The sequence below is a fragment of the Eriocheir sinensis genome, chromosome 6 (genome assembly GCF_024679095.1).
Source record: "Eriocheir sinensis breed Jianghai 21 chromosome 6, ASM2467909v1, whole genome shotgun sequence".
In the NCBI taxonomy this organism is placed as follows: domain Eukaryota; kingdom Metazoa; phylum Arthropoda; class Malacostraca; order Decapoda; family Varunidae; genus Eriocheir; species Eriocheir sinensis.
Window position 1 is genome coordinate 25,331,025 of NC_066514.1, and position 70,992 is coordinate 25,402,016.

Genomic DNA, 70,992 nt, shown 5'->3' on the forward strand with positions numbered 1-70,992 from the left:
TATATTTTGGTTTTGTTAGGTTAAGTTTAGGGTATCTTCAAACACATGATAGCCAGCACCTTATGGTACAAATCAGCAAAGAATGGTCTCACTTTGTTGTATAGAAAGTCTCATTAGTAAGGAAGCATATATGAATTTTCTGAGTCAAGACCTATAGTGTTTGTTTTGGTTTTGTTAGGTTATGTTAGGTTAAGTTTAGGGTATCTTCAAACACATGATAGCCAGCACCCTATGGTATAAATCAACAAAGAATGGCCTCACGTTGTTGTATAGAAAGTCTCATTAGTAAAGAAGCATATATGAATTTTCTGAGTCAAGACCTTTAGTGTTTGTTTTGATTTTCTTAGGTTATGTTAGGTTAAGTTTAGGGTATCTTCAAACACATGATAGCCAGCATCTTATCATATAAATCAAGAAAGAATGGCCTCACTTTGTTGTACAGAAAGTCTCATTAGTAAGGAAGCATATATGAACTTTCTGAGTCAAGACCTATAGTGTTTGTTTTGGTTTTGTTAGCTTATGTTAGGTTAAGTTTAGGGTATCTTTAAACACATGATAAGCAGCACCTTATTGTATAAATCAACAAAGAATGGCCTCACTTTGTTGTATCGAAAGTCTCATTAGTAAGGAAGCAAATATGAAATTTCTGAGTCAAGACCTATAGTGTATATTTTGGTTTTGTTAGGTTAAGTTTAGGGTATCTTCAAACACATGATAGCCAGCACCTTATGGTATAAATCAACAAAGAATGACCTCACTTTGTTGTCTAGAAAGTCTCATTAGTAAGGAAGCATATATGAATTTTCTGAGTCAAGACCTATAGTGTTTGTTTTGATTTTGTTAGGTTAAGTTTAGGATATCTTCAAACACATGATAGCCAGCACCTTATGGTATAAATCAGCAAAAAATGGCCTCACTTTGTTGTTTAGAAAGTCTCATTAGTAAGGAAGCAAATATGAAATTTCTGAGTCAAGACCTATAGTGTATATTTTGGTTTTGTTAGGTTAAGTTTAGGGTATCTTCAAACACATGATAGCCAGCACCTTATGGTATAAATCAGCAAAGAATGGTCTCACTTTGTTGTATAGAAAGTCTCATTAGTAAGGAAGCATATATGAATTTTCTAAGTCAAGACCTATAGTGTTTGTTTTGGTTTTGTTAGGTTATGTTAGGTTAAGTTTAGGGTATCTTCAAACACATGATAGCCAGCACCCTATGGTATAAATCAACAAAGAATGGTCTCCCTTTGTTGTATAGAAAATCTCATTAGTAAGGAAGCATATGTGAATTTTCTGAGTCAAGACCTATAGTGTTTGTTTTGATTTTGTTAGGTTAAGTTTAGGATATCTTCAAACACATGATAGCCAGCACCTTATGGTATAAATCAGCAAAGAATGGTCTCACTTTGTTGTATAGAAAGTCTAATTAGTAAGGAAGCATATATGAATTTTCTGAGTCAAGACCTATAGTGTTTGTTTTGGTTTTGTTAGGTTATGTTAAGTTTAGGGTATCTTCAAACACATGATAGCCAGCACCCTATGGTATAAATCAACAGAGAATGGCCTCACGTTGTTGTATAGAAAGTCTCATTAGTAAGGAAGCATATATGAATTTTCTGAGTCAAGACCTTTAGTGTTTGTTTTGATTTTCTTAGGTTATGTTAGGTTAAGTTTAGGGTATCTTCAAACACATGATAGCCAGCACCCTATGGTATAAATCAACAGAGAATGGCCTCACGTTGTTGTATAGAAAGTCTCATTAGTAAGGAAGCATATATGAATTTTCTGAGTCAAGACCTTTAGTGTTTGTTTTGATTTTCTTAGGTTGTGTTAGGTTAAGTTTAGGGTATCTTCAAACACATGATAGTCAGCACCTTATGGCATAAATCAACAAAGAATTACCTCACTTTGTTGTCCAGAACGTCTCATTAGTAAGGAAGCATATATGAATTTTCTGAGTCAAGACCTATAGTGTTTGTTTTGGTTTTGTTAGGTTATGTTAGGTTAAGTTTAGGGTATCTTCAAACGCATGATAGCCAGCACCTTATGGTAAAAATCAACAAAGAATGACCTCACTTTGTTGTCTAGAAAGTCTCATTAGTAAGGAAGCATATATGAATTTTCTGAGTCAAGACCTATAGTGTTTGTTTTGATTTTGTTAGGTTAAGTTTAGGGTATCTTCAAACACATGATAGCCAGCACCTTATGGTATAAATCAGCAAAGAATGACCTCACTTTATTGTATTGAAAATCTCGTTAGTAAGGAAGCATATATGAAATTTCTGAGTCAAGACCTATAGTGTTTGTTTTGGTTTTGTTAGGTTATGTTAGGTTAAGTTTAGGGTATCTGCCCGTCCTCTCCGGCTTAACCCTCTGCGCCAGGCTGTTCTCCTTCCGCCACCGCTACTCAGACTACCTTTAACTTTAAGGTAAGCCACGCAGGACGCCGACAACGAACTCTCCTTCTGTAGGTTAATCCTTGTTTTCTTTTTAATCATGGACCCTCAAATTACATTCTATCCTTCATCCCTATATAGGCCAGCTTCCTTATGCAAGTATTTATCGTTACTGGAATTCCTTCATCACTTTTCACTTGTAAACTCTGGAATGGTTCCTTCGTCTGTGTTTCTCCCTTCCTACACCTTGGGCCATATTCTTAAACGCTTCGGAACCCAAGCACACATACTTGACAAGACTTTCCTAGGAGTTTTGGGCATTTCCAGGGGTAGTTTTGTGACCCTTCTGGTAGTTTGACCCTTCCATACCTTGAGCCTAGAGAAACACTCATTAGAACCCGATTGATCTTCTTTTCGGCCTTAGGAAATAGTTGATGTGAGGGAAGGCAGCGTCTGCAAGACTCTACCGACCTTCAACTCTCCCATGGGGGGCAGGCCTCCACCAAGGACGCTCAGCATGTCAACACGGCCGGTGGCGGGCGGCACAGCGGCAGGCTTCACACTTCCTTCCTCTCACAACTGAATCTCAATAATATGAATTGTTCTTTACACTGAAATAATTTAGGTAACATCTACTTCACTCACTTCCGGTCCTCCTCAGACCTGGGTGTGCTTTGTAAATGTACATAATTCACAATAAATGATATATGATAATGTTTCTCTCTCTCTCTCTCTCTCTCTCTCTCTCTCTCTCTCTCTCTCTCTCTCTCTCTCTCTCTCTCACATATATATATATATATATAGATATAGATATAGATAGATATAGATATAGATATAGATATAGATATATAGATAGATATAGATATAGATATAGATAGATAGATAGATAGATAGATAGATAGATAGATAGATAGAGCATTCCACGAATAACAAATCAGACAGAAAACAGGAATGTGAAGGAACTATTTTGTTAATGGTCAACACAAAGCAGGACTCGCAGCCTTCCGCTCCCCCTGAAGAGAAGGCACACGGGCGAGGCGTCGAGCCACTCCTGACACTTGGTTATGAAGCTTGGCAAATCTACAAAGAAAATTGGAAACTGCACAACAAAATGGAGAAAAGAATGTATAACGTACGGAGAGACAGGAAGCAAGCATCGTGTGTTATGGAACAGACAAAGGTTAAACATGTATTAACGGCGATCGTTAACAAGCAACGGACGTGGACAGAACCTAGTAGCAGACGGACCGCCACATGCAGGAATGGAGTGACAAGTCGCGAACTCAAGGCTCAGAGTAAAGCATTTGCCGGGTGGAGCTCTTCACCATCAACGGAGAGGTGGAGGACGCTGAGAAAGGCCTGTCTCCTGATAATGGAGTTTGCTGGAGGAAGCTGCTGTTTATCGTACGTGCGTGCGTGCGTGAGTGCGTGTGTGAGTGCATGCATGCGTGTGTGTGTGTGTGTGTGTGTGTGTGTCGCCGCGGCTAGTCATGCCTTCCTACGCAGCTTGCGCCAAGGTGCGTCAAGAGAGGCCAACTAATTAGCAGACAAGGGAGAGACTGTTGAAGGCACTGGGGTGGCGGGCAGGTCAAGGCTCGGGGCTGCTCTGCCAGGGGCCTGCACACCGTCAAGATGACGAAGCCAGAGAGAATGCCGGCACAATCCCTCCAGCACATCCACAAAACTGATTCACTCGTCCGGGAGGCTTGAAGGGCTTTCATATCTACCTGATTCACCTGTTGGCTACGTCAAAAGGAGGGTTTTCCCCACCATCAAAAACGGTAAATGACGCCTATGCAATGAGTCATTTCTTCCTTCCTAGCGTTGGACTCCCTTGCCGTGTGTGATGCAGCAGCAGCGGTCACACAAGGACGGGCGGGGCAAGTCGTAGCCCAAGCCCGGCAGGGAGTCACTTAGAGGCTGGCCGTGGACGTGAACGGAGGCGCGCGACGGTAAAAGAGCAACTCTTCTCTGGGATCCAAACTCTTGAGGTGAGCGTTGTTGTTCTGCTGAAGGAGGCGCCTGATAGCGTGTACAAAACAAGACTGTCAAGGAATGTGTCCAGGTTCTTGCGTTAGGCAACCAAAAGGCGAGCAGCAGCCAAGAGAACGAAGGATTTGATGTAGAAACGTTATCGACCACAGTCGTTTTGGGCTCGGCGTCCAGAGTGATTCCTTCAGGGCTGCCGTTACGAGTGGCCCGGCTGTAGTGAGCGACGTGTGTGGCTGCCTCGTTTGGGCAATAGGACCTTCCTTTCTGGACCAGCCATGAGGGGGCACGAGACTTGAGATCCGGCAGAGCGGTGCAGCCTATAGATAAGGGCGCGGATTCATCAAACCACTTACGAGACCCTGTTGTTGATAAGTCTAGTAACTCCATCATCTAGGAACGCGCTTGATCTTAAGGTGACTCCAATGCCAATGAAAGAAGTGTCGACCAGGCCAGTACTTCATTCATTGTCATCGGAGCAGCCTAAACTCAAGGATCATTCGTAGAGGACAGATTTACTAAAAGACTTACCAACGACCGGTCTTGGCTTGATGAATCCGTCCCAAAGTCCGCGCCATTAACAGCTGACAGAAAAATTTGCTGCTGATGAGACGCTGAGGAGATACAGCGTCGTATGCTTAAACTTATCGGCGCCCCAGCACACGTATTTGACAAGGCTTTCCTAGGAGTTGTTGGCATTTCCAGGGGTAGTTTTATGACACTGGTGGTAGTTTGACCTTTCCTTTGTACCATGAACTTAAAGAAACACTCATTAGAATCCGATTGATCTCATTTTTGGCCTTTGAAAATAGCTGATGTGTGAGGTAGATGCGTCTTAGAACACCGACCTTAGAGTTCCGGCAGATAGCTAGTATTATTATCATTGTTGGTATCACTATTATTATTATTATTATTATTATTATTATTATTATTATTATTATTATTATTATTATCAGTTTTGCTAGAAAAAGCTGGTGTTGTTTTCAGTGCAAAAGGATTAAAAAAAGACATCCAGCAAAGTACAATATGAGAGGGGTGGAATGTGTTAGGGGGGAAGAAGGGAAGGGGACTGGGATAGGGGAGGGGGGACCGATCTTCCTTACAGCTACACTGCGGAAAGCTTTAGCTTCGCCTAACACAGCTCCTTCTTCCCTCGACAGGATCGCGCGAGTCCGTGGGCCCAGCATGCAGGCGGCACGCTGGCTGGCGGTGAGCCTCACCCTGGCGCTGGCGGCGGCCGAGGGGGACTCGATCATGCCCGGTGTCAGTGTCCTTCCAGCACGCACAAAGCGACAAGGAATCGTCTTCCCAGGTGACCCAATCTTTGACCTGCCTCGTCGTCCTGTCAACGGCCCGGGGAGGTTTGCTCCCGCTCCTCAGCCTCCAGCCAACCCTAACCCCGTGGATGGGCCCCTCGACCTGCCGGAGGACATGGACCTGAACGCCGTGAGTAGAGCCCCGTGAGTTGGTGGTAGTGGTAGAGGTGTTTGTTCTTGTTTTGTGTGTGTGTGTGGGGGGGGGGGGTGCAGACCGCTTGCACCTTTAGGTTTTCTTAAGGGGCGGTGCTGGTCTGTGTCACCGCTTACCGCGCCCAGAGGTGATTGTCTTTAGCGACATTTCTCTTGCTTGACCTATGCCCCCCCCACCCCCCCCACCCCGATCACTCACTAGACCGAAATCACAGTCGATGCTAGGACTGGTAGACTGCCTGTGTGGGACCTCCAACCAAATGAAAATTAATAATTATAATCGATGGTAGGTCTCGTGTTCGCATAGTAGTAGTAGTAGTAGTAGTAGTAGTAGTAGTAGTAGTGGTAGTAGTGGTGGTGGTGGTGGTAGTATAGCCTCACAACAAGGAGCAAGGCAGGAAATAGAAAATAAAGAAAAAGTGTCAGTACTTCCACCTACAAGTGTGCAAATACGTGAAGCGAGAGAGAAAAGACGAGCATAAAATCTCTTTCTAGCGCTGCCATGATAAGTGGAAATAGACGAATGCGAGGGGAAAGCAAGTGTGTCTCAGGGTGTTGGTGAAGCAGGGAAAAGGAGACGAGGTGAAGAGGCAAAGGGCGGAGCGACTGTCATATTCTTAAACCTTACTACGCCCAAGCACGTACATTAACAAGGCTTTCGTGGGATTTGTGGGCATTTCCATGGATAATTTTATGACCCTGGTGGTAGTTTGACAAAGTTTCTGAACCATGAACGCAAAGAGACACTCATGGGGACGCGTTCAACCTCATTTACGGCCGTTAGAAATGATTGATGGAAGAGAAGGGTATCAGACCAGCAGAGGTCACACACAAGGAGAAATAGAGAGACGAATGCGAGAGGAGAGGAAATGTGTCTCAAGGCGAAGCAAGCAAAAGGATCAAGAGGAGAGGAGGTGAAGGACGCAGTAACTAAAGCAAGTGAGGTCACAAGGGGTAGGGAGGCATGGCGGGGTGGGGCGGGGGGGTAAAGGGGGGGCACATAGACCAACACGAGGGGCAAACCTTGGGGCAAACTGTCTTGCCTCTGTGTTGTTGGGACGGTATCGGGTTTTCTAGGTTTCCGGCGGTGACGCAAAGAGAGAGAGAGAGAGAGAGAGAGAGAGAGAGAGAGAGAGAGAGAGAGTGTGTTTGTGTGTGTGCCTAGGGACATGTGATGCAACCGCCCTGCCCCTGCTCCCCTTCCCTCCATCCAGCCTCCCTCGCTCTCGTTCACCCAAGGCTGCCCGCCAAACGAGTACCTTCGACAGCCTCACACAATGCACGTATACCACCAACGCCGACCCGAACTGGACTCGGCTTAGGGTCAGATTTTCAGTCAAACACATCGGCGCCCAAGCTCACACATTTGACAAGGCTTTCGTAGGAGTTTTGACCTCTCTTTTGGCTATTCTTTGCTTTTTACTTTTGTGTGAGCGGTGAGTAGCGTTTTTTTTGTGTGTGGGTACTCTCTTTGTTGCCCTTGAGCCGCATCCTTTGATATAAAAAAAAAATTCAGGGAGTAGCTTTATGGCCCTTCTGGTAGTCTGATCCTTCTCCTGCACCGTGAACCTAAGGAAACACTCATCAGAACCCGATTGAACTCCTTGTCGGCCTTTGGAACTAGTCGATCTGAAAGGGTGGAAGCGTCTGATAATACCGATCTTAGACTTGGCAGCGACTTGAACGATGCAGTGCTGGACTCTGAAAGGTACTGAAATAAAACCACAAGGGGCTGTTTAGGTATACTTATTTCCGCGTCGTAGAAGAAGAAAAGAAAACAAAAACAAATTATCTGAAGGGCTGGCTGCCTAAAAACTGTATAGGCGGCGGAAGACCAACCTCGAAACTTTAAAGAACGAAAACAGAACTTCATTGAAACCACAAAGGACTGTTTAGGTATTTCCGCGTCGTAGAAGAAGAAAAAAGATAACTAAAAACAAATTAACTGAAGGGCTGGCTGATAAAGAACTGTGTAGGCGAAGGAAAATCAACCTTGAAATTTTACAGAACAAAAAAACGAACTTAAATAAAAACACAAGGGACTATTTAGGTATTTTTGCGTCGTAGAAGAAGAATAAAGGAACAAAAAACAAGTTAACTGAAGGGCTGGCTGACAAAGAACTGTGTGTAGGCGAAGGAAAATCAACCTTGAAATTTTACAAAACGAAAAATCGAACTTAAATAAAACCACAAGGGACTGTTTAGGTATTTCCGCGTCGTAGAAGAAGAATAAAGGAACAAAAACAAGATAACTGAAGGGCTGGTTAATAAAGAACTGTGTAAAGGTGGCGGAAGACCAATCTCAACACTAAACTCTTACCCAACACTATTTTTTTCATAAGGGGAAGTTTGTTGTAGTGTTGACTAAATGACTCAGCCCAAGAGGAATTCGGGTAATGATAATATGGACTGGATCTTCTTGGTGCGTCAGGTGGGGGAAAGGAGGGGGCGGAAGGGAGGGTTAAGGAAATTGCAGGTGAGGTGGAGGGGGGAAGAGGGGAGCTAGCTGGTCACACAAAGGATGTAAATAGGTATAATTGGAAGCACACGCTATAGATACACAAGGGACGCGTGTGGCTGATGTGCTTATCAAGGCTCCTCCGTTGTGACGACACTGAGGTTTCGTAAAGGGAATATACCCTGCAACTACGGAGGGGCATTGTGGGCGTCCTGGGGTGATGGGGTGGCATTGTGGGCGTCCCGGGGTGATGGGGTGGCATTGTGGGCGTCCTGGGGTGATGGGGTGGCATTGTGGGCGTCCCGGGGTGATGGGGTGGCATTGTGGGCGTCCCGGGGTGATGGGGTGGCATTGTGGGCGTCCCGGGGTGATGGGGTGGCATTGTGGGCGTCCCGGGGTGATGGGGTGGCATTGTGGGCGTCCATGTGTGATGGGGTGGAATTGTGGGCGTCCGGGGGTGATGGGGGGGCATTGTGGGCGTCCCGGGGTGATGGGGTGGCATTGTGGGCGTCCCGGGGTGATGGGGTGGCATTGTGGGCGTCCCGGGGTGATGGGGTGGCATTGTGGGCGTCCCGGGGTGATGGGGTGATCGGGCTCTTACTCAACACAGGCTCAAGGATCAACAGAACGGAGATGAGCACCGGGGCCACGCGCACCTACGGCCTATGTCCCCAACTTTACATTTGTGAGATTAATGTTTCTGTAGGAGAAGGAGGAGGAGTAAATGGGGATAGGAGTTGTTGTTGTTGTTGTTGTTGTTGTTACCATTATCGGGTGTTTATATCGTTGCTGTTATCATTTTTGTGGTGCTGCTGTTTCCGTTTGTCTTTTTTTTTTTTGTTGTTGTTGTTGGAACGGTGACCTAAATTTCCGTTTCTTGTTGTTGTTGTTGTTGTTGTTGTTTAGCGTAGTTTTGCTTCCCGCCGGTACTCCCGAGACTGAACGATGGGAATGTGTCACGCACCAGAAGCATTTACTTGATCTGCGGGCCAATCAGCTGTTCGCCACGTGCGCCCATGACCAGCACGTGTTTACTCATATAGTCCTGCCGTCGCCTCGGACTTCCTGTGTACTCGCATAGAGGAACCTTCCACCTCCGACCTACACCTTGGGTCTTGCCGGAGGGGAATATCAAGACACCGTAGCAAATAAACCAGGACACTTTTGTTGTGTGGGGGGTTGTCAGTTTTGTCTTGCTTTATGGAAACTGTACTGTAGGTGTTTATTTGCATCTTGTTTAGCAGCGACGGGTCAGATTTGTGGCTTTACCGTGTAGCAACGACGGGCCAAATTTGTGGCTTTACCGTGTACCAGCGACGGGCCAAATTTGTGGCTTTACCGTGTACCAGCGACGGGCCAAATGTGTGGCTTTACCGTGTACCAGCGACGGGCTAAATTTGTGGCTTTACCGTGTACCAGCGACGGGCCAAATTTGTGGCTTTACCGTGTAGCAGCGACGGGCCAAATTTGTGGCTTTACCGTGTAGCAGCGACGGGCCAAATTTGTGCCATGATATAAACCCCAAAATAGATGATGCATAAACCGATCACAAATGCGTTGATATATATAATGAAATGGTTTGCGTGAGTGATGATTTTTTCTCACTATTCTCGCTTAGAGGGACCATTAAGAAACATGATCACCACAGGTACCAGTAACACTTTTCCGGAGATACTGCGTCGGAGAGGCTGCGAGAACATTTTTATGCAGCGTGTGCTCGGCCAGGAGGCACGCCGCTCAGGCCGCCTCTTAAAAAGTTGCATTAGTGGAAGTGTTCCTAACCTGTTGTGGCGGGGCGTGATGGACCGCAGGGCCCACGGCGACGGAGAACGGCCCGTCATGCTGTCTCTCTCCAGCCCTGCCGCACCCAAGGAACCTGAAAGAAAATGGGAAGCTGTTGACTGATCTTCGCGGGCACAAACCACCTCCAGTGTGTTTGTGATGAAGAGTACCGGTGATGGTGACGATGATGAGATAATGGCCCTGATGATGGTGACGATGATGATCCTAGGTGTATGCGTGTGGCTATCTTCATCCGCCGTCCCAAACACACACACACACACACACACACACACACACACACACACACACACACACACACACACACACACACACACACACAACCACAACCACAATCACCTCCTCTACATCACCCTCATCCACCACTAACAAACTGGAAATGAGTCCACTTTGAAATAAACTGTAAAAATAGACAAATCAATGAGAGTAAGACACAAAAAAAACTGCAAAACACACCGCTTAACGACCTACAGTTATTATGGCCGATTTATCGCTAACACCCTCAACTATGTCGCTAACGTTTCGTGAATCCGGGACCAGGACAAAGCGACCACCGACCTGCCCACGGACGCGATGTATCCGGTGATGAAATTACAAGACTCGGGGTTGTGAACAGGAAACCCCACGAGCAAGCCTTCTGTCGCCTTCGCTTCCCTTCTTTACCCTTCCATCCCTCTAAGCCGTCCACTCTATTACTACTACCACTATTACTACTACTACCGCTATCACTACTCTCTCTCTCTCTCTCTCTTCTCTCTCTTCTCTCTCTTCACACACACACACACACACACACACACACACACACACACACACACACACACCGGTGGCCTCGTTCTCTGAGGATGAACACAAGGCTGGGCACAGAGTCTTGACAGAGCCTGCCCAGGGGAGTCACGAGAGCCCAGCCACCCACACAGTCACCTTGAACAGCTCGCTTCGGTCCGCTGCTAAGGGAGGATCTTTGAGAGGAACTTAAGGCCGTGTTCCTAGGCTGCTATTACAAGACAATTTCGTTTCTCACATCAACTATTTCTAAAGGTCAAAGGGGGGATCAATCAGTTTCTAATGAGTGTTTTTTTAGGCTCAGGGTACAGAAGAAGGGTCAAACTACCACCAGGGTCATAAAACTACTACTGGAAATGCCCACAACTCCTGCGAAAGCCTTGTCAAATAGGTGTTCTTTGGCGGCGAAATGTCTTATAATACGACACTTAAACGTCTCGGCGCCTCAGTTCCCCTGTATGAAAAGCCTCTCCTGAAGTTGCTGGGATTTCCATGGACTGTTTTGTGATGCTGGTGATAGTTTTACACGACTTCTGCAGCTTGAACGGGAAAACCAGCACCCATGAAGACCCGGTTAATCTTCTATGTGGCCTTGGGTAATGGGTGTAGTGGGAGCCCAATACGTTTAATAATGTGGACTGTTCTGTGATGGTGGTGATAGTTGTACACGACTTCTGCAGCTTGAACGGGAAAATCACCACCCATGAACACCCGGTTAATCTTCCCTGTGGCCTTGGGGAATAGTCGTACTGGGAGCCCGAGACGTTTAAAAGATGGCCCTTAGGTAGGTCAGACGCCTCCACCTCTCACATCTACTATTTCCAAAGGTCAAAATGGAAATCAGTCTGGTTCTAATGAGATTTTTTTAGGTTCACGGTACAGAGGAAAGGTCAAACTACCACCAGAGTCATAAAACTACCCCTGGATATGTTTAAAACGTCTTCGAAAGCCTTGTCAGATAGGTGAGCTTGGGCGTAGAAATAATTAAAAATACGGCACTTGAAGCTACGAGAGGGAAGGCAGAGCTCAGAGGACGTTCAGGGTCAAGGGTCGTCACCGCGGCCACATAAGGTGCATGGTGGTTGTTTTAGTTGTTGTTGTGGTAAAGATGATGGTGGTGATGATGGTGGTGGTGTGTGTGTGTGTGTGTGTGGATTTTGATGGTAAAGAAGATATAGCCAAAGGTCGAACACACAAAATGTCTAAGGATGCCCGCAAGAGGCTGGTACAGTGGAAGCAGAGGAAGTAAAAAAGATAAGCGCCGTGACTCATTGACGTTATGTGATACTGTGATTTTGGACGTTCAAGGCAGCTTTGATGTGGAGGGTAAGCACGGGCCACTTGAAAGTCTCCCCCCCCTCCCCCCAACCCACACACCTGCAGCGCGTGGGAACCAGTCAGGAACCCCAACACTTCTTCCAAGCTGCCCAACAGTGACTGACGCTTTCGTGGCTGTTGAAGGTTACTTACTCCGCTACTTATCACCGTCCGCTAACTAGACCAAGGGTGTCCTTTGTTTGTGGCGGAGCTGCCAACCAAGGCTGTCCGATAGTACACAGTGCCCTTCAGACAGCTGCTCTGTCGTTGCTGTGGAAGGACTACACGCATGCTACAACCTGGCTTCAGCAGCTGCAGTGGGAGTTTCGGAGCGTGCTGTGAATTGTAAAAACAGTTCGAGTTGAACGAAACACTGCAAATGCAACGATGATTTTGTGTCTTAACATGGTTCCACTCTTTAACTTATCTACAAAGAAATACTCGAATTTTCGGAAGGCACAAAGATATCAAAGTATAGTAGGACGCTGTGGTCTAGTGAATTGTGAGTCGAGCCGTGGAAGTAAAGCCAGAGCGAGGCGGTTCGAATCCCAGTACCGCCGCGTGACGTCAGGAAGACCGTTCAGTCTTACGGTAATATTCTTAAACATTTCGGCGCCCAGACACACTTTTGATTACTAGGAGGAAGAACAAGTGTATATAGATAGATAGATAGATAGATAGATAGATACAGACAAACACTGTAGGAGAGAGAGAGTGAGAGAGAGAGAGAGACTGCACGGTCTGTAAGGGTGGAACAAAAGAAGCTCTGTTATAGGTAAGTTAAACACACACACACACACACACACACACACACACACTGGGTTTGGGAAGGAGGTACATAAGGTGAAATAATACGGTTAAATCCTTATACAGTAGTACATTAGTTGGTTGTCATTCACGAAAGAGTTGCCATTCTCAGACTCTTCCTCCTCCCACACCAACGATTTCCAAAGGTCAAAATAGAGAATCAGTCAGGCTCTAATGCGTGTTTCTTACGCTCATGATACAGAAAAAGGGTCAAACTACCACCAGGGATCATAAAACTACCCCTGGAAATGCCCAAAACTCCTATTACTGAAAGTCTAGTCAAATGTGTGTGCTTGGGCGCCGAAGACTGACCGTGGGCTGGAGGAAGGACGGAGTGGGGAGCGACGTCAAGGGTGAGGAAGGCAAGGAGGGGGCGTGTGTTTACATCCTCAGACCGGCTGCTGCGGGGCCTCCAGCTAATGGGATCCTTGAGTGTGACGTGTGTGTGTGACGCGCCCGACCTAGAGGTATACTTGTTCGGCGGGTACCTATCTTACACTAGCTATATACAGTACCCAGCTCTACACGTGAATAGCCTGGGATGATATACGCCCATTAATCAACCCTTCCCCTATCCACCAGTACCATTACCAACACTTCCCCTATCCACCAGTCCCATTACCAATCCTTCCCCTATCCACCAGTCCCATTACCAACACTTCCCTATCCACCAGTCCCATTACCAATCCTTCCCCTATCCACCAGTCCCATTACCAACACTTCCCCTATACACCAGTCCCATTACCAATCCTTCCCGTATCCACCAGTCCCATTACCAACCCTTCCCCTATCCACCAGTCCCATTACCAACCCTTCCCCTATCCACCAGTCCCATTACCAACACTTCCCCTATCCACCAGTCCCATTACCAATCCTTCCCGTATCCACCAGTCCCATTACCAACCCTTCCCTTATCCACCAGTCCCATTACCAATCCTTCCCCTATCCACCAGTCCCATTACCAACCCTTCCCCTATACACCAGTCCCATTACTAATCCTTCCCCTATCCACCAGTCTCAGGAGGGACTAAACGGTCTGTATGAGTGGTCTGATTAATGCAGTTCAACATGACAGATGCAGCATTCTGAGTGTAGGTAAGAATGACCTTCTAAGTAATATGTCAAGAGGAGAGTACCCAGACGCCTCTCCACCCGAAACTGACTTCTGGGTTCTGGCCTCGCGTTCTTTTTCCTTTTGTCAGAGAAGCATCTAGCGGGTTTTTATCTTGCCGGTTTTTGTTTTTGCCCTTGAGCCGCCTCCCTTGCTGTAAAAAAGTATAAGGGTACAGTGATAACGAGGCGTGTGTGTGACCTGTAAGAAGTGAAAGTTAAACCAGACTGACGACCCGAGGGTGAAGGAGGCTGCGTAGCATTAGAGATAAACTTAAACTTCTGATTATTTTTGGTCCCCTCATACGTTATCTTACGGTCAAACCATTACCACTTACTTTTACTTATATTTTTGTTTTTTATATTTCGCCTATGGCACCGGTTGGGTTTTTTAGAGGGTCCTGTTATAGCGCAGGCAAGTGTTTACAGTGGTGCCATCTCGTTTGCCTCGAGCTGCCCCCGGAGCTCATCTTTGATCCTCTTTTTAGAGAGAATCTAGAGTCTGGGTTGATCAGTTGTCTTCAAGATGTGGGTAATCTTAGGCCACCCGGCGATGACTAACTACTACTACTACTACTACTACTACTACTGCTACTACTATTACTACAACTACTACTACTACTACTTGCTACTACTACTACTACTACTACTACATGCAAGGAAGGAAGGAAGGAAGGGAGGGAGGAAGGAAGGAAGGAAGGAGGGTTAGAATGAGGAAAGGAAGGAAGTGGGGAAAGAAAAAAAAGAAAAAGAAAAGGAAGGACGATAGATAAGAAGATTGATTAACTGATAAATGGATAGATAGCGATGCGTAGATTGATTGATGCAGATAGATGGAAAGAGATAGACAGACAGACAGACAGAGATATGAAAAAAGGAAAAAAAGGAAAATAATAAGATGACGAGAGAGAGAGAGAGAGAGTGTGTGTGTGTGTGTGTGTGTGTGTGTGTGTGTATAACTGAGGCCTTGGTAACCTTTCAATGTGTGCGTCGTTAATTGGTGGTCCACTTTTTAATGCCCCTCGACCCTCCACACACACACACACACACACACACACACACACACACACACACACACACACTACAACACTCCCCTTTCCACACTAAAATCCTGTTATGTTTTTTTCCTACTATACATTATTAACTTTTTTCTAACACTCCATAATCTACAAACATCTCTTTCCTTGTTACGGGCAATGATCTAATGTTTATCTTTTCCTTCTTCCCTTCTTTCTTTATTCTTGATTGGCGATTTCTTACTTGCCCGAGGGAGGAATAGACTTGTTGGGGGTACGAAGCAAGGATAACTAAGCGCGTAGAAGGAGGAAGATAGAGAAAGGTACAGAAAGGGGAGATTTTTTTTTACAACAAAGGAGACAGCTCAAGGGCACAAAATATGGAAACAATAATAAAAAAAAGCTCGCTACTCGCTGCTCCTACAAAAAAGAATCAAAAGAGGTGGCCGAAGGAGAGGTCAATTTCGGGAGGAGAGGTGAAGGAGTTAGACGTATGCTCCCCGTTAGTTAATTTGTTAGTCATAGAACAGACAGGCTTAATCGGACCCTTAGGAAAAAGTTAATTAAATACAAGAACCTCCTCCTTCTTCTCCTCCTCCTCTTCCTCCTTTTCCTCTTCTCTTCCACATGCCCATTAGTCTTCCTACTTCTCCTCCTCCTCCTCCTCCTCACATCGCCTACTGCTTTTCCTCCTCCTCTTCTTGTTCCTCCTCCTCCTCCTCCTCCTCCTCTTCAATACCCCTCACCACCTCCTCAGTCTCTTCCCTTTCTCCTCTTTATATCTCCTCCTCCTCCTCCTCCTCCTCCTCCTTGTCACTTAACACCACCTCCTCCTCCTCCTCCTCCTCATCCACATTCCCTTCTCCCCTTCCTCCTCTCTATATCTACTCCCCCTCCTTATCTTTATCCTCCTCCTCCATCCCACATTTCCATCTCCCTTTCCCCTGCCTTTTATCTCTCTCCATTCCATGTAATACTTCCAGGAACCGCATATCGATAAGTGACGTGGCCGGCCAGTCTTTATTTTTCTTCCCTAAGTAAACCTGTCCCGTCAACTTCCCCAAGCGCCGCGTAAAGTCCCGGGCTCTTGCAGGACTTGGTTCAGGATGGGTGTGGGCGGCGTTCGATGTTTTCCCAGTGATTAAACCTTTCCTAAAATACTCCTCGGTGTTGTGTGTGTGTGTGTGTGTGTGTGTGTGTGTGTGTGTGTGTGTGTGTGTGTGTGTGTGTCCTATCGCCGCCGCTATCTTCGTTTGTCTTTGCTTGTATGCTTCGCTCTGCTTTGCTTTGTGTCGAAATGGTGTGGGTGTGCATGAGACGGAGGAAGGGTGTTTGAGGTGCGGGATGAGAGGGAGAACGGATTGAGTGCATGGGAGGGAGTATGAGTGGAATAACTGATGACTGGGAGGAAGGATGAGTGGGGAGAAAAGGGTTTGGGACAAGACTGATGACTGGGAGGAAGGATGAGTGGGGGAGATAGAGGGAGTGGGAGGGAGTGAGTGGGATAACTGATGACCAAGAGGGAGGGAGGGATGAGAGGTGAGCTGGGAAAGACGAGTGGACTGGAGGATGACGAGTGAGTGGGCAGTGAGTGGGAACGAAAGATGACTGGGAGAACGAGAGAGTGGGGGAACGGACAAGAGAAGGAGGAGGAGGAGGAGGAGGAGGAGGAAGGGTGAGTCGCAGGAGTGAGTGAGTAGGACCGTGGAAATGAGTGGACAAAAACTCCTTATTTACGGAGTGTTCGGCGTGGGAGTGTTTGCTGATGCTGGCCTGCGAGGGGGGGGGGGGGTGATCCATGAATAAGTCCTAGGCTCGTATTCTTAAACACATTTTTTTTTACAACAAAGGAGACAGCTCAAGGGCACAAAAAAAGGAAACAATAATAAAAAAAGGCCCGCTATTCGCTGCTCCTAAAAAAAGAATCAACAGAGGTGGCCGAAAGAGAGGTCAATTTCGGGGGTTACACACACCCATATTTGATAAAGCTTTCGTTAGAGGTTGTGGTGAATCTTCTTCCCATCAATCCCATGGGTAGTTTTATGAGCCTGTACACAGAGATAGCTTGACGAGTCCTCTGCGCCATGAATGTCTTGACACTCGTGAGAACCCGACTAATCTCCAGTGTGACGTTTGGAAGCATTTCTTGTGAGAGCCGAGAGCGCCTGGGAATACAGCCTGATAGGTGAAGCGGCTCTGTGGTTTATCTGTCTACACACGCGGTGATGTCTGGCTTGAAGCGTCTCGTCACTTCGCAAGAATATGAAATGGTCATCTTGTCTATATCCTTCGCGTGGCTTGCACAAATAAACACGGATTATTATAGTTAGGTTTATTTAGTCCCTTCACCCTTGTGCTTCGGAGGCGCCTATAGTTTGGTCTGTACGTGTGTGTGTGTGTGTGTGTGTGTGTGTGTGTGTGTGTGTGTGTGTGTGTGTTACAATGAGGGTTTGCACTCTCCCGCAGCTGGACCTCAGCAGTCTCACCCGCGTCAACTCCATCGGCAACATCACGGACTTCGCGAGTCTCTTTGGCATCGAACTCCCGCTCCCCGAAGACACCGGGACAGACTTCGAACTTGTCACCAGAATTGGCGGCGCAGGAGGTGAGTTCTGCACCGGCCACAGTTTTATTATCACCCGCGATGCGAGACTAAAATGATTATTTCCAGACATGTTTTTTTTTTTTAACTCAAGAGCATCAATTTTGATCCGATTCATGAGAGAGAGAGTGTGTGTGTGTGTGTGTGTGTGTGTGTGTGTGTGTGTGTGTGTGTGTGTGTGTGTGTGCCGTCATGCCCTCCTGTGCCATACAGCCCCTCCTCCTCCTCCATATAACTGTACCCCCACGAGGGCCATCCTCTGACGCTGTGCCCCCGCAGAGGCCGCCGAGTTGGCCACCATGGCCACGTGCAAGCCGGAGGTAAGGACGGTGGAGCTGGACCTGCCGACGGAGGCCAACACCCTCTTCTACCCGACGTGCGTGCGGCTGGAGCAGTGCGGGGGCTGCTGCTACGGGCCGCTGCTCACCTGCCGGCCCAAGGTCACCAAGGTGGTCAAGTACAAGGTGAGGGTTACGCCGATTACAGTGGCGGTGACTACAACGTAGCATTAGAGAAAACATCCACATAGACGCCCTGAAAGATTCGTTGTAAAAAGTAAACAGTTATTAACATTCAGCTCCAACGAGTGACGCCATGTGTCGCTTCAGGTGCTGAAGACGGTGGTGGGCGGCAGCAACAGCCCCACAGCGACTCGGCGCAACGACAACCGACGAGGACGGCGCCGACGACGCGAGACTGTCCCGAGCTACCACGAGGTGGAAGCCATCAAGCACGTGCAGTGTGAGTGTGGCTGCAAGGTGCAGGAGCAGGACTGCAACCCCGCCATCCACAACTACCAGGAGAGCGACTGTGCCTGCGTCTGCAAGAGCAAGTAAGTTTGAGGAACATTTTTATTTATTATTTGTTTTTTTGCGGCACGGAAGTCAGGCCGAGGAAGAGCCGGCAACTCGCTGCCTCGATGAACAGTGGACAAATGAAGACGCTGAGAGACAACGATTGGTTCTGTCTACAAAGGCGCCTTGATAGTCGACTCTTGCAAGACGTAGTCATGGGAAGGGGAAGTGGAGTGGATGGAAGGAGGTTCTAGAGGTCACAAGTGACTTGAGAGGGGTGACAAAATGAAGATATTGTCTAACGCATTCATTACTAAGTTGGACAGCATAGGGGTGAATTTACATAAAAAGTCTCGCGCAAAAACAGTGCCAATCAATATCAAGAAAACCTCTCGTCCAGGCTTGCAGAACTCCAAAGCAAGGAAAGTAAAGCTGCTGCTGAATGTGGCGGAAAGAAAGACTCCACGCGGCGATGTTACAGCCTTGCTTTCTGTTCTACCTACCAAGTCCTCCGCGGTGCAGTGGTTAGCGTCCCTGACTAAGTATGTGCGGGTCTGGGTTCGAATCCCGGCCTGGGCAGTCGGCGTGCAGCCCACCCAGGCCCAGCTATTTATCCCTCCTTTCGGGTGGCAGTCCAGTATGCAATATAGCAAGCTCCTTCGTCGGGCACCGGTCCCTGCATACATATAGCAAGCTCCTACGTCGGGCACGGATTGGTGCACGTCGCAGTAAAAGGTTTCAGGATATGGACCTCTCGTAGATGTCTCTGGGATTTTCAAGGCCTGTTTTGTGTTCCTAGTTATAGCTTTGCACGACTCTGCACCTTGAATAGACTCACACATGTCTCGGGTTAAACGTTATCAAGGCTCTCTCCCACCACAAGCTGAAAGGGCCAACGGGACGGAGACGAGCACCGCCGCCACGCGCAGCCATAACGTGTTCTCCCAACTTTACCTTCTTTACCACCAGAGACGAGAAGGTGAAGTGCGAGCAGCAGGGCGGCACCAAGTACTGGGACATCGACTCCTGCGCCTGCTACTGCCGGAGGACCATGGACTGTAGCACCGGCGAGTTCTTCTCCCATACCACATGCGGGTGAGAGAGAGAGAGAGAGAGAGAGAGAGAGAGAGAGAGAGAGAGAGAGAGAGAGAGAGAGAGAGAGAGAGAGAGAGAGAGAGAGAGAGAGAGAGAGAGAGAGAGAGAGAGAGAGAGAGAGAGAGAGAGAGAGATTGATTGAAACTTTTATTCACAAACAAACACATCTGTGAAAAAGACTTCACGCCCCTTGACGGCCCAGTCTTGACACGTTACAGTACAATGTTATATATAGACAGTATAGCCTTCAAATATAATTGAGAGAGAGAGAGAGAGAGAGAGAGAGAGAGAGAGAGAGAGAGAGAGAGAGAGAGAGAGAGAGAGAGAGAGAGAGAGAGAGAGGACAGCAGAAGTATATGGGGAGGAAAGAGAAGAAGGAGGAGAGAAGAGGAGCGGAGAGGAAAACAGAGAATAAAGAAGAAGAAAATGGGAGGAAAGAAAGAGAGAGAGGGAGGGAAACAAGAGAAAAAATAGGAGACATGTGGGAAAAAAGAGAGACAGGGGGAAAGGATTCAGTAAAAAAGAACAGAAGAGAGGAGATACATAAATAGACAGATAGATAGATAGATAGAGAGAGAGTGTGTGAGTCATGACCCCCGTGCCCCCCCCCCCTCACCTGTCCCTCTCCCCGTGCAGGTGTGAGCGGCTGGCGGCTCGAGGCGGCTTCCCAGTGGTCGCCGGAGAAGGTACCGCCCCCTAGTGCTCTCCTCACCCCCTCTGTCCTCTGTACTGCATGGATCGGTGCTGGCATGGCTCCCCTTGGCACTCCCGCGTGTACCTGTCTCGTACCTGTATTAATTAACCGAGGGAGGAGCATGGTGTTCCCTCCTCAAGCCTGTATTCTTAAACGACTCGGCGCCTCTCTCGTAGAACTTGCTGGGATTTTCATGGCCTGTTTTGTGGGTCGAGTGATAGTTTGACACGACTTCAGTACCTTGAACCTGGTTAATCGTCTCCGTGGCCTTGGGAAATACTTGTAGTGGGAGCCCGAGACGTTTGAGAATGGGGACTTCAGTGTTTACAGTTTTCCGCGGGTAAATAACCATGTCCTAAGTCTATATACACCAAGTCAAGTCATACGCAGGTTTGTGGGAGGAGACACGGTCGAGGCGTGGTTTATGCGTGACACTGCTTGGAGGCAAACTAGAGAATATAGAAACAGGGATTTAGAGAAAACGAGGAAAGGCGGGTTTGTAGTCATTGGAATTACAGTCACGCAATAGCACAATAAAAAGACATATTTTTTCGTCAGTGGCTTGCCTGAACGTGCTGTGAAAGAAGGCGAGAATGCACATCCAGAGTGCACATACGGCCCCAACTTTAGTCACCCCTGAACTGGCGGATATTTTTTTTGAGCTCCAAGTGACGTCATCCCGCTGCTCCGCCCCAAAACCGCCTCCTACGCGTACCGGTCGCAGTTTTGAAGCAGAGTGACTTGACTTGGTATATATAGACTTGGATCATGTCTTCTTTGGGTCCGTTCCAGCAACAGAGATTACCCGGGTTTTCATGCGTGATTATCCCGTTCATGGTTCAGAGGTCGTGCAAAACTATCACCAGGATCACAGAACAGTTCATGAAAAGCCCAGCAACTTCTACGAGGGGCTTTTCAGACAAGCGATCTTAGGTCCCGAGACGTTTTTAACCCGGTAACTGCGGGGATCATGCTTCTTAAAGGCCCCTCTAAGCGAGAATAATAGGAAAAAATCATCACTCACGCAAACCATTTCATAATACATATCAACGCATTTGTGATCGGTTTATGCATCATCTATTTTGGGGGGTTTATATCATGGCAAAAACTTGGCCTGTCGCTGGTACACGGTAAAGCCACAAATTTGGTCCGTCGCTGCTACCGGGTTAAGAATACAAGCTAATTTTGGTTCGTTCTCTTTTGTAGCATCTCATCTTTCAGCGTTACTCGTTGAAGCCGATTCATTCTGATCTCACCTCGAACTCTGAATCTCAAAGTGCTTATGTATAAACACACTGTAGTTTTGTGTACGTGCCATGCTTGTATATGATTAACTAATACGAATGCCTTGTTTCACACACACACACACACACACACACACACACACACACACACACACACACACACACACACACACACACGTATATCACCTTTGACCTATTAAAAAGTCTTGCAGCCGCCTTGTTTCAGCCCCGTCCCTCGTCCCATGAACCTCTCTCTGCCCAGTCTTAACACACCCACCAAAGCAACGAAGTGGTCTGTGCAAATTTGTTGATGTGTGACAGTGGACCCGACACCCGCTCGAGGACTCTGGTGGAATGAGTTGCTTGGTCTCGGAGTCACCAAGGAGGCAATGAAAAGATAAGATATAAGGAAGGAAAGAAAAAAAAGAAAGACACTAAAGAGAAACGCTCGAGGAATCTGACCGAATGATTTTGGGGGTTTCAAAGTCAAGACTGAGGCAATAAAATAAGAAATAAGGAAATAGAGAAAGAAAAGAGAGAAAAAAACATGACAAAATAAACATGCCAAATAATGAAGTACTTCCAGGCCCAATAATGAGGCAATAAAAAGAAAGAAAGAAAGAAAGAAAACATGAAAAAGAAAGAGAAAAACACGCCATATAATAAAGTACTTTCAGAGTCAATAATGAGACAATAAAAAGATAAAGAAAGAAAGAAAGAAAGAAAAAAATACATGAAAAAAAGAAGAAATAAAAACCTTCCATATAATCAAGTACTTATAAACTGAATCTCGGTTTTGCCTTCCCTCCTGGCAAACAAAATTGTGACCCAGCGATGTACCCACTTTTATTTATATTATTTTTTTTTTACAGCAATGAAGACACCTCAAGGGCAAAACAAATACAGCATCAACAAGCCCACTAAGACGCTCCTCCAACCAAAAGAAAAAAAGAGAGGTCACAAAAGAGGTCAAGAGAGGTCAGTTTCGGGTGGAAAAGTGTCTGGATACTCTCCTCTTCTGGTCACCCAAACTAAGAATCCCGCCCCAGAACTGTTTTTTTTTTTAACAGTAAAGGAAACAGCTCAAGGGCAAAAATAAAACATTAATTAAAAAAAAGTCTGCTACTCCCTGCTCCCATAAAGAGTTAAGAGGAGTGGCCAAAAGAGAGGTCAATTTCGGGAGGAGTATTGAATGATGAGAGGCAGCGCAAATTTTTATATTCATGACCTAAGGGGCGTAACCCACTGAGAGAGAAAAGCCGTCTTCTATATGCGGCAAAATATCTAACAGTCTAAGGTCACTTCTCAGACGCTTCCATCTCTCACATTAACTACTTCAAAAGGTCGAAAAGGTCATCAGTCGGGTTCTAATGAGTGTGTTTTTAGGTTCATGGTACAGAAGAAGGGTCAAACTGCTAGAAGGGTCATGAAACTATTACTGGAAATGCCCAAAACTCCTACGAAAGCCTTGTCAAATATATGTGCTTGGCCGATGAAATGTTGAAGAATATGACCCTAAAACTATTACTGGAGATGCCCAAAACTCCTACGAAACCGATGAAATGTTTAAGAATATAACCCTAAAACTATCACTGGAGATGCCCAAAACTCCTACGAAAGCCTTGTCAAATATGTGTGCTTGGCCGCCGACATGTTTAAGAATATGACCCTACAACCTTACCAGCCTATATATGCCACAAACGTGAACGGTGCGCAGCAAGCAGCTCAGAGGAAACACTGGATCATATTCTAAAAGCTTTCGACGCCCAAGCACATACATTTAATTAACAAGGCTTTCGAAGGATTTGTGGGCGTTTCCAGGGGTAGTTTTCTGACCCTGGTGGTAGAGTGACAAAGTTTCTACACCGCGAATGTAAGGAAACACTCATTGGGGACGCGTTTAACCTCTTTTTTGGCCTTTGAAATCAACTGATGTGAGAGAAGGGAGCGTCTGAGAATGCTGACCTTTATGGCGTCACGGAGACCCCAACACAAGAGGCAGCAGGAGGAAGAGAACGGGCAGAGGGGAGACAAGAAGGAAAGTGCGGTGAACTGCTTTCCGTCCACTCGGCTCTGAAAGACAACTGAAGAGAGAGAGAGAGAGAGAGAGAGAGAGAGAGAGAGATGAGTCGACATGTTTGCGCTGGTGACTGGCGATCGGCTTCTGTTGCAACACACACACACACACACACACACACGCACGACCTCCACGACCATCGCATAACTCTAAGATCATGACGACGACGAGAATCACGATCCCATCCACAACAACAACAACAACAACAACAACACGCTATACAGTCAGTTAGTTAATCTATGCATGCGTCACCTGCCCCCTCCACTTTCAACTCCCCCCCCCCCATGTCCCCCCACCCCCATGTCCCCTCCCCCTTTCAACTCCCCCCCCTCCGCTCACAGCTTGGTTCCACGCTGCCACGTTCAGGATCAGACTAACGCTGAGTATTATAACCTCTGCCTGCTTGCCTCCTGACCTTCATATTAGGCTAGGGCATGTTTTGTTTTGTTTTCTCTTTCTTTATTCATCCTTTTTTTCCTTCCTTTTCTTTCTTTTTTCTTATTTCTTACTTTTTTTTATTGCCTCAGAGAATACGGTAACCTCTGCTTGCTTGCCTGCTGACCTTCATAACGCGGCATGTTTTCTGCTTTTTCTTTCTTTTCATGTATTTTTTTCTTAATTTTCTTTCTCTCTTTGTTTCCCACTTTTTTATTGCCTCGGAGACTACTATAACCTCTGCTTGCTTGCCTGCTGACCTGCTCGCTTATACTACCTGCTCACTTAACTACATGGGTGACTGTTAATGGTGTTCTATAGCTTAATAAACCACTTCAGTCCCTCAGTTTTATACAAGCCTCATCTTCTGCCATGCCCTTTCCCTAATATAAGTGCCATTTCCAGCGACACAGCTCAATTCTACTCCTGCCGTTAGTGTCAGTGTTGTCATAGAGTTCAGTGCAAAGGAGCAGCGCCATAATTGATTGCCAGGGTCAGATTCAGTCTTTGCCATGTCCTCTACCCCTTCTTCGAGTGCCATATTCAGTGTCACAGCTAAATAGTGCTCCAGGTGCCAGTCAGTGTCATTCCCCGATGATATTTCCCCCCTGACAAATTCCCCCATGGACATTTCTCCCTTTGGCCGTGTTGCCTCCTTTCCCTTGACTGACGCTGAGGAGGGCAACTTAAAACTCTTGAAAAATATAACCTCTGGACCTCTATGACAAATTAAGTAAAGATCCCTTGAGACAAACAAAGAAGCTCTCGTTCTTATAAATAGATGAGAGAGTGGAAGATGTCCGGAGGGGAAAGTCTTGGGGGGATATGTCCGGCACCCGTCATCGCCCTGCCATTAAGCATAGGTCCACGACTCAGGGTTTAATACAGTTCAACGTAACGGCTTTACATCAAACTCAGCCCCTTGCCATGCCCTCACTTCCTTCCTTCCCGCAGGCGACTTTCAGAGGAGGAGGCCCTTTGAGAGACCACAACGACGCAGACCAGTTCGAATCCCTCTTCACAGCGGCCGGCCAGTTTCTTCTCGCAGCCAGGATCTTCACAATATGCTTACCTTTAGCCAGCGCGACCCTTCCTTCTAGTGCCAGCCTTCACGCCCTCCGCCCCTCATCCCTCTCGCATTACCCACCAAGACCTTTCCTTCCTGCGCCAGTCTTCATGCCCTTCGACCTCATCCCTCTGGCAGTGCACACTTTAACCCTTCCTTGTACCAGCCTTCACGCCCTTCGACCCTCATCCCTCTCGCAGCACCCACCAATACCTTCCTTCTAGCCCCAGCCTTCACGCCCTCCTCCTCCTCTCGTCCCTCTCGCAGTTCACACCAAGACTCTTCCTTCTTGCACCAGCCTCTAAGCCCTTCGCCCTTCCTCCCATCCTTCCCGCAGTACTCACAGCGGCCCTTCTCTCTACCCTCAGCATCCCGCCTCTCAGCATCCCTCACGCTCATCGCTGCGGCACTTATCTCTAGCTGCAGTCTTCACTCCTTTCTCCCGCACCTCGACGCCTTTGTTATCACGGGTCAGACAAGAGGAAGAGGAGTAATAGGAAGGTTTCGGTTTGGGAGAAGATAGACAGTACAGTTCCATGATGCAGGTTTGTTCATTGGATGCCTTATTTGTACAGCCTCTGCATATTGGGAGAGTGTATGTTTGATTTGCTTGCGTTCAGAGAGCTAAGCTGAGCCGTGGTCAGGGTTAAGAGAATTACGGGTTGGCTCGCTTCCCGAGTTCTGCGCACTGACGTGACGTCACTCAGATGCGGGGTGGGTGGTGGCTGAGAGGTTGGTTGGGTACGGGGTACGGGCGGGGAAGGGGGAGCATGTTTACCAGAAAGAAAAAGGGTGGATAGGAAGAGTAACTACGACAGACTCACCTGACTCTCATGTACACACAGACTCTCTCTCACTCTCTCTCTCTCTCTCTCTCTCTCTCTCTCTCTCTCTCTCTCTCTCTTGTAAACACACACACACACACATTGTGTATAGCATGCTCGTATAGTGCTAGTTATAAGCATATTAGGAATCTCTCTCTCTCTCTCTCTCTCTCTCTCTCTCGTGTGTGTGTGTGTGTGTGTGTGTAGGGGATGACAGAGAAACGGTTAACGGTTAAACGGTCTCTCTCTCTCTCTCTTCGACGGATTTAACTCAGAGTGGGCGCCTGTCACTAGTGGCGTCCCTCAGGGCTCGGTCCTTGGCCCAGTGCTCTTCATTATTTACATCAACGACGTGGATGTTGGACTCAATAACCGCATTAGTAAATTTGCAGACGACACAAAGATTGGCAACTCGGTTCCCACTGACGAAGACAGGCAAAGCCTCCAAGAGGATTTGCACAAAATTTCAGCTTGGTCGGATAGATGGGAGATGCCCTTTAACGTAGACAAGTGCCAGGTCCTTCAAGTTGGAACGAGGAATAAGAAGTTCGAATACGAAATGCGCGGCGTTAAACTCAAAAGCGTTCAATGCGTCAAAGACTTGGGGGTCAAAATCGCGTCAAACCTCAAATTCTCACAGCAATGCATCGATGCAGCAAATAAAGCGAACAGAATGTTGGGCTTCATTAAAAGAAACTTTGTATTCAAGAATAAAGATGTAATACTCCCGCTCTACAACAGTTTAGTCAGACCCCACTTGGAATATGCGGTACAGTTTTGGTCTCCCCACCATGCAAAGGATATTGCTAAATTAGAAGGTGTTCAGCGTCGGGCAACGAAAATGATCCCTTCCTTGCGCAACAAATCCTACGAAGAAAGGCTTTCTACCCTTAACATGTTCTCTCTTGAGAAACGTCGCCTCCGAGGAAAACTGATCGAATGTTTTAAAATACTTAATGGTTTCACGAATGTAGACAGATCAACATTGTTTATGATCGATGACACTTTGCGCACGAGGAACAATGGCGTAAAACTCAGATGTAGACAAATTCAGACTGCACCAAATTTTTCTTCACCAACGTTGTAGTGCGAGAATGGAATAAGCTTCCACCGTCAGTGGTCCAGTGTAACACGATTGACTCCTTCAAAAATAAGCTCGACCGTCACTTCCTTCAACTTAATATCAATTAGAGTAGAAATGCAACGTTTTGGAGTCTTCTGATTAATGTAAAATCACTTAGGTTTAAGGACAGACCACCAAGTCTGGACCATGGGGTCTGTGTGGTCTGATTTTCTATGTAAATCTATGTAAATATCTCTCTCTCTCTCTCTCTCTCTCTATCTATCTCTCTATCTCCCCCCTCCGTGTGTGTTTGTGTGTGTGTGTGTGTGTATGTGTGTGTGTGTGTGTAAGACAGCTGCGTGACGTCATGCGCCAACCCTGTTCGTTTTTACTCAGAAATGGGCCAACCCTGTATTCTCTTAATCCTGCCGTGGTGTCCGCTTTGTGAGGTGGCGTGTGGGTGGTTGTCCTCGTGGGAGTTGAGCGAACGTCATCATGAGGGTAATTCTTTCTTCAATCTGCCTTTCCGCTTGTTGTAAAGCCTTCTCTTGATTAAAAGTGTTTCTCTGATCTTTTAGCCGTGTATTAAAGCTGAAAGAGGTCAAATAAACGATAGCGGTGAGTGAAGCAAGCTGAACCTCTCTGGGAGCTATTTTGTGGCTGCGAGCTGATTCCTACAACGCCGCGAGTCCGCCCGCCAAGGAATGCTCTATGTTTGTGTTGCCGTCAAGCTCCTTTGATATGAATGTGCTTTATGTCATCCTGTTCGTCAAGTATTTCCTATAACTCGTGGGTAGCTTCCTTTATTGATCATGTGGTGCTGAGTTGCGCTTTTCGTCAATTCGCGGTGTTGTGTTTCCGATGCCAGTATTCTCAAACATTTCGGAACTCACACACCACATTTGGGGAGGCTTTGGCAGATGTTGTGTCACTATTTCCATGGGTAGTTTCATGAGTCTGGTGGTAGTTTGATAAGGCTTCTGCACTATAAACGCCAAGAACCCCACTATAGTCTTCCAAATATGTCGAGGTCGGTCTGGCGTAGGCTCCCGCGGGTCCTTTCCTCCCCTCTGCTCTGCCACACAGTCCCAACACCTATCCCTTCCTCTCATATGTAAGCTATAGGTAACATATGAGAGGAAGATATGGGTGTTAGGACTGTGTGGTAGAGCAGAGGGGAGAAATGGACCCGCGGGAGCCAACGCCAAAACGGACTCGACAATTAGGTTTCACTATAATCGCCTTCGTCGCCTTGTTGTGAGAGCCGAAAGCGTCTGAGATTACCGACCACTTCTATTGTACGTCTGTGTCCGGTAGCAGATTTAAGTGGTTGTTTTGCAGTCCTTTTAGTTCTAGCTCTTTTCTTTCTTTTTAGTTCGTGAAGCCATGTGTGTCGGCAAAGGTGTGTCGTATAGTATAATTAGTATATTTGCCTTTACTGAATAGAGTTTGAATCGCTCTACAAAGTGTCAGAATCTCCTTGTAGGTGTGAGAGCTGCTTACACTTTTACTTTATCACTCAAGTGCTTAACAAATGGTCAGGTCAAAGGATGTCACTCTTTAGCCTATACGTGACACTGTTTCTGGTGGGCGATGGCATTCCCATTAAGTTCAACCAGGGAAGGATATGTTTGTATTGATCTTCCAAGCTTTCAAAATTGTTTAATCTGGTGCCTTGATTCCCTTTATTCCCTTTGTACCAAGGCATCGGGGTTCACAAGGGCTGCCAACAGGTTATTGGTCCCCACAAGTAATCCCTGGGTGGGCCGTTTTGCCCTCCTCCATCACTCTGTAAGCAGCGAGGGCTCTCATCTGCCTGGATCCCGGCCAAGTGCAGCCTCGACATTCTCAAGGGATAGACACGGACCACACCAAGGGTTCTCTCCACACTCCTTGCCCTGCACCAAGTTCCTCTCGCAGTGTTTTCAAGATTCACTTATCCAAGTTTTCCTTCTAACCCTTTTCCTTCGCCTTCCAGCGCCAAAACTCTTTATGTGTACCTATGTGTAGTATTTTCTCCTCAACCAAAGCAAACCCAAAGACAACTGGCTCTCAAGTGTAAATTATTTATATTTTTCTTAATTTATTCTTTAGTACACAAACTCCCAAATGTTGCAAGGTTGGGAGTTCCGATGTAGCAGATAGCAAGTAAAACGCAGTCGAGCTGACTTGTAGTACTGGCATCCTGAGAATATGGGAACAGACACTCTCATGATGGTGGTGTGAAGGGAGAAGCAGAGGCCCCGAGGCCCGAGTCAGTTTGGCTGCGAGAGTGCCGGGGAACACAATTCTCCCACTCGTAGGCTACCGCTTACCTGTATTGTTATCACTGACATATCTTATACCACGTGTCACTGTATAGGTATAGCATGCTTATTGACTTCCTTTGTAATGTGTGGTATTAATAGGTTGATACACTTAATTAAATGTCACTGTACGGGAGGCAGCTAGACTGTGACCTCCGTGACCCAGGTGATAAGGGAATGTAGTAAACAACCTCCCGTGAGCCGGGGGTCATATTATACCCAGCTAGCGGCCATGTTCCTATTCCTTTGCATTTGTGGTCGATCTTGTATGCGATCACAGTTATTGCGATGCCCACTGTAGTATTTGCATCGTGATGTTTGTATTTGTAAAGGACTAGGAACAAGACCGAGGATGTGGCCACGGCTGAGACAAGACATGCATCGTGATGTTTGCATTTGTAAAGGACTAGGAATAAGACCAAGGATGTGGCCACGGCTGAGACAAGACATGCATCGTGGTGTTTGCATTTGTAAAGGACTAGGAACAAGGCCGAAGATGTGGCCACGGCTGAGACAAGACATGCATCGTGGTGTTTGCATTTGTAAAGGACTAGGAACAAGGCCGAAGATGTGGCCACGGCTGAGACAAGACATGCATGCTTGTCTCCGCTGCCCCTGCCCGCTTCTGTGAGCCTTGTGCCGTGTCTGTGCCCCAGCAGAGTCTGGAGTTACTGTGCTTGTAAACTAGTGGTTGTACGTGGTTAGAGCTGTGGATTAAAGTGGAAAAGCTAGCCCATAATCGTGTCCTTGCCCTGCCTTGTTTCCCTCGTGTTGGGGTGGCCTTGGGAGTGTTTTTTTTAACGTGTACACCTATAGCGCCGGTAGGCTTTTCTTGAGGGGCCTGTAGATGGTAGTCGGCCCCAGCCCGTCATGGCGCAGGCAAGTGTTTTAAGTGGCGCCATCTTCTCTTGGCGTGGTGGTGGTGGGCTGGGGTTGAGGCACACCGCTTGCCCGTGCTTGGAGTGAGGTGTGCGGGCCGGTGGTGTAACAGTATTTTAGATAGCCACATATTATAGTGTAATTAAGGGGCTATAATATAATTAGACTGGGCAAACTTTCCGTGGATCTTCAGTCAAACCACGATCTCCGCTGGCGTGGTTCTCATATTTCCGTGGTTTTCTGACGTGTCCACGATCTTCCAAAGCTACGGTAGATTTCAACGAAGGACGACGGTATTATTCACCATCATCATCATCAGCAGCAATAACAAGAAATAAAGGAGAACCATGCTAGCGGGAATTGTGGTTTGACTGAAGATCCACGGAAAATTTGCCCAGCGTAGAAGCCCCGAGACCACGCAGAATCAACGTATTTCACAGTTATTTAAGGCATCGAAGACCTCACATTAATTAAAAACCTGAAGGGAAAAAATAACTACTGCTTATAATAAGTAAATAAATAAATAGTCACTTGAAAAAGGCAGTGAATTGTGCGATGGACCGCCGCTCACTCGTGCTGCGCGGTCGCTATTCTCGTGACGTCATTTTGTCGTCATTAATGTCGACGGAAACGTGAAAATGGAAAAGTGGGAACCCAGTCTTATTTTACAGCCGCATCCTTTATCTTACAACAGGAAAATAAAATAAAAGGTCTTAGTAACGGGTATCTAGTATCGTGGTCTGCTGAGCCTGACTGGAGCCAGACTTCTCTCAACCACTGATCGGGGCTCACCTACCCACTTTTATTGAGGCTTTTTATAGAGGTTCTGGGCATTGCCATGGTAGTTTTATGAGCCTAGTGATCGTCTGACAAGGCTTCTGGACCGTGAATGTGAGAAAATACCCGTGAGAACCCGAGTAATCTTCTTTATGGCCTTTGAAAATAGGTGTTTGGTTACTGGTGGTGGCTGGTCCTCGTGGTGGTCTGCTCCTAACCACTTCGGGGCTCACATATTCACATCCTTTAAGGCTTTTATATAAGTTCTAGGCATTGTCATGGGTAGTTTTACGAGCCTAGTATTAGTTTGAGCCTTCTTCTTCACTCCTGAATGTGGAAAAACACCCATAAGAACACGACTCATCTCCTTTATGGGCTTTGAAAATAGGTGTTTGGTAACTGGTGGTGGCTGGTCCTCGTGGTGGTCTGCTCCTAACCACTTCGGGGCTCACCTATTCACATCCTTTAAGGCTTTTACAGAAGTTCTAGGCATTGTCATGGGTGGTTTTACGAGCCTAGTATTAGTTTGAGCCTTCTTCTGCACTCCCGAATGTGAAAAACACCCATAAGAAAACGACTCATCTACTTTGTGGGCTTTGAAAATAGGTGTTTGGTTACTGGTGGTGGCTGGTCCTCGTGGTGGTCTGCTCCTAACCACTTCGGGGCTCACCTATTCACATCCTTTAAGGCTTTTTGAGAAGTTCTAGGCATTGTCATGGGTAGTTTTACGAGCCTAGTATTAGATTGAGCCTTCTTCTTCACTCCTGAATGTGAAAAACACCCATAAGAAGACGACTAACCTCCTTTGTGGGCTTTGAAAATAGTTGTTTGGTACTTGGTGGTGGCTGGTCCTCGTGGTGGTCTGCTCCTAACCACTTCGGGACTCACACATTCACATCCTTTAAGGCTTTTATATAAGTTCTAGGCATTGTCATGGGTAGTTTTACGAGCCTAGTATTAGATTGAGCCTTCTTCTTCACTCTTGAATGTGGAAAAACACCCATAAGAAAACGACTCATCTCCTTTGTGGGCTTTGAAAATAGTTGTTTGGTACTTGGTGGTGGATGGTCCTCGTGGTGGTCTGCTCCTAACCACCTCGGGGCTCACACATTCACATCCTTTAACCCTTTCGGCTGGAGTGGTTAGAATATTAACCACTTGTTCTAACGAATCCCCTAGACTATTGTAGCAGTGCGCTTCAAAACTGACCACCCTCGTGCGTGCTCAGTGACCGTCTCTTCACGTTCCCGCGCTCTGTTGCCCCAGAGCATGCATTATCAGACTACAACTTGATGTGGAGAGGTGAAGATGGCGCTTCCGGTAAGTGTTTTCCTTTGTATTTTTTTGTTTTGATGTGTAATTATATCATGAATGTTTTAGACGTTTCTATTATTGAAATTATACCAGTTCTTTGTGATAAAAATGTGTATTATGACATAAACCTCATGTCGTAGTATTTATATAGCCTAGTGTGGTGGTTAATATAATGACCACTACCACCATGCCCCAGAGGGAGTAATACTTCTTTGGCTCAGAATAAACAACCATTACAATGTAGAACTAACTAAATAGAGCCACTGCATCGTATTTTACAAGGTCTAAATAGACTATACAATTTTTGTTTGTCAATATATAATAAATGAATAAATAAATAAATATAAATATATTTATATAGAATCACTACCGCCATTCCTCACTGGGTATATGGGGATACATATTTTTATAAAAACAAATAGTCAATATTTACGAAACAAACTGAAAGAAGTTTAGCCTACTATATCATACGATGTTGTATGTACAAGTTCTTATTAGGCTTTACAAATATTGTTTATGTCAATAAATAAGTATATATATATATATATATATATATATATATATATATATATATATATATATATATATATATATATATATATATATATATATATATATATATATATATATATATATATATATATATAACATTTTTTCAAATTATTATCGTGTTTCGAAGATGGAAAAAAAACCGTTTGATGCTTACAGTAAGACTATTAGAGCAATCAGAAAAAAAACATTTTTAAAGCCTATCTCATGTATTTTTATTTTGTTTCAGAAACCAAACTCAAGAACGAGACTGACAGACGATGAAATCAGGGATATACTCGATGCAGATGTTGTCACTGATTTTCCTATTGAATCACAGGACGAGGAGGAGAGTCTTATTTCTTGTATTTTTGTTCTGATTTTTTGAACTTTTTCACTTTTGAACATGATGATTTCAGGGATATCTTCTTCAAGATATCCCCCTGCAGGAAATCCGTGAACCACCCAACCATGATGAGTCTGACTGTGATGCCGATGAAGACTTTGTCGACGCCATAGCCACTTCTGCTGTCTCGCATGATTTTGTTCCAAAATGGAGATAGAAGATGTATGACATAAACTTCCCAGTATTCAGTGAAAAGGTTGGACCATCTAGCATATTCCCGGAAAATGAGCCTAGCCCAGTAAGTCATATATATACACAGAAAAAGTTCAAAATTAGTGTGATTCATGGGCTAGCAGGCGCAGCTAGCATGAAGTCCGAAGCTTGCAATAGAACATCAGGTGAATCTTCCATAGTAGTTAGTTTACCCTCTAAAAAAATAAAAACAAAAATACCATAAGAAATAAGACTTGATAAATCTGATCACCTTCCAACCAGAATTGAAAGACACATACGATGTAATTACTGCAGCACAAAAAAATGATTCGAACCTCATCGCACTATTTGGGAAAGCTCAGTTTACGAAGCTCCACTGCTCAATAACAAAAGGGGATGCTTCACAAAGTTTCCCAGTGTTGAAAAGTAAGACTAGAATATATAAACCAAATAAAATGTGAAAGTAAAAGAAAAAAAAAAGTGTACCATGTAGTGCCTATAATTAGAATGAGGAAGTCTCAACATTACAGAATTTGTTTTATTGTTCTAATTAAGTTTTCCTAATTTTTTTCATATGGAGGTGCATTTTATTATATCTATGAAGTTTATTATACTAAATACTTAAAAACTTACATTTAATGAATAATTTTCTACAAGGAATATTCAATTTTATTATATTTTTTATCCCGTACACTGTGTGGCAGTGGTTATTTTATTAACCACCCTATAATTGTGTAACTAATAAATTTTCAGGCAAAAAACTGGTCAATAACATTTTATTACCCTCAATGCATTACATAAAAGCGAAATATAAGAAAATTTTCACAAAGACAAAAAAAAGTTTCTCAAAGGGTTAAGGCTTTTATAGAAGTTCTAGGCATTGTCATGGGTAGTTTTACGAGCCTAGTATTAGATTGAGCCTTCTTCTTCACTCCTGAATGTGGAAAAACACCCATAAGAACACGACTCATCTCCTTTGTGGCCTTTGAAAATAGGTGTTTGGTTACTGGTGGTGGCTGGTCCTCGTGGTGGTCTGCTCCTAACCACTTCGGGGCTCACACATTCACATCCTTAAGGCTTTTATAGAAGTTCTAGGCATTGTCATGGGTAGTTTTACGAGCCTAGTATTAGATTGAGCCTTCTTCTTCACTCCTGAATGTGGAAAAACACCCATAAGAACACGACTTATCTCCTTTGTAGCCTTTGAAAATAGTTGTTTGGTACTTGGTGGTGGCTGGTCCTCGTGGTGGTCTGCTCCCAACCACCTCGGGGCTCACACATTGACATCCTTTAAGGCTTTTATATAAGTTCTAGGCATTGTCATTGGTAGTTTTATGAGCCTAGTATTAGATTGAGCCTTCTTCTTCACTCCTGAATGTGGAAAAACACCCATAAGAACACGACTCATCTACTTTGTGGCCTTTGAAAATAGGTGTTTGGTTACTGGTGGTGGCTGGTCCCCGTGGTGGTCTGCTCCTAACCACTTCGGGGCTCACCTATTCACATCCTTTAAGGCTTTTATATAAGTTCTAGGCATTGTCATGGGTGGTTTTACGAGCCTAGTATTAGATTGAGCCTTCTTCTTCACTCCTTAATGTGATAAAACACCCATAAGAAGACGACTAACCTCCTTTGTGGGCTTTGAAAATAGGTGTTTGGTTACTGGCGGTGGATGGTCCTCGTGGTGGTCTGCTCCTAACCACTTCGGGGCACACATATTCACATCCTTTAAGGCTTTTACAGAAGTTCTAGGCATTGTCATTGGTAGTTTTACGAGCCTAGTATTAGATTGAGCCTTCTTCTTCACTCCTGAATGTGGAAAAACACCCATAAGAAGACGACTCATCTACTTTGTGGGCTTTGAAAATAGTTGTTTGGTACTTGGTGGTGGATGGTCCTCGTGGTGGTCTGCTCCTAACCACTTCGGGGCTCACATATTCACATCCTTAAGGCTTTTATATAAGTTCTAGGCATTGTCATGGGTAGTTTTACGAGCCTAGTATTAGATTGAGCCTTCTTCTTCACTCCTGAATGTGGAAAAACACCCATAAGAACACGACTCATCTCCTTTGTGGGCTTTGAAAATAGGTGTTTGGTAACTGGTGGTGGCTGGTCCTCGTGGTGGTCTGCTCCCAACCACTTCGGGGCTCACACATTCACATCCTTTAAGGCTTTTATATAAGTTCTAGGCATTGTCATGGGTAGTTTTACGAGCCTAGTATTAGATTGAGCCTTCTTCTTCACTCTTAAATGTGGAAAAACACCCATAAGAACACGACTCATCTCCTTTGTGGCCTTTGAAAATAGGTGTTTGGTTACTGGTGGTGGATGGTCCTCGTGGTGGTCTGCTCCCAACCACTTCGGGACTCACATATTCACATCCTTTAAGGCTTTTATAGAAGTTTTGGGCATTGTCATGGGTAGTTTTATGAGCCTAGTATTAGTTTGAGCCTTCTTCTTCACTCCTGAATGTGGAAAAACACCCATAAGAACACGACTCACCTCCTTTGTGGCCTTTGAAAATAGTTGTTTGGTTACTGGTGGTGGCTGGTCCTCGTGGTGGTCTGCTCCCAACCACCTCGGGGCTCACACATTGACATCCTTTAAGGCTTTTATATAAGTTCTAGGCATTGTCATGGGTAGTTTTACGAGCCTAGTATTAGTTTGAGCCTTCTTCTTCACTCCTGAATGTGGAAAAACACCCATAAGAACACGACTCATCTACTTTGTGGCCTTTGAAAATAGTTGTTTGGTACTTGGTGGTGGCTGGTCCTCGTGGTGGTCTGCTCCTAACCACTTCGGGGCTCACGTATTCACATCCTTTAAGGCTTTTTGAGAAGTTCTAGGCATTGTCATGGGTAGTTTTACGAGCCTAGTATTAGATTGAGCCTTCTTCTTCACTCCTAAATGTGATAAAACACCCATAAGAACACGACTCATCTCCTTTGTGGCCTTTGAAAATAGTTGTTGTGGGAGCCGAGGGAGTCTGAGGGAGAGGACGACCATGGAGTGGCGGGAAGAGGAGGAAGAGGAGGGCACTATGGACGACTACCCGTACCCGGACTACCAGGTGCCGCAGGAGCCGCCGCCCAGGAGCGAGGGCGCCGAGGCTTTCAGGGCCTTCCTCGAGGGCGTGGGCCAGATCATTATGGAGATGTCCAACAGGAACACCCAGCAGCAGGAGGCCCCTCAGCAGGTCGCCCCCCTCCCTGCCTCCGCCGCCACCACCCCCACCACCCCCTATAGTGAGAGGAAGGGAGGGGGGAAGGGAAGAAGGGAGGAGGGAGAGAAAGAAGGGAGGGAGGGAAAGAAAGAAGGAGGAAGGAAAGATGGGAGGGAAGGAAAGAAAGAAGGGGAGGAAAGAAAGAAGGAGGAAGGAAAGAAAGAAGGGGAGGAAAGAAGAAGGAGGAAGGAAAGAAGGAAGGAAAGAAAGAAGGGGGAGGGAAAGAAAGAAGGGAGGGAAGGAAAGAAAGAAGGGGGGAGGGAAAGAAAGAAGGGAGGGAAGGAAAGAAAGAAGGGGGGAGGGAAAGAAAGAAGGGAGGGAAGGAAAGAAAGAAGGGAGGGAAGGAAAGAAAGAAGGGGGGAGGGAAGTAGGGACCAGCTAACCCTTACTTTAATTTGCCCTAACTGTCACACACACACCCTTTAGCCCCCAAGTGTTTTTTTGGTTAACTAGCAAACAACTGCTTCTAATATACCGAAAAAATAGCATGCAGAGTGCATAGGATACTTCTTTTGCTTCACATTTGCGAAAGTTTTGGTTCCCGGTCGTACCAATTTACTTCATGAACGGCTTGATCATGTGGGGGTGCCTGGAAAATTTCTTAGTCCAATGTTATTGTTTGTCTCTGTAGTGACTGGAAAATCCTTGCTGTGATGGCAAGCAGGACTCAAACTCAGGTCCTCCTGGACGCAGTGCCAGTACACTAACCACTCAGCCACTGCCTCCCCAACTTCAAGTTATGGGAAAATTCTCCATCAGAGAAATTTAACAAAGTTGTGAATATTTTGCATAGAATGTCATATAATAATTTCTCCACCTCAAAGTTCTGCTGTGAAGGTACTATGGGACAAACATCAGCTAAATTATTGATAAGTAGATCAGCATATTTACTTTTTGAAACTTGGGAAGCATTGACAGGCCGTAACCTTCCATCCTTCCTCAGTTATCTATGTTCATTTACTTTGCCCGTTCTTCCTTGAACATTTTTGTAAAGCATACCAACAACTATAATGACTCTTAATGTGTTGGCTTGAACAGCTCCCTTACTCTCTCTCTTCTCTCAGTCCCTCCAGTCACAGATGTCCATCAGGAGAGGGAAGTCAACTGCCCCATCTGCTTTGAGGCGTTTGATGAGGCACATGCCCCTCGCACCCTGCGCTGCGGCCATACGGTGTGCACACCCTGCCTGGAAGCCATTCTTGGTAGGGTGGCAGGTGATCGCAACTGTCCTGAATGCCGCCGACCGCTCAAGGTGAGATCATCATTACTGTTGCCATCATGGTCTGCTTTTACTAGTCCACTGCAGCAAGACAAAAGCCTCCTCCAGCATCTTTCACTCTCTCTGCCTGATGGCACTGTACACCAACCTTCCCTGGCAAAGATTCTGATTTCATCTCGCCACCCGGCTCTCTGTCTGCTCTAACTCCTCTTGGCGGGCAACAGCAACCATTGCTGGTTTGGTAACAAAGAAGGAACTTTCTTTTGTGTATGTGTGTGTACTTGTGCATGTGGTAAATTCTTCATAGTGTGGAGTAATGTTAGCAATGCTTTAATATTTCGTGATATTTGCAGAGACTTACGCACTGAAAATATACTTTGTACATGCATCTGTGAGCTGGTCTGATGTGATGATTATATGATTACTAACAGTGGCACCTCCGTGGTGTACTGGTTAACATGCATAATTACAAATCAGTTGGCCTGGGTTTGAATTTTAGCACAACCCACCAAGCTGTTCATCCTTCCTTTTGGGCAGGTCAGTGAATGGGTACCTAGGGAAGCCTGGGGAAGGTAAACTGTAGTAAAGCTATGTTACATTTACTCTGTGTCCCAGGATACAGGTAATTACTCCTCACCTTCCACAAGGTCAAGGGCCAGTGGGATGGAGATGAGCACCGTGCCATGACCAGGTGCAGCCATAGTGTTGCAGCACCTGGCCTTGGTGCTCTTGTAAAGTTTAGACTTAGAGCATACATTATACTAGCTGGCATGGCATATGCCCTCAACTTATCATTTAGCTTCAACACTGGTTTTGGTGACCCCCAGGTGACAGCTGTTGCCCACATCCCTGTCTCCTACACCATCCTAAGGTTGTCCCGGGCCCTTGAGCTGACTTCTGCTGCTGCAGCAGCTGGTAAGTGGATGACTTTAGTTTGTAGTGCCATCATAATTATTATTATTATCAGAACTGTGAGGGAGCCCCAAAGAAGAGTCAAAATGACTATAACCCCAAACATGATTGGGTCTCAGGATGGCCCAGCATAGCTATGGAAATGAACTAGGGTGTTTTAGAAGAAAAGAATTAACCCTACTTTTGAATAAATTAGATGAACAGGAATTAACAACCTCTTCTGGAAGAGAGTTCCATAGTTTTGTTAGGGCAGGGATAAATGATCTTGAAAACTGATTAGTATTGCATCGTATACATGAAAAAGTTCTACTATTAAAGGATTCTGTGAACCTAGTAGCACGAACATGTTTAAAAGGTGCGGGAATTTTACTTTGAAGGGGATGGTCATTAGTACTAACAGTTTTATATAGAACTGTCAAACTTCCTACCTACCGGCGATGCTCTAATGTAATGCTAAGATTGGGTAGTGGGAATCTAATATTATTGAAGGCCCTCCAAAAGATGAAGATGGGAATTGGCAGCTGAAAGCCATACAGGGGAGCAATAGTCAAAGGAAGGGAGGATGAATGAGAAAAAACTCTGTAAAATAACTAAATCATCCTGGTATATCTTTTTGCATTTACGAAGCAACCCTGTTTTGGGGGGAATTGATGCCACCAATTGCCGTACGTGTTTTTCAAAAGTTAATTTACAGTCAAAAGTAACACATAAAGTCCCATTAAATATCAAAGGTGGATTATGGAAGTGCAGATAATGCTTATATTACACCATGCACATCATAGCTTGACCATTTATGCTTGAGTGGTGGCATTGTTGTTTTTATATATTTTATTTTATTTTTTAGTAACACTGTAAAATATGTATGCCACGTTTCTTTATATGCTTATAAATATCTTATCCATAATAAGTTAACTGTTCTTTCATACGTTATAATACTAAGATTAAATGTGTATGCATATGAGGCCGTATGAAATTAAACGCATAAAGCTACCCAAAATCAAAAATTTACATTTTGTGGTATAACACTGACTTTGACCTTCCTTTATAAGAAATAGGCCTGGGAGTCCTTCAAATAAACCTACCCATTATCACCAGTTGAAAGTGAGTGAAGAAAGAAGTCGCATGCGACGAAATGTACAAAGCGACAGCGCCGCCAATAGCAAACAAGCCAAGTGCTTTCTTTTATAGCCTCAGAACTAACTGCATTGTTCGGATTATTATGAATATCACATGAATGTATGACATATTAAAAAAAGTTTAATATTGTACATCACATGTTTTTGATGAAGTTATGATAATTTAAACATTGCAAAAAACTAAACGCGCGATTTTCCTTTTTAAAAAAAAAAAACATTTTTGTTTTTTGCTTTGACCTCATATATGCTGATCATATTTGCCACGGTTTTACTTATATTAAAACATTTCTACATCGCGGGCTGGGAGACACACGGCAAGGCTGTACAAGGGGACCCCTGCGCTGAACCCTCCCACAACTGCACGTTTAGCCGAGCCAGACTATAATGCATGTTTCTTCTGTAAAAAGTCTGATAATGAAAATGCCAAACAAGTAATAAAAACTGGATCATAATTACAAGCAGTTGGTCAGTTTGTCAGATGTTTGTTTGTTTATTATACATTTTAATTCACAATAAATATATATAATTTTTTTTTTTCTCATTGATATCAGTTGAGGACATATGGTTGGTATTGTAAGACACTCTCGCTTCTCACATCAGTTATTTCTAAAGGTCAAAGAGGGGGTCAGTCGGGTTCTAATGAGTGTTTCTTCAGGTTCATGGTACAGAAGAAGACTCACACCACCACCAGGGTCATAAAACTACCCCTGGAAATGCCCACAACTCTTACGAAACCCTTATCAAATATGTGTTCTTGGGCTGCAATATGTCTTGTAATACGACCCATATATACTGTGATTACTATGTGCAGTTGTGTGGACTTGTTTAATGCCTCTCACTCACTTTTATGCTGCCTACTATGCACTACATGCCTTGCACACCCTTCTCTCTCAGTTTCATAATATGGAGAGTCAGTAAACTTACCCTTCTCTCCATAACTTACTGTTTGGCTTCCTGTCTGTTCTCATACTGTCATCCCACTCCTCTCCAGCTGAGGCAGAGGTAGAGGAAAGCTCAGAGGGCACCCTGGTTGGGGAAGGGTGTGTCCTCCACCACTACCCCGTGCAGTGGTGGTGCCCCGGCTGCAAGGAATTCCAGTGTCGCTCCTGCCCCCACGAGGACGCTAGTTGCCCCGAGAGAATGCCTGCCAAAGAAGCAATAATCCACCTCAAGCAGGCACTGGTGGAGGAGATGGAACGAACAGAGCTAGGCCTGAATGAACTCAAGAACAACTTTGAGACACAACGGGACAAGCTGAACTTGTCCATCGACCACATGGAGGAGACAATCCACCAGCTGGGGACCAAGGTGGATAAGGTGCAGCAGCTGGTGAGTGGTAGCAGGGGTGGTCCGTGCCATGCCACAACTTGTCTGTTTTTATGCTAGGGGTCAAGAGCAAAGCAAAATTTTAACGGCACGGATTTGGCTTTCACTGTTAGCCTGGTAACATATACTCCCAGGTCTTTCTCTGCCTCTGTGGTGGATAGTGCAGTGTTTCCCATGTGGTATTGGTATGCTGGATATCCCTTCACTGGTAGCCTGGTAACATATACTCCCAGGTCTTTCTCTGCCTCTGTGGTGGATAGTGCAGTGTTTCCCATGTGGTATTGGTATGCTGGATATCCCTTCACTGGTAGCCTGGTAACATATACTCCCAGGTCTTTCTCTGCCTCTGTGGTGGATAGTGCAGTGTTTCCCATGTGGTATTGGTATGCTGGATATCCCCTCCCAAGGTGCATGACTTTACATTTTTCTTCATTGAATTGCAACAGTCGCTTTTTGTTCCATTTCTGTAGCTAGGTGATGTCTTCTTGTTGGAAATCTGCAGACAAGGGGTTAAAGCATCCCACAACACATTGAAAACACAGAAGATTTCAAAAGCGATCAATATTGCTAAGGGAGACACCCTGATACCACCCACATGAAAGAATTTAAAGTCTTAGGAAGAAGAAAACACTGATAAAGGAATGTGGTTTCCAAGTTTACTAGTGATATGGATGAAATGATGAAAGTGCAGGTAAACTCTTACTTTGGGAAGATGGACAGCATAGAGAAGAGCTTAACCCGGTAGCAGCGATGGGCTAAATTTGTGGCTTTACCGTGTAGCAGTGACGGGCTAAATTTGTGGCTTTACCGTGTAGCAGTGACAGGCCAAAGTTGTGCCATGATACAAACCCCCCAAAATAGATGATGCATAAACTGATCACAAATGCTTTGATATGTAATATGAAATGGTTTGTGTGAGTGATGATTTTTACTCATTTTTCTCGCTTAGAGGGACCATTAAGAAACATGATCCCTGCTGCTACCGGGTTAAGTAGAAAGTCTTGTGCATAGTCTGCAATTAACCTGTTCAAAGGAGCAATTTAGCAAGAAAATAGTGACGAATTACAGCAAGGGAAGTGACATTGAGAGACCATGGCCACAAGACATCATGGCACCAGCACTGCCAAACACCATGAAATAGCTAGAAAAAATAAATAAATAGTTTCAAAGGCGGTAACCTTGACACACCCAAGACAGAGACTAGGGTAAAGGGAATGAAGTAGAAGATAGATAATTAAGATAGATAAAGCAATGCAGGCAGATAGGATCAAGCAACAAGAAATTAGTTTGAGAAAATAGACTCAAATTTTAATAGATCAACACAGGGTTAACTTCAGATTATCATTATCTTACCACTGCGGTAACGATTCATTCATTTGCAATTTCAGTGTGTTTACATTCTCTACTTTGCATGTATGAAATGGCAGCAGCTTAAAGGCACAACCAGCTGTTGGGAAAATACTTTGGAACTGGAATGTGCGGCGCTTGTAGAGCGTGGGATGTATTAGACTGAATTGTATATATCTTCAAAGAGCACTGAAGCACATCAATATTCAAGATGACATCACATTTCCACCACACAGGAAATTAGCTGTTCAGAAAACCCTATTGATCATTGCTAAGTGACACCTGGCCGCAGAAGACTAGGCTGGAGGGCAGCACTCAGGGGCAGGATGCAAGAATCAGCAGAAACAATTGACAGAAATTGACTCTGTAAAACCTCTAAATAACTGTAATTTTTCCAAGCATCTGAGTGACAGAATTATTAATGAAGGAGAGTGACATTCACACATTAGCTTGAAACTAACATGAAGCACCAGCTATGTGGTAAAGGATTCAGCCTTGGTTTCAGTGCGCCAGTTACTGGATTCACACATTCACCCACATATAATTTAAATGCGTTTTGCACCTGCCCACTCATCTGAATCATTTGGTCTAAATGTTTTGCATCATATCATCTTTAATCATCATTGCACAAGACAGTCACTGTACTATTGACAAAGCTATCTAAGTTCCCAGAGCTCTGCGCCATCACCCACTCTCTCCTCAGTTCTTCATCAGTGATCTTTCTCAAAATTGATTGTCTCTGTCATGAGCTGTCAGTGAGCCAGGCAGCAGGACATGACTAAAGGAAGCTGTGACCCTCCTCACCATCACAGGTGCGGCGCGTGGAGGACACTGAGGCCCAGGTGGTGGAAGCGTCGTCAGCCTACCGCATGAAGCAAGCGCTGGCCGCGGCGGAGAAGATACAGGATGCGGCCAAGGTGTGGATGGAGCACAAGGACAGCCGGCCTGCTTCTCCCGTCGTATCACCTGATGAAGACCCCGTTTACTTGTCGGTAAGCTCCTCTGTCTCCATGGGCCGTATTACTAAATATTTCATCATCCAAGAACACATATTTGACAAGGCTTTCATAGGAGTTTGGGACATTTCCAGGAGTAGTTTTATGACCCTGGTGGTAGTCTGACCCTTCTTCTGTACCGTGAATCTAAAGAAACACTCATTAGAACCCGATTGATCCCCTCTTTGACCTTTAGAAATAGTTGATATGAGAAGCGAGTGTGTCTTTTAATACTGGTCCATCTCTCTGACCCACTGTGATCGCTGTGGCTCTCCAAGGGTGCTGAGGACTGAGTGAATGTAGAACAGGAAATCTTGACCACCACACACCACTATGATATATTAACTAGAAAAGAATTATCAGAAGACAGACTGCTCATGTGTTCAAACATTGGCAGACTGGTTGCTTCAAATAACACATAACATGCTATAAATATTAGTAATTACTACAAGTGTACTGGCTGGTTATTGATCCAAGCCATGACCCCCCCCAGCACCTGTACCAAAGGTTGCGCTTCACCAAGGAAATATACGCCGTGCTGGATGGCAGGGATGGTGTGCAGCGGTTTGGACGCATCACCATAGAGTCTGACAAGTTCATCGTGCACAGTTTTGACGCAGCGCCTCCGCCTGCCACCGCTCTCCTGGTGGATGTGAGTGTGATGCTTTTTCCTTATTGTTTTAATTTCTTCTAGACTAGGTAGTGCATCCTCCTCCTCTGGTAGTTAGCACACTCGGCTCACAACCGAGAGAGCCCGGGTTTGATTCCCGGGCGGAGTGGAAAAATTTGGGTGGCTTTTCCGATACCCTACGCCCCTGTCCACCCAGCAGTGAATGGGTACCAGGTATTAATCGGGGGTTGTGTCCCATCTCCTGGGGTCTGTTCCCTTCTAGAATTCCTTCCCCTTCTGTTTCTCTCCAGCATATGACCACAGATGTTGCGCCGACTAAACGAAACTTTCCAAACTTTTTCCTCCTCTGGTAACTGTAGAATCTAAAACTGTGGAAACATAGAGGAAGGGGGCTCTATGTTCCCTTATTGGTGCTGTTTTTAACCCAGAGGAAGGGGCCTTTATGTTCCCTTATTGGTGCTGTTTTTAACCCAGAGGAAGGGGCCTTATGTTCCCTTATTGGTGCTGTTTTTAACCCAGAGGAAGGGACCTTATGTTCCCTTATTGGTGCTGTTTTTAACCCAGAGGAAGGGGCCCTCATGTTCCCTTATTGGTGCTGTTTTTAACCCAGAGGAAGGGACCTTTATGTTCCCTTATTGGTGCTGTTTTTAACCCAGAGGAAGGGACCTTTATGTTCCCTTATTGGTGCTCTGTTTTCAGACTGCACTCTGCCTCCTCTCACCATAGGGAAGCACATGAATGTTGTTGTGTTTATTATTGCAAGCCATCAGGATGTAGAGGGTGAGGAAGATAGTTTAATATTCATTTGTTTATATTTCTGTTTAACTCTGTCCACCTCCTTTTGACCAAATGGAGGAAAAGGAAAGACATGAACGTCATTCTATATGTTATTGTAGGGCATCGGACTGTGTACCCGTATCAACCCCTTTCCCAACCCTGGGGTCACCAAGACCTCAAAATATCAAACATGGTGTTATTATATTATAATAACACATATACAGTAAACCCTCGACATAACGGACTAATTGAGAGGGACCTTAGTCTGTTAATGCCGAAAGTCTGTTATAAGAGGCGTAAATTTAAAAATACATACAATAATACCAGCGAACCTAATAAATGTATGTATACATGTACTCTGGAGTGATATTAATAAATAGTGGGTTAGTAATGTTGATGGTGATAGCTTACTTATATATTGAGTGGGAATGGGTTGCTGCCCCCAGATAGGGATGTATGACAGGTAGATTTGGTTGGTTTGATGTCAGGTTCTGTGGACATAAGGTTATATTATAGTTGAGGGACATTATTACATTCCTTAACCCCTTGACTGCGGATTTCCTACAATAAGACATCACCAAGCTGCAGGAATGGAACAAAAAGTGGCTGCTACAATTCACTGAAGGAAAATTTAAAGTCATGCACCTTCAGAGGGGATATCCAACATACCAGTACCACATGAGAAACACTCCATTATCCAACACAGAGGCAGAGAAAGACCTGGGAGTATATGTTGCCAGGCTACCAGTGAAGGGATATCCAGCATACCAATACCACATGAGAAACACTCCATTATCCAACACAGAGGCAGAGAAAGACCTGGGAGTATATGTTACCAGGCTACCAGTGAAGGGATATCCAGCATACCAATACCACATGAGAAACACTCCATTATCCAACACAGAGGCAGAGAAAGACCTGGGAGTATATGTTACCAGGCTACCAGTGAAGGGATATCCAGCACACCAATACCACATGAGAAACACTCCACTATCCACCATAGAGGCAGAGAAAGACCTGGGAGTATATGTTGTCAGGCTACCAGTGAAGGGATATCCAGTATACCAATACCACATGAGAAACACTCCATTATCCAACACAGAGGCAGAGAAAGACCTGGGAGTATATGTTACCAGGCTACCAGTGAAGGGATATCCAGCATACCAATACCACATGAGAAACACTCCATTATCCAACACAGAGGCAGAGAAAGACCTGGGAGTATATGTTACCAGGCTACCAGTGAAGGGATATCCAGCATACCAATACCACATGAGAAACACTCCATTATCCAACACAGAGGCAGAGAAAGACCTGGGAGTATATGTTACCAGGCTACCAGTGAAGGGATATCCAGCACACCAATACCACATGAGAAACACTCCATTATCCAACACAGAGGCAGAGAAAGACCTGGGAGTATATGTTGTCAGGCTACCAGTGAAAGCCAAATCTGTGCCAATCACAGCCGATGGGTTAATCATAGTGCAAATATAAGTTATGAAGTACTAAGTGATTCCTCCTTTACTTTTTGTCCCACAGGAAAAGAGCATCTGCTTCCCAGTCGAACATCAGATGACGGCCTTCTTTGACATCCACATTGACGGACGCTTTGAGGGGCGAGTCACCATAGTCATGTTCAGGAATACAGGCTTCAGAAAGAGCCGCCTCTTCCTTGACCTATGCAAAAACGGCTTAGGCAAAACCTACAAAGACCTCCCAGTGCACTCGTTGAACTATCAGTGTGGCGACCATTTCTCCAAAGTGGTCCAGGTGTGTACTTGTGTGTGTTTACCTAGTGGTGACATACAGGAAAAGAGCTACACTCGCGCTGTATCATCTCCATATCCTCTTTTATCCCACTTTTCCTTAAAATCATGAATGTTTCTTGCACAAACCACCTCCTCCTCCAGTCCATTCCATAGCTCAATGCTTCTGTTCGGGAAGCTAAACTTTTTCACATCTCGCCTACACGTGGTCACCCTCAACTTCTTTCCATGTCCTCTCGTTTCTCTCTCGCTCCACACACACGGGTCCTCTCTGTCCAGATTCTCCACCCCGCTCACCACCCTATACATCCCCTAGTATGTGGGCATGTGGCATAGTCAAGGATGTGGAGTCTGATATGAAGAAAAAAATATTCTGACTCTAACTCCCCCCTCCCCCCTTCCCCCTCTTCTGCAGCACAGTGGTGGGCAAATCAAACCCCGCCGGACAGCATCACATATTGTAAGGGAGTCGGAGTCGGATATATTTGAACTGACTCTTGACTCCAGCCACAAGTTGGCTATCGATGCCACACCTCTGGCCATAGCGATGGAACTTAGGCATGCTTCCTAGTTCTATGTATCATTCCAGTTAGTAGTTATTATCTCAGTCTATATTAGTGTTGGCCTGTTATCTCACTGGAACGTCCCCAAAGTGGTGGCCATGATTACTGAATGATGCAGTACAGAATTTCTCCTCAATTCTGACTACCTCCTCTGTATTGTTTATGACACTGCCATTTACATCACACATAGAGCAGCAGTGCTTGTAAACAAAGGACACATCGTAGCTATATGAGTGCCCAGTGTCGCCGCTGTTGTTTCTTAGCTTCTAGAAATGTTTCGGTCAACCATGATTGCTGTTTCTGGTCAAATTTCACCTGTAAGAGCTGCTGCCGGGATATGGTGATGGAGCTGTTGGTGCAGGGGCCCATTTTGGTCGTGTTAAGTTGATCGCCTACCCAGTTTGGATATGGGGGGAGGGGGGGGGAGTTAACGGGTGAACCAAATGCAACTGAGACTTGTAAACAGTGGAGGTAACTGGGTAGACTCACTCCTCCCTTGCTCGGCTCACGTACTAACCGACTAGTGTCTGCTAGATCTAGCGGTATACTTGTATAGCAGACTGCAGGCCTGTGAACTGGTAGGGTAGCAACTAATGACAGCAGCATTAGTAGTACTTAACAGCTTAAGTTCCACAGGCAACTGAGGGGGAAGCATGGTTTGGGTGGCCCAGCCCACCCAGCATTACTGAGGCAAGGCAATGCGTGAGGACAGTGGCAGGGCAGGAGGCACAAAATCGCTGTGTAGGGAAACATCTGCTCTGCCTATGGTGGGATATTTGAAATAATAACTCATTACCTAACCAAGTATTACTAATATTATTGACGTGGTGGGAATTGTGAGCCGCCGTAAGTCACATACGTTATAAGCCGAGGACCGCCTGCATTGTGATTGGTTGTCACTTCAGTCATTGTTGCAAATAAATGTGTGGTGTATGACGTGTGGTGTGGCCCACTGCAATTCTTACTTTATATTGATTGTTACAAGCAAGAAGTGGATGTGGGTTGGTCATGTCATGTGTATAACTGACAACAGATAGACAACCAAAGCAAGGGAGTGACAACCCAGAAATTAAAGACATTTCTAATTGGTAGATAGATATTGAGAATTGTAAAACATTTCAGAAAAAGACTTTTGTCCTGCCTTTGAGTGATAATAGCTAATGATGAGTGTGCAAGGAGAGAGTGAGTGACCAGCCTCATCAGCCATCACTTTGTACATTCCATACCAACAGATTGGGAAGGAGATCCAAGGAGTCTCGGAGCACCAGCCCATAGTGCCACGCAAAGAGGACGACACCTACCACCACCGCTCCATCTACCCCGGGCTGGTGAGCATGACCATGAACTGCACCCCAGACATTGAAAACTCCACCTTCCCCACCCCGTCCACCTTTGTGGTGCACCTCCACAGCAGCAAGGGTGGGAACGATACCAAAGGGTTTGCCAAAGTGTTGTCCGGCCTGGGAATCCTGCGCTACGCCGCATGGGAGAAGCGGGATGTTGTTGTTGGTGATTGTGGCCTTGTGGTGCCCCTAGTTGATGGCCTGATATAGTCCTGTGTGTGTGTGTGTGTGTGTGTGTTTGTAAGAGAGCGAGAGAGAGCAGATTTGGATTTAGCTTGAAGAATGCATTTTTGTTGTTGGTGTTCTGCCTTGAGTGATCCTGACAGCTGGGTGCTTCACTGCAACTAATACGAGGCCTCCCCTCCCTAGTGAACAAATAATACTTGTCCACAGTCTTTCCTGTGATGATAGTTGTAACTGTAGGTAAAAGAAGGAGACACCACGTGTGTATGTGTGTGTGTGCGTGTGTGAGTGAGTGTTTTTGTGTGTTTACAAAGGCATGTTTTACTGTTTAATGTGTTGTTTTTTGGGGGGCATTTTTTTTTATATTCATTTTATCATCATACAGTCTGGTCTCTTGATGATTAGTCCCTTGTCGGGTTAATCTAAACTCATACAGTTGAGTGGCATGATGATACGAGCATCTGTGGCCTTTTTCTATTTTTTTTTATAGAGTGTTGAATTCTCATTTCATTTTGATAATTTATTCTATTCAGTTTTGATTTTTTTAGATATTCCTAACTTATCGTGATTTGTAGTAAGTATTTGTTTAATCATCAACTTTAATTATTGTGGCACTATCAATTAATGTGCCTTTGTGGAGCAGTGGTTAGCATGCCAAGCTATTAATCCTCAGGCCTGGTTTGAATCTCATCCCGGGCAGTCAGCGTGCAGCTCACCCAGCTGTTCTTCCTCCCTTTCGGGCTGGTCGATAAATGGGTGCCTGGGGAAACCTGGGGAAGGTAAACTGTGGCCATCCCAGACTCCACAGTGTCCCGTGTCCTGGGGTAACGGGTTCTTCCCACCAGAGGCTCTAAGGGTCAACACAGCAGAGATGAGCATTGCAGCTGTAGCCTATGCACCCAACTTTACTGTTACTTTACCCAGCAGTTTTGAGGATAATTTAAAAGACTATTTTTATTATTTTCATTATAAGCATACAACATTTTTTATTCCATATTATATGTATTACTTTAGCCATTAAGATGTCTCTGTATCATTACAATTAAGGATCGGTAAAGGTGATGCAGCTGTTGCGTCAGCCCATCACTGAAGACAGCCTCGTGGTGTTCCCTCTCAGAGCTGCCACTCTCAGGTTCCAGGGGCCGTATTCTCAAACACTTCACTGCTTACACGCTCACATTTGGCAGGGTTTTTGTAGGGGTTTGGGGCATTTCCAGAGGTACTTTTTTGACCCTGGTGGTAGTTTGACCCTTCTTCTGTACCATGAATGTGAAAAACACCCATAAAAACCTGATTAATCTCCATTCTGGCCTTTGGAGATAGGGCATGTGAGAGGTGGAAGCATCTGAGAATACCGACCCAGCACGGAGGCTCTGAGTGTCACAAAAAATGCATCTCAGCAGTCAGGGATTGTACAAGTAGCTCAAACTCTTTAGTACTCAATGAAGAGTGATGTTTTGTGCGTACCGTATCACCTCACCAGACCAGGAAATAAGACAGCCTTGCCATATTGAGGGCATTATTTTAATATCCCTTGCCATCCACCAGACCACCACAACTTTTCCCATCTTCCTGTTGGCCTCATCCTTTCCTGGAAGGGATGAGAAACCCAGATGTGAGTAGGGACCTGGAAGTGATGAAAAGTATAATCAGTCTGAAGTTCAGTGATAAGGTAGCAAAGATTTACAGGCTTCTGAAAGGGACTGGGATGTTACAAGAGAGAAGGCCGTCTGGTGGTGGATGGTGGGATAACAAGAAAACATGAAGACAAACTAAGAAAGTACAGAGAACACCCATATTTAACCTGTTCACTGCGATTGACATGGATTTCACCTTAACTGATAACCTGGTAACATATACTCTCAGGTCTTTCTCTGCCTCTGTGGTGGATAGTGGAGTGTTTCCCATGTGGTATTGGTGTGCTGGATATACCCTCCCAAGGTGCATGACTACATTTTTCTTCATTGAATTGTAGCAGCCACTTTTTGCTCCATTCTTGTAGCTTGGTGATGTCTTCTTGTGGGAAATCCACAGTCAAGGGGTTAAGGAAACTCGCTTAGGACGGGCCAGAATGAGAGTTTTGGTGCAGTGGTTCAGTTCAGGCACATCACCAATTGAAACAGACCCATTGCCTGGAGTCGCCTGCTGAGGGCAAGAAGCTTTTGTCCCTGCATCTCAAATTGAATTGCATAGGTCCTTCATGCAAGATTTCAATAACTAGGCTCTACCTTACAACCAGGATAGACAATAGTAATCTTATATATAACCCCTAAGATTCCAATCCAGCTTGTTCATGTTCAATCATACAAATACAGCAGATGGAAAGGGAAGATTTTACATAACTTTCCGTGCCTTTACACAAAGAAAATAATGGCATGAGGTCTTTAATCCAACGTGCCAGCAGTGAGAGGTAATGGCACTAAAGGAAGGGGAATTTAAAGAAACCTTTCTACGGAACACTCGGCAGAAAAAGTATTAAACATCCACGAGTCAGCTGAAAAGAATTTGAGTGCAATCTTGACACACCAATGGCTAATCTACCCATTATTACCCACCTAGCCAACACAACACCAAGTTCGATTTTGCTCTAATTCTATTCAAATCCATGGGGGTTTGGTACTGTTTTGTCAAGTGTACATTAGAAGATAAGGGAACAATATATGCATGTTCCTATACAAAGAACTTGACAGCTAAGGATGCTGGGCTGTCATATGTCTGCATACTTGTGAATGTCATCATCACATAGCATGGGATGAAATATGTCATTCCCGGCACCCTAAGGCCTTTGTTCTTCATCATATCAACACATACAGCATCACTCACTTAAATGCTGCATCAAATCAATATATACAGCATCACTCACTTAAATGCTGCATCAAATCAATATATACAGCATCACACACTTAAATGCTGCATCAAATCAATATATACAGCATCACTCACTTAAATGCTGCATCAAATCAATATATACAACATCACTCACTTAAATGCTGCATCATATCAATATATACAGCATCACTCACTTAAATGCTGCATCAAATCAATACATACAGCATCACTCACTTAAATGCTGCATCAAATCAACACATACAGCATCATACACTTAAATGCTGCATCAAATCAACACATACAGCATCATACACTTAAATGCTGCATCAAATCAACACATACAGCATCATACACTTAAATGCTGCATCAAATCAACACATACAGCATCACTCACTTAAATGCTGCATCAAATCAATATATACAGCATCACTCACTTAAATGCTGCATCAAATCAATATATACAGCATCACTCACTTAAATGCTGCATCAAATCAATATATACAGCATCACACACTTAAATGCTGCATCAAATCAATACATACAGCATCACTCACTTAAATGCTGCATCAAATCAATACATACAGCATCACTCACTTAAATGCTGCATCAAATCAATACATACAGCATCACACACTTAAATGCTGCATCAAATCAACACATACAGCATCACTCACTTAAATGCTGCATCAAATCAACACATACAGCATCACACACTTAAATGCTGCATCAAATCAACACATACAGCATCACACACTTAAATGCTGCATCAAATCAATACATACAGCATCACTCACTTAAATGCTGCATCAAATCAACACATACAGCATCACACACTTAAATGCTGCATCAAATCAATATATACAGCATCACACACTTAAATGCTGCATCAAGTCAACACATACAGCATCACTCACTTAAATGCTGCATCAAGTCACCACACTTGATGGTGTCACCAGGGTAGTCTCAGTGCGCCATAAGCCAAAGTGCCTTATGTTTCAGACAAGTGTTCCAATAAGAAATGTTGCACGTTTGCTTATGGTTTGCAGGGGTGTGGCAGCAACAAGCACATAGCAATCCCTGAGGGCGGGTATTTATAAGAACAATTTTCCCGGCATGGAAACAATATTCCAACCCTTGTTGAAATATTTTTTAAATGCTGGCATATTATCACGGCAGGACCAGAGTTCTCCTTAGGAGAGGTGTCAGGAGTTTCACTGAGGATGTCGAGGGCCATTTCAACTCAAATGACCTCTGACATGCCCACTGAGCCCTGAAGAAGCTCCGCTCCAAGCCCCCCTTCAGGTGAGCACTGCCCGAACAGCAGATAGTTGCCTCCTGTCAGACATGGATGGGCAGAGGGCTTATTGGGTTGAATACTTTGAGCTGTTGTACGCTACAAACCCTCCGAGGAGGCAGCTCTCAATTGCTGGCTTACAAATGGTGGATGCTGATCCACCTATTGATGGAAGCCCTCTCTGTTTTGATGAGGTCAGGCAGGCTGTGGCAAGGTTGAGGGGTGGAAAGGCACCTGGTGTTTGTTACATTAGCTCAGAGCTGCTTAAACTGGAGGTGAGGCCATGATTCATGGGCTGTATGTGGTCTTGGCTGCCATATGGCAACCTGGTACCATTCCTTTTGACTGGAAAAGAGGGATCTAGAAGGGACCGTCAAGACTGCAACAACTACTGCGCCATTGTACAGCTCATTATACCAGGCAGGTGCTTGCCCATCTATTGCTGATGCAGATTTGCAACCTGCTACTGAACCTGCCCAGACATGACCAGTCCAGGTTCACACTTGGCAAGTCAACAAATGACCTAGCGCTTCACCTGCTGGTGGAGCGCCGATATGAGTTTCAACAGGGAATGATTGCAGCATCTGTCAATCTCAAGAAGGCATTTCAGTGCATCGACAAACACTGCAATCTCCTGTGACTACATGGGATTCCTGCAACGACCGTTGGGCTATTGACTGGCCCGTATTCTAGGACAGAGAGTGTGTGTGTGTGTGTGTGTGTGTGTGTGTGTGTGTGTGTGAGAGAGAGAGGGGGGGCATGTCCATCTTCATTTCTGTGAACACTGGAGTGAGGCAGGGTTGTGGCCTTGCCTCATCACTTTTTGACACTTCTATGGACTAGGTATCAGGCAGAGTTGTGGACCAGAGTCAATGTGGAAAATCTTTTGGCTGTACCAAGGTCACAGACTTGTATTTGCCAATGATGCATATAGCTCATGGAGTCACTGGAGGTTTTGATGATGGCTCTCAAGGCACTGCACGAGGAGGCAAAGCCCTTGGGACATCAGGCCTCCCAGGCCAAGACCAAGGTTCATAGGCTTGCTAGGCGAAACATTATGGTCTGTCCATGCATGTGGCGAGGACATTGATATCTTAGAAAATTTCATATACCTTAATAACATAGTGCAAAACAATGGTGGGTATCATCAGGAAGTCTTACGGTTGATTGGCTTGGCCCACAGTGTTATGGACTCGCTCAACACGGGTATTTGGCATTGTTGATACCTGTGAAGGACAAAGATCCAGGTCTTCTAGTCGCTTGTGCTCCGTCTTACTCACTGGCTGTGAGACGTGGACTAAGCAGTGACTTGAAGAGGTGAATTGATGCTTTTGGTAATAAGTGCCTATGCAGAATCGTGGGATATTGCTGAAACAACTTTGCATCAAATCAGCAATCACTCCTTGAGACTGAATCAAGGTCAGCATACACCGGGAATGCCAACTCCAGCTATACGGGCATGTGGCACGCTACCCAGAAGCCAACCCTGCTCACTAGGTTGTCTATAAGAGACATTCCTGAGTGGAGGAGGCCAAGACAGAGTTCATGGCTTGAGCATCTCAAAGAATCCTGCCGTGAGGTACTCAGGGTGGGGAGGGGCCTGCATGGAGACTTGCCTGGAGGAACCTTCAGGTTTGGCATTGTAGGGTGGGTGAGGTAACACGCCTCTGGCATGCCCCTATTTATCAGTTACTATATCACTATATAAAAAAAAATCAGGTTTCAAATTAATAAATTTGAAATCTCCCCAAAAAATAAATAAATAAAAAATGGTATACTGACTGTTCAGTATACATATATATAAAAAAAAAGCTACTGATCAACTCCAAGACTGAATGTAACATTTGTAACCACCATCACCCCTTCTTGCTTCCTCTGTGTTGTGTGGGAGGCTGAGCATCATGAAACAAGAAGCATTTTCAGAGGAAGGAAGATCCCTCTGCACTGTGCCATACCACTCATCAGCACAGTGTTCAAGACTCCCTCCAGCCCCACCCTGGGCTGTGTGCATGGTGCTCAGCCAGCCATCCAGCACTCCTACAGCACTGTGGCAGCACCCTGCCATCAATCACTCAGTCTTGGAGATGAACAGAATTTTTTGTATAGATTTAAGGGTTTTGTAAGGGGATCTTCTGAACAAACTGAGGCATTGATCTTTTTTTCCATTCAGCCTTCAATACCAGTAAGTTTTATTGATGGGCCCGATGGTCGGCCCCAGACCATAGTTGCGCAGGCAAGTGTTTTATAGTGGTGCCATCTTGCTTTGATTGAGGAATGCAAGGGTAAATTTAAATTCTCCAGTCTCTGATTCAGGAATGCGATGATTGATGTTTTGTGCCATTCTAGAACAGTGATCTCAGAAGACAAACAGTTTTTTTCTGTATTATGGGAGTTACTTAAATGAGACAGAGTGAAAGAACTACAACAACCATGTATAGAAAATATAAAACAACTATGTGGGGCAATGCTACTTAAGAGTGATAAAGTTGAACAATGAAAACACTGCACAAGATTGAAAAATTGAAGAACAAGGAACTGCACTATACAAAGAAAGCAATTAATTTTTGAAATAAGACAAACCTACAAGAAGGAAGGGCCACTGACAAGGCTCAAAAGCTTCTACAACACAGTGCCATGCCTCCTTAAGTAACCAGCCACCTCATAACCGATAGAAAAGAATGAGTAAAAACTGTAAGGAACAAATGCCAATGACTGTGAGTGGCGAGTGTTTTGAACTGATTTTGTATTACTTTGTCGTTTGGGGTGTATAGGGTTTGCACCATACAGCCACTCAAATAAGCAGCAGATCTTTTCTAGAGGATGATTGATTGATATTTTATTGTTACAAGTAAAACAACAAAGGAGAGAGAGGATATTATTATTATTTATTTATTTATTTTTTTTTTTTCGGGGCATAAAGAAAAAAAATAATAATAAAACACTACGAAAACAAAAGAACGACACGCTGATAACCCATTCAAACTATGTAGTCTCCAGGTAATATTTTTTGTCCTAGTACAAGATACAAATTGCACAGTACAAGACCATGATTCTTATCTACATGGATTTTTATTTATTTATTTATTTACTAAATCTAATATTATGGTTATGGTAAACTATTAAATTCAGTAATAAAATCTTAAATATATTGCAATTGAGAGGGCTTCTTTTTATTAATTGTTAAAAAATCTAGGAATATAATTATGGTGAACTGTTAAATTCAGTAATAAAATCATTAATGTATTGCAAGTTTTTTTTATGCACAAAGCCTTATGAAGATGTGTTGTGAAGAAGAATTACTACAACAAAGAATGGTTCATTTTGCTCAAATAGTTATGTCCCGGGAGGAATAGGAAGGAGCTTACTTTGTTCACCCTAACTTTGAGAATAAGCCCCGCCCCGCCGCACAGCAAATAGACATCATTGGACAGCCCACAAGCAGGCCACGCCCCCTCTCCAACTCAGGCTACACGTGATTGGCGGATGCTAGGAAAGGTGAAATATTGGTGGTGTGGGCGTGGCTTACTTTAGAAGTTATAAATAGAACAATAGCTGGGCGGGCTGTGCGCCAAAGGTACCTAATCGGACTCGAACTGGTGCCCCGAGGAGTGGTAGGCGGTCACAGAAACCACTCAACTACGGACGCGCAGGGGCTGGGATGTAAAGAGAGAAGGCCCGTTTTAACTCTCACTCTGCCCGGGAATAGAACCCAAAATCTCTATTCAACCGAGAAATTTTGGTTGCGAGTCCCGTGCCTAGTGCCCCCCCCCCCCCCCAAAAAAAAATCTAGATCCGCCACTGCCTTTCATCACCCCCAAACTATCCTTATATCGAAATGGGCAGAACATGTTACCAGAGTGACAGACAGTGGAAGCAGGCAAAGGCTAACTATATGAACCGCAAAGGAAAGCAAGATTATTAGATGGAAAATGAATGTAATGACAATTTTAGCTCCAGGCAGCACGTTGGCCCTTTCATCACCCCAGACCACCCCAATATCGAGATGGGCAGAACAGGTTACCAGAGTGACAGACAGTGGAAGCAGGCAAAGGCTAACTATATGAACCCCAAAGGAAAGCAAGATTATTAGATGGAAAATGAACTGGTAGTGACGATCTTAGCTCCAGGCAGCACGTTGGGCCTTTCATCACCCTAAAACCACCCCAATATCGAGAAGGGCGGAACATGTTACCAGAGTGACAGACAGTGGAAGCAGGCAAAGGCTGACTATATGAACCCCCAAAGGAAAGCAAGATTATTAGATGGAAAATGAACTGGTAGTGACGATCTTAGCTCCAGGCAGCACGTTGGGCCTTTCATCACCCCAGACCACCCCGATATCGAAATGGCCAAACATGTGGAGTGATGGACATTGAACGAAATCAAGGGCTAACCATATGTACCCCAAAAAGAAAGCGAGACTATAAGATGGTGAGCTGAACTGATACCTTCCCCAAACCACCGCGACATCGAAATGGGCAGAGTCTGTGGCTAGAGTGACAGACAGCGGACGCAGCAGAAGGTTAAGGGACATTTTTAAACATTTAGGCGCCCAAGTACACATTTGACACAGTAGGAGTTTTGGGCATTTCCAGGGGGTAGTTAATGACCCTGGTGGTAGTTTGACCCTCCTACACCATGAACCTAAAAAAAAAGCACTCATGAGAACCCGATTGATCTCATTTTTGGCCTTTGGAAAGAGTTGATGTGAGAGGCGGAAGCGTCTGAGAATAGCTACCAACCTGACTTTAATTAGGTCGGTATTATGAGACATCAGTATTTCTAAAGGTCAAAGAGGGGATCGATTGAGTTTTCTTTAGAGTACAGAAGGTCACACTACAGAAGAATCCTCATAATGCCTGGAAATCCTACGAAAGCCTTCTCAAATATGTGTACTTGGGCGATGGAATGTTTAGTAATACGATTTTACTAAACATTTCGTCGTCCAAGAAAACATATTTGACAAGGCTTTCATAGGAGTTTGGGACATTTCCAGGAGTAGTTTTATGGCCCTGGTGGTAGTTTGACTCTTCCTCTGTGCCGTGAACCTTAAGAAACACTCATTAGAACCCGATTGACCCCCTCTTTGACCTTTAGAAATAGGTAATATGAGAAGCCAAGGTGTCTTATAATATCGACCCTTAAGAAAACCGAAAAGAGAGATTATTATAGGTGGAGAAATGAGATCAAAGTTTGCAGAGAGAAGGCAGAGAAGGGCACAGGATCGCACTTCATGGAAAAGGTTGTGGGACGCTGTTCTGCCGTTTGTTCGTAAGTGGATGATTAAAATTGAGGGTGATGAGAACCGATCTTAGGCACTGGCACGCTTCACCAATCCGCGAGTGTTGCCTCCGTAGAGTTGAAACACGTGAAAGTAAAGTGAACGAAGCACAAGAATTAGAGAGAAAAAATGTTGCAAATACTGAACAAAGCAAAGCATCCCGCGTACGAGAACAGAAGGGTTATAAAAAGTGATACAATGATATAAGAAAAAATCCTTGTTAAAGAAATTTGAGTTGAAGAAGTTGACCTCTCCTTCAGCCACCCATCTATAGCACAGGAGTTAGAGAGAGAAAAATGTTGCAAATACTGAACAAAGCATATCATTCCGCGTACGAGAACAGAAGGGTTTTAAAAAGTGATACAATGATATAAGAAAAAATCCTTGTGAAAGAAATTTGAGTCGAAGAAGTTGACCTCTCCCTCAGCCACCCATCTATATGACAGGAATTAAAGAGAGAAAAATGTTGCAAATACTGAACAAAGCAAATCATTCCGCGTAGGAGAACAGAAGGGTTTTAAAAAGTGATACAATGATATAAGAAAAAATCCTTGTTAAAGAAATTTGAGTTGAAGAAGTTGACCTCTCCTTCAGCCACCCATCTATATGACAGAGTTAAAGAGAATGTGTTGCAAATACTGAACAAAGCATATCATTCCGCGTACGAGAACAGAAGGGTTTTAAAAAGTGATACAATGATATAAGAAAAAATCCTTGTTAAAGAAATTTGAGTTGAAGAAGTTGACCTCTCCTTCAGCCACTCATCTATATGACAGGAGTTAGAGAGAGATAAATGTTGCAAATACTGAACAAAGCAAATCATCCCGCGTACGAGAACAGAAGGGTTATAAAAAGTGATACAATGATATAAGAAAAAATCCTTGTGAAAGAAATTTGAGTTGAAGAAGTTGACCTCTCCTTCAGCCACCCATCTATATGACAGAGTTAAAGAGAATGTGTTGCAAATATTGAACAAAGCAAATCATTCCGCGTAGGAGAACAGAAGGGTTTTAAAAAGTGATACAATGATATAAGAAAAAATCCTTGTGAAAGAAATTTGAGTTGAAGAAGTTGACCTCTCCTTCAGCCACCCATCTATACTTTCTTATGCAGGACCAGTGAAGAGCGGATTTATTTTCACTCTTATTTTTGCCCTTGAGCCGCATCCTTTACCATAAAAATATACCGTAGCAGTGTGAGGCAAATAATAGCTTGTGGTGAAGGGACACAAGAATTAGCTAAAAAAATAAATAATTCTGGGTCGTATTATAAGATATTTCGCCGGCCAAGAACACCTATTTGACAAGGCTTTCGCAGGAGTTGTGGGCATTTCCAGGAGTAGTTTTATGACCCTGGTGGTAGGTTGACCCTTTTTCTGTACCCTGAGCCTAAAAAAACACTCATTAGAACCTGATTGATATCCCCCTTTGACCTTTAGAAATAGCTGATGTGATCTCGTAATACCAGCCCCAGTAAATATCTTGCAGTTACATTCAACGAGTTAAAAAAATAAATAAATAAAATGAGATCACAGTAACTGAACAACTCAAATAATTCCCAGAAGTGAAATAGAACAAGACTTGCAAAAATGGTGTCACTATAATTGAATTTTCGTTCTGACTGTGACTCCGCCCTCGTCTTCGTCAGGGCCTCGAAGACAGCCTAGTCCTACACCAGCGCCGTACAAGCGTGGCCTAGGGTGCTGTTGTCGGAAGCTTCCGCCTCCCACATAAACTATTTCCAAAAGCCAAAGAGAATGAAGGGAAAAGACACTCACGGGAGCCTGTCTAATCATCTCCGTGGCCTTTTCGTGGGGCAGTGGTTAGCACACTACTCACAACCGAGAGCCCGGGTTCGATTCCCGGGCGGAGTGGAAAAAATTGGGCGGCTTTTCCGATACCCTACGCCCCTGTCCACCCAGCAGTGAATGGGTACCAGGTATTAATCGGGGGTTGTGTCCCGTCTCCTGGGGTCTGTTAATTCCTATAATTCCTTCCCTTTCTGTCTCTCTCCGGCATATGACCACAGACGTTGCACCGACTAAACGAAACTTTCCAACTTTCTCCGTGGCCTTCAAAAATAGTTGTAAATAGAGCCCGATTGATTTGAGAATGCGAGTACTATGGTGAAGGCTGATCAGTACGCATAGATGAAAGGAAGAAATGCTGGATATGAGAGAGAGATAGGAAGTTGGCGCCAGGGTTTAAGAGACAAAGGTTAAAGATATTCTAATGCCGATTCTAATGATTAAGAGAAAACAATAGAGGGACGAGCAGGTTGGAGAAGCTGAGAAGTGTGCCTTGAGATCCAATTCTATACTCAATCCTTTCCGTTGCTCAGTCGAATGGTAAACAAGCTCTCGAACCTGTCGGCCAAAGAGGTATCTGAAAATGAGTCAAATAAATAAAGAAAAAAGGTAAAGAAGGAAGCGAGAAAGGGAGAAAGAAAATAAATGTCTTGTATTTTTAGTTTATTTAGTTTTCTCTCTAACTGCCCCCACCCCCCTCTCTCTCTCTCTCTCTCTCTCTCTCTCTCTCTCTCTCTCTCTCTCTCTTCATCTATCTATCTGCCTATCTATTTATCTGCCTGCCTAGCTACTTTTTATAATTTGTTTGATAACTTTTTTTCCTTGCGTGTGTGTGTGTGTGTGTGTGTGTGTGTGTGTGTACTATGATACCTACCGTAATAGTGACATCATTAGTACAGGATGCGGATGCCGTAAGTATATATAACTTTGTTAGTTTGTGCGTCGAATCACCTCTCACGAAACACTAATGTACTCGCTTTTAATGTCCCTGTGTGTGTGTGTGTGTGTGTGTCTCGCCTTCTCATATTGCATCATTATCGTGGAGAGAGAGAGAGAGAGAGAGAGAGAGAGAGAGAGAGAGAGAGAGAGAGGAGAACTTTTTACCCCGTCACTTTATTTCTTTTTTTTCTTCCTTTCTTTCAGAGTCTGGGAACGATCGAAGCCCCAAAACGAACCTTTCTCGAACGGGGCTTAAACTCAATTGCATCTTCGGGGCAGCTGAGATAAGTGGCGGATGATAACAGCTGACAAATAAACGTTGATAGCGCTCCTTTTTTTTTCTTATTTTTTTGTGGGTGTGATTAGTACTTCTCTTTCCGGAGTGGGCGGGGCTTGACATCTAAGAGAAAGTAGTGCCTTGCGGGGCTCTCACTGTTATATGTGGGGAACAGAAGGTATATTAGTGATGGAAGAAGTGTATTAGAGGTTGAAATGTAGGTTTAAGTAAAGAGGGATGTGTAGAGGAGGTAGAGATGAGGGAAAGATGAGCATTGTGAGTTGTGTTGTGGACTTCAATGCTGCCCGGCGGAGGGTTACACGAGGGGGCGGGGCATGGCGCCAGGGGCCACTCCAGAGTTACCAGATTCTCGGACTCAGAACATCGTATTTATCAGTTTTAAGCCCACAAAACAGTCGTAGCCACACCATTTACGATCTCCAAATAAAGTTAGTGTGAAAACCGTTCAGTACCGATGATTTCCTTATGAATTAATGGGTGAGAAACCACAAAATACGATGTGAAAAGTACGGTTGTCTCGTAACGTTGGCGCAGGGGCCGTCAGTGTGAGTGTGGCCTCGGTCGTGCGTGGATGTAGTGTGTGGGGAGGCATGACTGGGACAGACTAACTTTACAGTATCAGTGTTGTGGTGCGTCTCGGCCACCAGTGTTCCCAGATGAGTGTTGACTAACCCGTGTTCCTCAAGATGCACCCACGCGCAGGAATACTCGTGCTGTGGGTATCCTGCGCCCTGGCCCCCCTCGCCCACGGTGAGTACTGCAGCAACAGTTGGCATGGCAGGGGTCGCCCGCCCCCGGGGACACGGCGGGTTTTCGCAGCCACCAGGGGCCGAGTCAAGGCGGTGCCCGTGTGTGGCGGGGCTGTCAGGGCATGGCGGGGACGTGGTGCTGGTGTTTGTGTTGGTGTGTAGCCGTGTGTGTGTCTGACTGTGTGTGTGTGTGTGTGTGTGTGTGTGTGATTGTGTGTGTGTGTGTGTGTGTGTGTGTGTCAGCCTGTCAGCGTGGTGGGTGTCGGGGCAGCGGGCATGGCGGGGCGGCGGGCAGGTGGTTGCGGGGCTCTGTTCGTCCATCTTGCCTTCCTGTGTTATGTGTACGTATGCCTTGTGTGTGTGTGTGTGTGTGTGTTAGTGAGTGAGATACAGGCGCACACCATGGCGTGGAGAGCAGCGCGGCGCGGCGCGGTGCAGCAGCAGACAGCATTCCTTCAGCATCGCCTGGGGCAAGTCTCCAGCCTTTGTTGGGACTCGCGCGCCCATGCTCGCCCCGCCGCCGCCCCCGCGCCGCCGCCGGTCTCGGGGTCGTGCCCGGGCCAGCAGGGCGGTGTGTGCCGGACACGGAGGTGTTTTGTGTTTAAAATACAGGCAAAATAAGGCCAAGAAGAGCGTGTTTGAATTTTCCCGGGAGGCGATGCTGGGCCTGCCAGATGGTGTCGGTGCTGCCAACCTTACCGATGCGGAGTTTCCCAGGGAAAGGGATCTTACTTGCCTAGGGGGCTTGCGACCTGATAATATTGTTATGGGTTATAGTGAGTATAAGTTATAGATGGAGCATGTTAATATTCCTAAACTTTGTGTGAGTGCTGTGTAATGGGAGAGCGGAAATGGTGCGCTCTGTTGGCAGCCCTGCGGCCGCCCGCCGCACAGCTGCTCGCGGAAGTTGTGGAGGCTGCGTGCCTGCCTGTGTTCCGCGGCGGCCTGCCCCGCGCCCTGCAGGATTGCCCTGCCCGCCCTGACGGAGGCTCAAGCCTCGCCGCTGCCGGGGCTGGCTGCCGGGCAGGACTTGGGGCAGCACGCGAGGCGCCCATGACAAGGCAGTGGCAGGCCTTATCGGCACGCGGCTCGCGCGGTGCTGTTTGAATTTAAAGCGTGCACACGTGCTGGCCGTGCTGCCTCCCGCAGCAGCTGCGCGGCGACAAGACCTGGCGACACGGGCAGGCCAGAGGTTGATGCCTAGGGACATGTCCGCCGTCAGGCTGGTCCTCGGGGCTACAGGCAGCCCCGGGGCCTGTCCTCCCCATCCACACACCTTCCCAAGGAGGGAGTTGTCGCGGTGGTCGTGTGTCCCCTCGCCCATAACACCCTCGCCAGTCGCCCATGGATAACGAACTTTTCACCGGAAGTGAGACTGTCCCAGGTGGTTCTGATTTCCATCTGGCCGCAGGCTGTCCCTAGGACACCCTGTGGGCGCCCAGTCACTGGCAGGGGTGGCCATTCTCTCCACTGTGATTGACGTCACTTCCTGCACCACGGGGACCACCGTGGCAAGGTGCTGAATGCGCTTCACAAAACACCAGATCCCTCAAATAACACTGAAAAACTTGCTTCCCTTTACATCGGCAGGGCCAGCACTGAGAGGCCAGCAGTACCCGGAGTACATCACATGGAAGGGTCCGTTAGTGTTGTTTGCCCAGATATAATTAATACAAAATAATATTGATAAACATAACGGTGCCTGTCAAAGGCTTTACGTCAGTCATCATTCAATCCGCTTTATGTTCAGTAACATCATTGCATTCTCAAGCCTTTTTGTGCATACGATACGATCACACACACACACACACACACACACACACACACACACACACACACACCATAAACAATAACAACTACCCAGTAACCACCTCCACGGACACACCACACTAGACACCGCGGACAGAAAACAAGTCGGGATGGGAACAAGACAACTCCCTCAGAGGTGTTTCTTGAGCTGTAAACTGTCTAGATGTAGGTCGAGTCGGGCCGGGACGTGTCTGGGAACACAGGTGAGGGTGTGGGTGAGCCGTGCCATCACTCATGTTAGCGGGGACACGATCGATACCCCGAAAGATAAGTTGACATCCAGCCATGCGAGTGAAATTGCGTTGTGGGGCTGGAAGGACAGAGAAAGGTGGAAGAGGAGGGCAGGCAGAGGGGGTGGTATAGCTGGCAGGTTTATAGTGATGGTGTTGGGGCCTGTTTCTCCACTCTCACCACTCCGTACCCGTCCCCGCCCCGTCCCTACACCGCTAAGGGGAAGAGGGGAGGAGATGTGTTGTAAATAAGGGCTGACACTGTATACGTTTGCTGACTCGTATTCAAATTTTTGGAGATCTTGTTTTCGTAAGATTTTCAACAATACAGTTTTTATATTTATGAGAGAGAGAGAGAGAGAGAGAGAGAGAGAGAGAGAGAGAGAGAGATTAGGATTTTGTTTTGGAGATTCTGTGTGTGTGTGTGTGTGTGTGTGTGTGTGTGTGTGAGAGAGAGAGAGAGAGAGAGAGAGAGAGAGAGAGAGAGAGAGAGAGAGAGAGAGAGAGAGAGAGAGAGACGGGGCAGTCACCGCGGGTCAACTAGGCAATACCTATGCATTCACGGTGCTGGTGGTGAAGGTGGTGGTCAAGAAGGGTAGTGGTGGTGTGTACATATGTTCCCTCTTGCTTTTCTCGTTGCATAAACTCATCCGTATACCAGTCTTAAACAGTGACATCTAACTCTTTATCTTTTCCCTTATTCATGAAAGTGTGGTTAGTGTGAGTGGCTGCAACAGGGCACCCCACCACTATGAAAAACGTCTCCTACACAAATGCTTTCTTCGTTACATAAGATTATCCGTATACCAGTCTTATACAGTGAGACCTAACTCAGTACCTTTGAAAGTGTGGTTAGTGTGAGTGGCTGCAATAGGACACGCTACCACCATTAAAAACGTCTCATACACAAATGCTTTCTTCGTTACATAAGATCATTCGTCTACCAAAGTCTTATACAGCGAAACCTAACTCTATCCTTCCCCTTATTCATGAAAGTGTGGTTAGTGTGAGTGGCTGCAACAGGGCACCCCACCACTATGAAAAACGCCTCCTACACAAATGCTTTCATCGTTACATAAGATCATTCGTCTACCAAAGTCTTATACAGCGAAACCTAACTTTATCTTTCCCCTTATTCATGAAAGTGTCTTTAGTGTGAGTGGCTGCACCAGAACACACCACCACTATGAAAAACGTCTCCTACACAAATCCTTTCTTCGTTACATAAAATCATTCGTCTACCAAAGTCTTATACAGCGAAACCTAACTCTATCCTTCCCCTTATTCATGAAAGTGTGGTTAGTGTGAGTGGGTGCACCAGAACACACCACCACTATGAAAAACGTCTCCTACACAAATGCTTTCTTCGTTACATAAGATCATTCGTCTACCAAAGTCGTATACAGCGAGACCTAACTCAGTACCCTTGAAAGTGTGGTTAGTGTGAGTGGGTGCACCAGAACACACCACCACTATGAAAAACGTCTCATACACAAATGCTTTCATCGTTACATAAGATCATTCGTCTACCAAAGTCTTATACAGCGAAACCTAACTCTATCCTTCCCCTTATTCATGAAAGTGTGGTTAGTGTGAGTGGGTGCACCAGGACACACCACCACTATGAAAAACGTCTCATACACAAATGCTTTCATCGTTACATAAGATCATTCGTCTACCAAAGTCGTATACAGCGAGACCTAACTCAGTACCTTTCCCCTTATTCGTGAAAGTGTCGTCAATGGGGTGGTAGTGGCCTTTTCCTTCATCTGTGCATATCCTCCCCACCTTCTGTTCTTTGCTTTCCTTTCCTTCATCCCTCTCTTTACCTTCTATTTTTTTGCTACTTCCATCCCTCTCCTTCCTTCCTTCCTCCATTCATTGCGTTATTCCCCTATTCCCTTCCTTCCATCCTTCACCAACTCCATAAAAAACCTTTCCTACATAATTCCTCCCTTTGTTACATAAGAACACCATACGCTCCTAATTCGTACACAGCGGAACTTTACACTAGTCATCTCCCTCCTATCCATAAATGTATCTATAATCCTTTTCCTTAAGTCTGTCGTATATTCACTCACTGCCTACCTGCTGCTATCCCTTCCTGCTTCCCCCCCTCCTTACCTTTGCTGATCTGCTGAGTTTTACAGTGTAGAGATTGAGCCTGCTTAGTTTAACGTGTTTTGCATTGCGCTGACCCGACTTTATCTTTCCTTCAATTACATTTTGCATTAATTTACCTGCATTGTGTGATTTGGCTCTTATATGTCGTGTGTGTGTGTGTGTGTGTGTGTGTGTGTGTGTGTGTGTGTGTGTGTAAGAGGGAGGGGGAGGAGGGAAGATAAAGTTTCTGAATTTTAAAGACGCTGCGATTCCACATCTGTCTGGTTGCAAAATTCTCTCTCTCTCTCTCTCTCTCTCTCGGTAAGTATGACTGATTGACGATATCATGAGTTTTGTTAGTTGTCAGTCTTTTAGTTTCTTGCTGGAGTTGTACATTTTTCTTCATTATTTTCTCAAGAACAGACAGTGATAGATTAATGTATAGTCATCAATACAAGGGACTAGGCTTCTTATATACCCTAAAGAGGCACACAGTGGGCCATATTCTTAAACATTTCAGCGTCCAAGCACACACACACACACACACACACACACATTTGGCAAGACTTTCGTTGGAGAAGCTGTGGGCATTTCCATGGGGGTAGTTTTATGACCCTAGTGGTAGTTTGACAAAGCCTCTATACCATGAACATGAAAAACCACTCATGAGAACGTGACTAACCTCCCTTAAGACCTTTGCAAATAGTTGATTTGAGTGGGAGGCGGAAATGTAGAAAACCACCGCATTTATTTTTTACGTGTTGAGCGAGCAAGAGACATTCTTATACCTTGTCTAATACCTTCAAGGGCCCCATCTTCTCTTCCTCACTCCTCCCAGAACTATTCCTCCTCTTCCACTTCCTTCCTTTCCTCATCCCCACCATCCTTACCACTATCTTCCTCTCTGTTCATATTTCATCTTCCTTTTTGTATCTCCTCGCTCTCTCTTTCCCTCTCTATCCCTCCCTTTTTTCCTTTCCTCCGTCTGTCCTCAAATCGTTCTCAGCGGGCGAGTCTAATACCTCGTCTAATACCTTCAAGGGCCCCATCTTCCTCTCTGTTCATATTTCATCTCCCTTTATGTACCTATCTCCTCGCTCTCTCTTTCCCTCTCCTCCGTCTGTCCTCAGCTCGTTCTCAGCAGGCGAAGTGACGGATATGATGACAGAGTGCTCCTACCTCTTGCGCCCACTGTCCCACTACGAGATGTGAACCGCCCATCCGTCACCCCTAATGAGACTGGCTAACGTGTAAGGCGCAGGTTCCTCGTGTTGAAACCGTGCAAGTCTGTGTGTGTGTGTTGTGTTGTGTAAGGGTAATATTGAGGTCAGGTGATGCTTGTGTACTTGCTAATGAGGAACTACAGGTGACGAGTGCGAGGCAAATGCGTCTGACACCTGAGGAACGAATCAACAGGTGTCAGCCAGAGAGAGAGAGAGAGAGAGAGAGAGAGAGAGAGAGAGAGAGAGAGAGAGAGAGAGAGAGAGATGACTGACTAATGTATATGTTGTGAGTACAGAGTTTTTGTACATGTATTCTTTAGTCGTTGCTGTAAGTAATTCAATCTTATATCACGATCCTTCCCTTTCCTTCCCGCTATCCACTCTTCCTCCATCCTCCTTCCCCTCCTTCATCCATCTCCTTACATTTATTCTCTCTTTCCATTCTTCTCTTTCCTTCCTCTATTTACTGCCATATCCACCTATTCCTATCCTTCCATCCTTTTCTTCCTCCTTCCCTCTCCTCCCTGTCTTCTATCCTTTGCGTTTCCTTCCTTCATCCATCTTCTTATCTTCTATTCCTCTCCTCCCTTCCTCCATTCCCTCCCTTCCTTCCTTTTCTTCTTCCTCTTCTATTCTTTTCCTTTCCTTCATTTCTCTTTCACCCTTCTTCATCCCTCCTTCTCTCCTCCCTCCCCATAGGTTCACCAACTGACAAACACACGCTAACTAATCAACGGCTATATAATTGAGGTTTAACTCTGACAAACATTAGTGTGTGTGTGTGTGTGTGTGTGTGTGTGTGTGTGTGTGTGTGTGTGATAAGTTAGCATGTGGTCATTGTGATAAGTTCTAGCATGCGATAAGACAGAAGGAGTCGGTGATATATTGTAAATGATCGCTAGGAGGAGAAGAAAGAGAAGGTGAAAGAAGAGGAGGAGGAGGAGGAGGAGGAGGAGGAAGAGGAGGTAGTGTTTAGGAGCCACCAAGGATAACCTGCATAGAGAGGCAATTGTGTGTGTGTGTGTGTGTGTGTGTGCTGCATCGCGAACAGGGTTGTGGTTTGTCTTGCACTTTCGTTAGTACGGTAAGTATTTAGAGAAATGGAGGGAGGAGGAGGAGGAGGAGGAAGGATGGAGATATGAAAGGAAGGGAGGAAACGAAGGAGGGAAGGAAGTATATGAGAGAAGGGGAAGGCAAGGGAAATGGAGGAAGTGGGGAGGGGGAAAGGGAAGGTAAGAAGAATGGTGATATTGGGAGAAGGAAGGGAGGAAAACAGGAAGGAGAGGAAGGCAAAGGAAAGGAAGGAGGGAGGGAGGGAGGAAAGAATATAGCGTGTTGTGACTGAGGGAGACAGGAAGGAAGGGAAGGAGGGAGGGAGGGAAAGAAGGAAAAGGAAGTCGTTTATATAGTTACAACGTTAGCAACCGTTTCAAATCTCCTAAATGGCCTGCCTGGTTCTATACACGTGCTGTCCTGTTACCCTCAACCAAGGCCTCTAGTATAACCCGCGTCCTCTAACTATTTATTTTTCATATATATATAGTCAATATGTATACTTGGGTCCTCTCTATTACCTCCACCTCCACAGCTCTTCTAAGCACAGGTATAGAGGTAGAGGTTAGTGGTGGTGGTTGTCCCTATCGGGTATATCTGTTTCTTCCCTCGTTTCATACTGGTAGTTGTATAGTTGTTGGGTAGGTCTCTGTTTCTTGCCCCACGTCAGGTCAGCCTCTGTTTCTTCCTTCGTTTTACAGTGGTGGTTGTCTTCCTAAGTTTTCTTGTTTGCGGCAGTGACCCAAGACATGACACTCGACCCAGTCATGTCAGTCCTGGTTCATTCTGTCTTGTCCGTCATGTCGAGAGAGGCGAGCAGCTCTTTTAGCCTGCCAGATAAGTTTAGCTCAGTTAAGGATCGGGGAGAGAGCCTTTGCAACATTCTCTCTTTTTGTGGTTTGTTCTTTCTTGTGTGTGTGTGTGTGTGTGTGTGTGTGTGTGTGTGTCTTTTCTCCCCCGTTTCTCATCTTTACCAAAACCCGTGCTTGGTGTTTTCCCTCCTCCCGCACTTCACCTCCCTCGTCCATGCCTCTCACCGTGACCAAGACAGGCCAACCAATCTCCTTGCTCGTGTCATTGCCTCTCCCCAGCCCTGCCGTGCCCACAGATGCGAGAAGCTCCTCTCTGCGCGTGACACAATGCCGGACAGTTAGTCGCGTCTTCGGCCGTGTAGCGTAGCGGGCCCGTGGGTTCTGAGGCGTGTGTTTTCAGCGAAGGAGAGAATTCAGGTGCGGAAAGACATTTAGGGTCGTATTTTAAGACATTTTCGTCTCAAGAACAGCTATTTGACAGGGCTTTCGTAGGAGTTCTGGGCATATCCAGGAGTAGTTTTATCACTCTGGTTGTAGTTTGACCCTTCCTCTGTACCGTGAACCTGAAGAAACACTCATTCGAACACGATTGACCCCCTCTTTGACCTTTAGAAATAGATGATGTGAGAAACGAACGTGTTTTATAATACCAACCTAAAAAGCCCGCTGCTCCCCAAAGCCGAAAAGTTTAAGGTTGATGACAAGCCTTAAGATTAGTGCTACGACTCAGGGTAGTGACCTCTCCAGTGGGTGGGTCAACTATGCCTATATTTTGTTCATCATCAACTATGCCTATATTTTTTGCATCATCAACTATGCCTATATTTTTGGCATCATCATTATCATTAGCAGCAGCAACATCAGTGGTGGTGGTGGTGGTGGTGATGACCGGTGTGCTGGGCAGTAATCACCACCACCGTAACCTGTCGCCGCGAGTCACAACACCACTTGATGATGATGGTGATGGAGGGCTGTGGGTGGGTGGGTGGGTTAGGTGGGTGGTAGGCGGAGGGTGCCCGCTGTGGTACCTTTGCTGTGGTTTGAACTCTGAAGGTCGTGCTTGTGTGTGTGTGTGTGAGAGAGAGAGAGAGAGAGAGAGAGAGAGAGAGGGGGGGGGGTTGTGAGACAAGGTGCAGGGCGGGTGGGGCGGGGCGGGCCACACTCTCACGGGGTTGAGTGTCTGGGATGTGTTGTTCGGTCAGATCTCAACCGCGGCCACCACAGTCCACCTTCTGTTTCACCGCAACTCTGAGGGTCCCGGGGGAGTGGGAGGGCAGGGGGGTGCCAGCATCACCGAGGGGCATTGATCCCCCCAGGGGCCTTGGCTCTGGCCTTGACTACCCCTGGCTACTCTACCCTGACTGCCCTGGTGGCCTGGTGTGGGGCGTCTCCGCGGAGGGCACGGAGGCCGGGTTGCGTGGCCCCAAACCACAGTGGCCGCGGCGTTACTCTAGAGGCGTGAGAAGGTGGGCATGAGCCTCCGCCAGCCCCGGGCAATTAGTCCTTAATAAGGATACCGCCCTCCGCCGAGGCCTCGCGCTGCTCCTGCCACTGCCAAGGATCCCCCTCCCAGGCTTGTAGCGTGTCGTCATCGCGGCGCCGCTACCCCAGCTGTTGGGCCTCGGCGGAGGGGGGGAGGGGGGGGGGAGGCAGCATTGTAGTGACCCGCCGTGATTTGGGCGGCGATGGTCGTTACGGGCGGGGCGGGGCGAGGGTCGCCCGTGTTCCCCGGGTTGGTGC

The 70,992-nt window shown here is 45.6% G+C and overlaps 3 protein-coding genes and 1 long non-coding RNA gene across 7 annotated transcripts in view; all 4 read left to right on the top strand.

Moving 5' to 3' along the window:
- The first annotated feature begins 4,219 nt into the window (after positions 1 to 4,219).
- Positions 4,220 to 25,605, top strand: LOC126990780 (uncharacterized). Of its 2 annotated transcripts, XM_050849426.1 has the most exons (8): positions 4,220 to 4,386; positions 5,545 to 5,830; positions 17,611 to 17,749; positions 18,026 to 18,210; positions 18,355 to 18,578; positions 19,510 to 19,635; positions 20,272 to 20,321; positions 25,040 to 25,605. In XM_050849426.1, the coding sequence occupies exons 2-8, from the start codon at positions 5,570 to 5,572 to the stop codon at positions 25,183 to 25,185; spliced, it is 1,131 nt and encodes a 376-aa protein (XP_050705383.1). In that variant the 5' UTR covers positions 4,220 to 4,386; positions 5,545 to 5,569; the 3' UTR covers positions 25,186 to 25,605. The 2 variants fall into 2 exon arrangements, with proteins under 2 accessions (XP_050705383.1, XP_050705388.1); XM_050849431.1 differs by lacking the exon at positions 25,040 to 25,605 and having other exon boundaries at positions 20,272 to 21,786.
- Positions 25,606 to 27,470: 1,865 nt separating this feature from the next.
- On the top strand, positions 27,471 to 30,076 carry LOC126990792 (uncharacterized). Its single transcript, XR_007744736.1, has 2 exons — positions 27,471 to 28,068; positions 28,237 to 30,076. It is a non-coding gene; the product is annotated as an uncharacterized LOC126990792 (long non-coding RNA).
- A 4,178-nt stretch (positions 30,077 to 34,254) lies between these two features.
- Positions 34,255 to 50,335, top strand: LOC126990801 (uncharacterized). 3 transcript variants are annotated; one of them, XM_050849437.1, is made up of 9 exons: positions 34,255 to 34,396; positions 36,366 to 36,646; positions 37,689 to 37,876; positions 38,671 to 38,758; positions 40,883 to 41,220; positions 43,377 to 43,556; positions 44,053 to 44,211; positions 46,510 to 46,740; positions 48,532 to 50,335. In XM_050849437.1, the coding sequence occupies exons 2-9, from the start codon at positions 36,406 to 36,408 to the stop codon at positions 48,850 to 48,852; spliced, it is 1,746 nt and encodes a 581-aa protein (XP_050705394.1). In that variant the 5' UTR covers positions 34,255 to 34,396; positions 36,366 to 36,405; the 3' UTR covers positions 48,853 to 50,335. The 3 variants fall into 3 exon arrangements, with proteins under 3 accessions (XP_050705394.1, XP_050705393.1, XP_050705402.1); XM_050849436.1 differs by lacking the exon at positions 34,255 to 34,396 and adding an exon at positions 34,655 to 34,833; XM_050849445.1 differs by lacking the exon at positions 34,255 to 34,396 and adding an exon at positions 35,560 to 35,708.
- An 11,459-nt stretch (positions 50,336 to 61,794) lies between these two features.
- LOC126990811 (neurogenic locus Notch protein-like) overlaps positions 61,795 to 70,992 on the top strand; it is a 154,823-nt gene continuing 145,625 nt past the window's right edge. Inside the window, exon 1 of the mRNA XM_050849452.1 lies at positions 61,795 to 62,023. Within this exon, the coding sequence (XP_050705409.1) occupies positions 61,960 to 62,023 (64 nt within the window). The 5' untranslated portion in view covers positions 61,795 to 61,959. The remainder of the gene's footprint in view (positions 62,024 to 70,992) is intronic.

Excerpts from the sequence above, each read along its gene's own strand:
- LOC126990780 (XM_050849426.1), top strand. The coding sequence starts at position 5,570 with ATGCAGGCGGCACGCTGGCTGGCGGTGAGCCTCACCCTGGCGCTGGCG. Across the intron at positions 5,831-17,610 it reads AGGACATGGACCTGAACGCC|CTGGACCTCAGCAGTCTCAC; the intron begins GTGAGTAGAGCC and ends ACTCTCCCGCAG. Across the intron at positions 20,322-25,039 it reads CCCAGTGGTCGCCGGAGAAG|GCGACTTTCAGAGGAGGAGG; the intron begins GTACCGCCCCCT and ends TCCTTCCCGCAG.
- LOC126990801 (XM_050849437.1), top strand. The coding sequence starts at position 36,406 with ATGGAGTGGCGGGAAGAGGAGGAAGAGGAGGGCACTATGGACGACTAC. Across the intron at positions 41,221-43,376 it reads TGGATAAGGTGCAGCAGCTG|GTGCGGCGCGTGGAGGACAC; the intron begins GTGAGTGGTAGC and ends TCACCATCACAG. Across the intron at positions 46,741-48,531 it reads ATTTCTCCAAAGTGGTCCAG|ATTGGGAAGGAGATCCAAGG; the intron begins GTGTGTACTTGT and ends CCATACCAACAG.